General features: G+C 50.1%; 6 protein-coding genes and 1 pseudogene across 10 annotated transcripts; 5 read left to right on the plus strand and 2 right to left on the minus strand.

Annotated features, from left to right (window-relative positions):
* Positions 1 to 16020: 16020 nt before the first annotated feature.
* Positions 16021 to 20420, minus strand: LOC120653609 (serpin-Z2A-like). The gene is made up of 4 exons (XM_039931316.1): positions 20334 to 20420; positions 16964 to 17392; positions 16828 to 16856; positions 16021 to 16699 (listed from the first exon to the last, which is right to left on the minus strand). The coding sequence occupies exons 1-4, from the start codon at positions 20418 to 20420 to the stop codon at positions 16021 to 16023; spliced, it is 1224 nt and encodes a 407-aa protein (XP_039787250.1).
* A 122-nt stretch (positions 20421 to 20542) lies between these two features.
* On the plus strand, positions 20543 to 22413 carry LOC120656334 (pentatricopeptide repeat-containing protein At3g04130, mitochondrial-like). The gene has a single exon (XM_039934393.1). It carries the CDS (start codon positions 20728 to 20730, stop codon positions 22234 to 22236), a length of 1509 nt encoding a protein of 502 aa, XP_039790327.1. The 5' UTR covers positions 20543 to 20727; the 3' UTR covers positions 22237 to 22413.
* A 3560-nt stretch (positions 22414 to 25973) lies between these two features.
* LOC120656336 lies at positions 25974 to 29367 on the plus strand. Of its 3 annotated transcripts, none has more exons than XM_039934397.1 (3): positions 25974 to 26165; positions 26414 to 27238; positions 27764 to 29367. In XM_039934397.1, the coding sequence occupies exons 2-3, from the start codon at positions 26510 to 26512 to the stop codon at positions 29174 to 29176; spliced, it is 2142 nt and encodes a 713-aa protein (XP_039790331.1). In that variant the 5' UTR covers positions 25974 to 26165; positions 26414 to 26509; the 3' UTR covers positions 29177 to 29367. The 3 variants fall into 3 exon arrangements, with proteins under 3 accessions (XP_039790331.1, XP_039790332.1, XP_039790333.1); XM_039934398.1 differs by having other exon boundaries at positions 25978 to 26193; XM_039934399.1 differs by having other exon boundaries at positions 25978 to 26165; positions 26394 to 27238.
* Positions 29368 to 29492: 125 nt separating this feature from the next.
* On the minus strand, positions 29493 to 35013 carry LOC120656335 (transcription factor GTE8-like). 2 transcript variants are annotated; one of them, XM_039934396.1, is made up of 10 exons: positions 34636 to 35013; positions 33065 to 34340; positions 32836 to 32973; positions 32233 to 32300; positions 31338 to 31407; positions 31049 to 31108; positions 30843 to 30955; positions 30706 to 30748; positions 30488 to 30609; positions 29493 to 30413 (listed from the first exon to the last, which is right to left on the minus strand). In XM_039934396.1, the coding sequence occupies exons 2-10, from the start codon at positions 34311 to 34313 to the stop codon at positions 30159 to 30161; spliced, it is 2118 nt and encodes a 705-aa protein (XP_039790330.1). In that variant the 5' UTR covers positions 34314 to 34340; positions 34636 to 35013; the 3' UTR covers positions 29493 to 30158. The 2 variants fall into 2 exon arrangements, with proteins under 2 accessions (XP_039790330.1, XP_039790329.1); XM_039934395.1 differs by lacking the exon at positions 34636 to 35013 and having other exon boundaries at positions 29532 to 30413; positions 33065 to 34361.
* Positions 35014 to 38023: 3010 nt separating this feature from the next.
* Positions 38024 to 39635, plus strand: LOC120654137 (uncharacterized protein At3g61260-like). The gene is made up of 3 exons (XM_039931697.1): positions 38024 to 38893; positions 39179 to 39260; positions 39360 to 39635. The coding sequence occupies exons 1-3, from the start codon at positions 38112 to 38114 to the stop codon at positions 39576 to 39578; spliced, it is 1083 nt and encodes a 360-aa protein (XP_039787631.1). The 5' UTR covers positions 38024 to 38111; the 3' UTR covers positions 39579 to 39635.
* A 369-nt stretch (positions 39636 to 40004) lies between these two features.
* On the plus strand, positions 40005 to 41106 carry LOC120656337. Its single transcript, XM_039934400.1, has 2 exons — positions 40005 to 40515; positions 40609 to 41106. Exons 1-2 carry the CDS (start codon positions 40300 to 40302, stop codon positions 40933 to 40935), a joined length of 543 nt encoding a protein of 180 aa, XP_039790334.1. The 5' UTR covers positions 40005 to 40299; the 3' UTR covers positions 40936 to 41106.
* A 7609-nt stretch (positions 41107 to 48715) lies between these two features.
* Positions 48716 to 55805, plus strand: LOC120656338 (annotated as a pseudogene). The gene is made up of 9 exons (XR_005667874.1): positions 48716 to 50386; positions 50487 to 50615; positions 50719 to 50854; positions 50940 to 51028; positions 51120 to 51231; positions 51313 to 51419; positions 51520 to 51768; positions 51890 to 53335; positions 53421 to 55805. The product of XR_005667874.1 is annotated as a cyclin-dependent kinase G-1-like (transcript).
* The last annotated feature ends 2740 nt before the right edge of the window (positions 55806 to 58545 follow it).

The following is a 58545-nucleotide window of genomic DNA, read 5'->3' on the forward strand; positions in this document are numbered from 1 at the left end:
CCCACATACAGTGGTACACCTAGTCACGCGAGCGACGCTCGGCATTGTTGCGGCCGGGGTAAATGGAATTTTTACCACCAGCGCAGTTCCCGAAAAGCCTGGTCATGCCAGCGCTTTGTGCGCGCACGTCAGCTCAGCTTCCGCCACGCTTCGCGCGCGGGCGACGGTTCAGATCCCGCCTTTTCACACCTTTGTTTGTTACCCGCCCTCCCTGACAGGCAGGCCTGGCCCCCCTTGTCATGGACTGGGCGGCTAACACCAGGCGTGAGTGTCGCTTGGCTTCCAGCGACGGTTCTGGGGCGCGCCGGATGGGTCAGGCTTCATAAAGGGCCGAACCGCATACTGCAGTTACTTTTCCGCATTCGCCTTCTTCTTTCCAAACCTTTGCGCCCCTTTGCCTTCGAGCCTCCTCGCCCCTTGCTCTTCTGCGCAGATTGTTCCTCGCCTCCATAGCAAGATGGCGTCCCTCGTTCGTCCCCGTCGTTTCCAAACCGAGAAGGAACTGAACACGGTGCGCCACCTGCTTAGGTGGAGTCCACAGGAGACTGCCTGGGGGATTCGAGCAGGCTCGGTTCCCCTCGGCAATCTGCGCGTTGGGGAATTTGTGCTGTTTATTTCGCACATTTCCACCGGCTTGGGGCTACCGATCTCTTCGTTCTTCCTGCTGCTGCTGGAGGATTTCGGTCTCCAGCTCCAGCATCTCACACCCCACTCCATCCTCATGACGTCAATCTTTGTCCACCTATGTGAGATGTTCGTGGGGGTGCGGACCTGCGTCATTCTCTTCCGCCACTTCTTCGTCCTGGTGAAGTCCGGGAAGGGCAAGGATGAAGTGGGGGCGTACTACTTCCAAACGAGGAGCGATTTGCGGACGCCCTACATTCCTGGGCTTACTGGCGGGAAGTGGGAGGTTTGGTGCAAGGAGTGGGTGATCGCCACCACCGAAGCCAACGAGCGCCTCGTCAAGCCGACCGGGGGACCCGCCTCCGACCGCCAGTCCTGGAGGGCCAAGCCGTCCCTGCCGTCGGAGTTTGACACCGTGCTGAGCAAGATCAGGGCGCTGGCGGAGAGCGGCCTCACCTCGCTGCACGTGCTCGGGGACTTCTTGAAGCGCCCGATCGCCCCTCTGAAGCAGCGGCCGCGTCCTGCCTGGAGCTTCACCGGACTCCAAGACTGCAGCAGGACCCACCGCGAGGAGGGCAGCGATCTGACCCAGGAAGGCCTGGTGGTCTTGGTGCGGGCGATGAAGGGGGAGATCTTCATCCCGGAGCACCTGATCCTCCCTCAGGGCATCGTTCCCCTCTGCGAGGACTCGAGCCTGAGGGCTGTGGTGCTGGCCACCCTGCCGACCCTCGACGACGGTGGGCTAGCAGCGCGCCAAACTGGGGGCGACCCGGACCGTGGCATCCGGATCCCTGGTGCGTCCGGGGAACAGGCCGTGCCGAGCGCCACGGGGTCTGGCCCTTCTGCCAAGGGCAAGCTGGCCGTGGCTGGTAGCTCCGCTGCGAGCGGTCCCAGCCAGGCCCGGAGCTGCTCCGGCGCATCGCCGGAGGAAGCGAGCCGGCGCAGGTTGCACAGTAGCGACGGGACCCCAGTTATAGAGCCCGCCGCAAAGCATCAGAGGACCGTTGAGGACGCGGGCCAGGGTAGCTCCCGGGCCCCCGGGTCTTGCGGGACCCCTGGAGTAGCCGCGCCGCCACCACCACCGCCGGGAGGTGCCTCCCCCCGGCAGCAGCAGCAGCAGTAGCAGCAGCCACGAGGTGCGCCTCCGCCGCCGCCACGGCAGCCTCCACCACCGCCGGGAGGAGCCTTTCCCCGGCAGCAGCAGCAGCAGACACGAGGTGCGCCTCAGCCGCCGCCTCTGCAGCAGCAGTAGCAGCAGCAGCCTCCACCACCACCGCCACCACCAGGGCGGCAGCAGCAGCCACGAGGTGCGCCTCCGCCGCCGCCTCGGCAGCAGCAGCAGCAGCCGCCTCCACCACCACCACCAGGGCAGCAGCAGCAGCAGAAGCAGTCGCCCAGCCTCCGTGGACGCTAGAGACCCGGCGCTTCGGGGTAAGTGTTTTTCCGTTCACTCCCCTTATTCCCGGTGCTTCGCTTTTTGCTGAAGGGTTTCTTCTTTTTGTTTGCCAGGGCCTCTCGCCCAGGCAGCTCTTCCACCGCCACTGGCTCATCAACGGGGGTCCAGGCGACCGGCGCCTCGGTGGCAACGGCGGAAGCGACGGCGGATGTGGGGAGCTCGGGTGAGGCGACCTCCGCTAACCCGGTGGCGCCCAACGCGGTGGCAGCGGATGCGCCAGTGCCAGGTGCAGCAACGCCCGACGCGGTGGCCCCCGAGGCCCCGGCTACGGCGGCAGTCGCGCCGACACCGGGCTTGGCGACGGTGAGCACAGCGGTAGCGGGCGCGGCAACGGGGAGCACCTCGGTACCTGAGGTCCCGACATCTGTGCCGGATATCCCCTCCCCCAACTCCTGACCTGCAGCAGAGGAAGAGCTGGAGGTGGTCTCTAGTAGGCGGCACTTTCTGGGTCCCCCAGAGGAGGATGCGGTTCACCTCCCCCGGGTGCTGGTCCGGGTCCGGCGGACGATAGAAGAGGCGACCTCTACTGCCGAGGCGGCATTCCGGCAGGAGTGGGCAGCTCTAGAGAGCGAGCGTCAGCGCCTCGGCGACTGGCATATCCGCTTGGAGGAGCGCACGAAGGCCGAAGCCTCCTATGCCGCCGTCGCCCGGTCCGAGCTTGAGGCCGACCTTGAGTCCTACAGGAAAGGGCTCCGGAAGGTGTTCGACCGGGAGCTCGCGGCGTCGGGACGGGAGAAAGCCCTGGCGCTGCGGGAGGAGGCTATTGCCAAGGAGGAGGCCAGCCTCGTGGCCGAGTTCGAGTCTCGCAGCCAGGGACTCGAGGTCCGCAAGCTGGAGCTTGACAAACTCTCCGAGTCCCTGCATCAATGGTGCCAGGAGCTGCAGGAGACTGCCAGCCAATAGGCTGTTGCCGAGATAAAGCTCGAGGGGGAGAGGAAGTCCCTTGCCCGGTGGGAATCCCTCACCACAAGCATGGAGTAGGCCCTTGCGCGCCAGCGCGAGTGTCTTAAGACCCTGAAGGAGTCAGCGGCGCGGAAAGAGGCTTCGCTCCAGGAGAAGGCCCGCCAGCTGGAGGTGGCTCAGGCAGCACTGGATGCCCAGGTGCAGGAGGCGGTCCAGGAGGCAGTCCGAAAGCTGCAGGAGGACCAGCGCATGGGGGCCCAGCGAATCATCGACTAGGCGAGCGAAGCAAGCTCAGCTCTGGTGCCACTTGGAATGAGTCCAATCCAAGTGGCGGAGCCGATAGCTTCAATTGCTGACGCCCTCCCAGTGCTGAACTCTGCTTCAGATAGACTCCGGCGCCTGGAGCCGATCCTTGCTGGCCACCTTGAAGCCGAGGGCCGCGAGCTGTGCCGGATGGTGGCGGAGTACATTTTGACCTGCCTCCGGATCCACGACCCTGCCATCTCGCTAGCCCCCGCCGTCGATGGTCCAGTGGCGGAGACGGAGGCCTCCGCTCGGGAAAGCGTGCGGGATGTCGTCGACTTCATAGCGGCTTATTTCAAGCGGGAGCCTGCAGATTCCTGAGCTGGACCATCACAGCAGGCGAACTTTTGTTTTTTGTGTTATGTAAAAACTTTGTACTTGTGGAAATTTTAATAGAAGAAAATTTCAACTTAGCTATTTGTCATTTGCTCTGGTTTGCGGTATGCAGTACCCCGGTGCCCTGGCCCCCTGGTAGATAGGTTCAGTTGTTAGAACCTATCTGCCATTCAAGCCGAGAAGACGCTCCAGACCCCCGTATGAGGTTGAGCAAGTGTCCTTGGGCATAGGTGTAGCATAGATTGCAAGTCAAACGAGCGACTTATTCCCTGTATAGCAGAAAAAACTGCAGAGAGGAAAATCAAAATCGCTGGGATGGTAGTAATGATACTGCAACTTAGCTGTTTGACGCATGCAGAATCGATCATTGGTGTCTGGCTCAAAGCAAACGCTCCGGGGGCCCTGGGAGACAGGCTTAGTTGTTTTGAGTCTGTCTACCACTGAGACTGGACCTCGATCTGCATGAAGCCTTAAAGCGGATGCCGGGACCCCCTGGTAGGTAGGCTCAATGGTTTGAGGCTAGCTACCACCAGTCAAGGCCTAACCTTCATACCACTCAAAGTCAAAGCTTAGTAGCAGGCCCGCGGGACTTATTCTGGACCGGCCCCCAAGCTAGTACGAGGTCTGGGGCTCCGGATACGCAGGTCCAGGTAGCTCAATGCTTGTTACCGAGTGGTGGAGTGTGTAGGCGTAGGGTACGGAACCAGGCTAAGGCGCTACACAGGGCTCCGGACCACTCCAGGAAACAAACACGACTTTACCGGACCTGGCTCCGACGTTCCGGACCCCTCCCTAGCAGTGGGTGAGGCCATTCTGTCGTAATCGATCCTTTGATATATGGAGCTGGACCTGTCGTGTAGGACTTAGGAAGCCATCCCTTGAGCTAGAACGAGGTCTGGGCCCCTAATTACCCAGCTCTAGGTACTAGAGCTCTCATTACAGGGTGGTGGAGTGTGTAGGCTTTGGGTACGGAACCGGCTAAACGGCTACACAGGACTCCGGACCACCCCAGGAAACAAGCACCCCTTCTCCAGAGCAGGCCCCTAGGGGTCCAGACCCCTCTTCCTGCAGCAAGGGGGTCCGGACCTGGACAGCAGTGCAGCAACTCAATACAGATCTTAGCTGTAGCGACAAGAGTGGAAGTCCACGCGGGGGTTAGAGAGGGAAAAGCTCGAGAATCGAAATGCGAAATAAAATTTTGACACAAAGACAGAACTGGGAGCAAATCTTTCCTTTGCAACTTGATATACATGGCTTGCGCGATGGATGCCAGAGGCCGGGTTTATGAGGGCGGACCTCTACCACTCTGGGCCGCGCGTTAATGATAGCCGATGGTGCGATGGATGCCAGAGACCGGGTTTATGAGGACGGACCCCCACCGCTCTGGACCGCACGCTAATTCTATCTTATTACAAAGGAAAAATTTATTTTTCTGCTCTGTCTAAGTGTAAAACTTACGCAGATGCTCTATGTTCCATGGGTTGGGTAGCAGCACCCCTTCTTATGTGGCAAGGCGAACGCATCCGGGCCGGCATACTTCTGTAACCTTGAAGGAACCCTCCCAGCTAGGGGAGAGTTTATGGAGCCCTGCTCGGTTCAGGATCCGCCTTAGGACGAGGTCCCCAGCCCGGAGCTCCCTACTGTGCACGAACCATTGATGATAGCGCCTGAGCGCCTAGTTGTAGCGTGCATTTCGGATTGCTGCTCGCCACCTTCGTTCATCAACGAAGTCCACATCGTCATGCCGTAGTTGTTCCTGCATGGATTCGTCAAAAGCCTGGACCCGTGGTGAGCCCAGGTGAATTTCCGGGGAAAGGCATACTTCAGCCCCGTAGACCAGAAAGAATGGGGTCTCCCCGGTGGCTCGGCTGGGTGTGGTCCAGTTGCCCCATAGTACGCACGGAAGCTCATCAACCCATTTTGCACCATGCTTCTTCAAGCAGTTATAGGTGCGGGTCTTGAGTCCCCTAAGGACCTCTGCATTCGCTCTCTCGACCTGTCCATTGATGCGGGGATGTGCCACGGACGCAAAGCATAGCTGGATGCCGATGTTCTTGCAGTACTCTTGGAAGAGTCTGCTTTTGAATTGGGTCCCGTTGTCCGCGATGATGCGGCTTGGGACGCCAAATCTGCACACAATGGACTTGAGAAATGCGACTGCTGATTTTTTGGTGATATTCACCACAGGGTTAACCTCCGGCCATTTTGTGAATTTGTCAATGGCGACGTAGAGGAACCGGTACCCGCCGACGGCCCGGGGGAACGGCCCCAGGATATCCACGCCCCATACGGCAAATGGCCATGAGGGCGGAATCATTTGCAGAGCTTGAGCCGGTGTGTGTATTTGCTTTGCATGGAACTGGCATGCTTTGCAGGACCTTACCAGCTCAGCCGCATCCTGGAGTATTGTCGGCCAGTAGAAGCCATGCCAAAAGGCCTTACCAACAAGCGTGCGAGATGAGGAATGACTTCCACACTCGCCTCCATGGATCTCCGCGAGCAACTCGCGGCCCTCTTCCTGGGAAATGCACCGCATGAGGATACCATTGGCGCCACAGTGGTAGAGATCCCCTTCTACCACCGCGTAGCGTTTAGCCAATCGTACTATGCGCTCAGCGGACACATCGTCATCAGGAAGGATATTGTCTTTCAGGTAGTCCCGGATCTCGGAGATCCATACATCGGGACATCCCTGAGTAGGTGGGAGTGGCGCTATGAGGTCTCCAGGGTCCTCAACAGCGCACACAACCCTGGGCGGCCACCACGGATGGAATGCCGCCAGGACTGTAACGTCCCACCTCCCCGAGGCCGGGCCCGCTTACATCTGGCTGCTTTCTAGGACATAGACTGTCTTCACAGGCCAACACCAGTCTTTTCTGCACACTTTGTCCTCACTCGTGCGCACCCGGGAAGAACTTCCTAGTCGGTCACCCATCCCCAAATTTCTCTGGGCCAACCACGCTTAATCTCGGAGTTCTTTGGAGACCGGCTTTCGGAAAAGAAGTTGCAACTTGTTGGTATGAGTATCCTATTAATCCTATTAACCCCTGGGCCGGGGTGTCACATGCTCACCCTCTTAAGAGACCGATGTCCTCGTCGGTCAATCCCAAGCCAGGAACGTCCTCTCTTGGCCACATCCCGTACGTCCAGTGCCAGCAGCCCATGTGCCACGTCCGTGCGTCCAGTGCCAACGGCACATCCCAGATGCCCGCGCACTGACCCGCCACGCGCCCGTGCACATGCCGGTGGCATCTGCGCCCCCACGCGCCCGTGCTCATGCCTCCGCACTTACGCCCATACGTGCCCATGAAACTACGAGAGTCGGCTCTGGTACCATTCTGTAACGTCCGGCCTCCCCGAGGCCGGGCCCGCTTACATCTGGCTTCTTTCTAGGACATAAACTGTCCTCACAGGCCAACACCAGTCTTTTCTGCACACTTTGTCCTCACTCGTGCGCACCCGGGAAGAACTTCCCGGTCGGTCACCCATCCCCAAATTTCTTCGAGCCAAGTACGCTTAACCTCGGAGTTATTTGGAGACTGGCTTCCGGAAAAGAAGTTGCAACTTGTTGGTATGAGTATCCTATTAATCCTATTAAGCCCTGGGCCGGGGTGTCACAGGGACCGCTAGCTTCGAGGTGCTAGCTTGATCCTCTTCACCCAGTTCGGCAGGCTGGGCGGTAGGTCTCAGCAGCCGTCTTTCGAAGACGCCCTCGGGCACGGATGCCCAGGTAGATGCTCTCGCGGAGATATCATCTGCTGCTGAGTTGAATTCACGGGGAACATGTTGCAGTTCCAAGGCATCGATGTCCTTCTCGAGCTTCCTCACGTGAATGAGGTATGCCGCGAGCTGGGGATTGTTGCAGCTACAATCCCCCCGGACCTGCTTAATGATTAGCTGAGAATCTCCCTTCACCAGGAGCTGTCGGACCCCTAGAGACAGGGCTTGTGTCAGGCCAAAGATCAAAGCTTCCTACTTTGCCATGTTGTTGGTGGCCTTGAACTCAAGGTGCACCATGTACTTCAGCTAATCTTCGTTTGGGTCAATGAGGACCACACCAGCTCCAGCCCACTGCTTGCGGACGGACCCGTCGAAGAAGAGTGTCCAGTGGGGCTCGGTGAAGACTGGTGTCCTAACTTCCGGCTCCGGGGGTCTGGCGTTGAGGTCCGGACCCCCTGAATTGATTGGGGAATGAGTCCATTCTGCTATGAAATCAGCCAGGATTTGGCTTTTGACTGCATGGCGGGGCAGGAAGTTCAGCTGAAACTCAGCCAACTCTGCTGCCCACTTGGCAATATTGCCCATGGCATTGGAGTTGTGTAGGATCGCTCTCAACGGATAAGCGGTCACTACGACAACTCTGTGTGCCTGAAAATAGTGGCGCAGTTTCCTGGACGTAATAAGTATGGCATAGATAAGCTTATGCGTCTCAAGATACCTGGCCTTTGTCTCGTGGAGGACTTCGCTGACGTAGTAGACTGGCTTCTAGATGGTCCGGAACCTGGCCACCGGGTCCGGCTCGCCCTTATCCACCACGTCGGGTCCTTGGGCCCCCAGCGGTTCTGGGTTCCCACTGGGTCGAGGCTCCTCCGGACCCCCTTGTTCAGGGTCTGGACCTTCAAACAGAGGAGTGGCTGCCGGACCACCATGTCCGTGGTCCGGCTCACCATCCTTGGCCGGGGAGACCCTGGTGTCCCCCTGGCGAGCTTGCTCCGTCCTCTCGGCGACCAGCACCATGCTGACCGCTTCTGCAGACACAACAAGATATAAAAACAACGTCTCACCTGGCTCTGGAGCCACCAATACTGGCAGTGAGGTGAGGTGCTGCTTCAGCTCCTGGAAGGCTTGTTCAGCTTCTTCAGTCCATGAGAATGGACCGGACTTCCTCAATAGCTTGAAGAAGGGGAGGGTCCTCTCAGCCAGCCTCGAAATGAAGCGGCTAAGAGCGGCCAGAGATCCAGTAAGCTTCTGGACGTCCTTGATGCGGCCAGGAGGCCTCATCGCCTCGATCGCCTTGATCTTGGCTGGGTTTGCCTCGATGCCTCGATGTGAGACCAGGAAACCCAGCAGCTTCCCTGTCGAGACGTCGAAAATGCACTTCTCGGGATTCAGCTTCGTGCGTGTGGCGCGCAGTCGGTCGAAGATGAGGGACAGGTCCTCAACTAGTGTTGACCCTACCTTAGTCTTGACTACAATATCATCGACATACACCTCAACTATATCTCTAATTAGATTACAAAAAGTTTTGTTCATAGCTCGCACAAACGTGGGTAAGGCATTCCGCAGACCATATGGCAAGACAATATAGCAATAAAGTCCAACCACTGTTACAAAAGCAGTATGTTTCCTATCCTCTCTAGACATCTGAATCTGGTGGAAACTAGAGTATGCATCTAGAAAAGACAAAAGGTCACACTCGGAGGTGGAGTCCACAATCTGATCGATATGTGGAAGATGATAGGGGTCTCTAGGACATGCCTTGTTGAGGCTGGTGTAGTCGATGCACATCCGAAGCATCATGTTGGCCTTTGGGACGACGACCGGGTTGGCCAACCACTCGGGGTGGTGGACCTCCTCAATGAAGCCAGCGTGTAGCAGCTTGCGGACTTCTTCACGGATGAAGGTCTGCCGCTCCACGGACTGCTTCCGAGGTTTCTGGCGTACCGGCGTGGCGTCAGGGTAGATCCTCAGATGGTGCTCGATCACTTCCCTGGGGATCCCGGGCATCTGTGACGGTTCCCAGGCGAACACGTCCACATTTGCCCAGAGGAAAGTGATGAGCGCATCTTCCTATTTCTCCTCCAGGTTTTCCGCGATGCGGGTGGTCCTGGAGGAGTCCGCTCCGATCTGCACGGTCTTCACGGGTACATTATCCGGATCAGACGGCTGAACCTTAGGTGCCTTTGCAGGCGTCTTGGCTCGCGAGGTGGATGGGTCCTCCTCAGAACGTGCAGCCTCTGCCGCCAGAGCATGCAGTTTCTCAACTGCAGCGATGGCAGCGGTGCGGTCACCCCGCACGGTGAGGACACCGGTAGGGGAAGGCGTCTTCAGGATCAAATACCCGTAATGGGCAATGGCCATGAAGCGGTAGAGAGCCGGCCTGCCAATGATGGCATTGAACGAGAGGTTCACCTCCGCAACATCGAACTGGACGCTCTCTGTGCGGAAGTTCTCCTCGGTCCCGAACGTAACCGGCAGAGTGATGCTCCCCAGAGGGAACACCGGATGTGGGCCCGCTCAGGAGAATGGGAGAGAGGGAGTCAGCTAGGACTCCGGGATCTGCAGCTGCTTGAACGCTGCATAGCTGGTGACGTTGAGGCCAGCCCCACCGTCAATCAGCACGTGATAGAGCCTGATGTTGGCTATAATAGGGGCGGTGACTAGAGGTAGTACACCAGCCCCGGCCATGTTCTCCGGGCAGTCAGATGGCCCGAAGGAGATGGTGGTGTTCCTCCACCTGTGGTGCGGCGCCGCTTCGGGACCCCCGGCTTCGCCGAAAGGACCTCTCGGTGAAGGGTCTTCACGTCCCACCGGGAGACAAGCTCCCAACTCCCGCCGTACATTACGTACAACTTCTTGCGGCGCTCCTCATTGTCAGAGTCGGAGTTGTCGTGGTTGTAAACACCCTTCAGCTCCCGAGCGGGGGATTGGTACCACAGCTCCTTCTCCCCGGCAGCGGTCTCACTATCGGAGGCTTTCTCCTTGCCAGACCGCTGGCGAGGAGGGGGTGAGCCATCCTTGGAGGCCTGTTCACGCCGCCCACTGACTCGCTTCGCGAGTTTCTGGATCTCGCGGCAGTCAACGGCACTGTGGCGAGCGGTGGGATGATCTGGGCATGAACCTCCGTTACCACCTTGCAGGCGCGGGCGTTTTCTATGCGCATTCTGGCCCCCAGCCGCTGCCGCAGCAGCTGGTGCCGTTGCTGTAGCGACTGGGCCGCCGAGATGTGGCTCCCCGCGACCCCGGTTCTTGTTCTTCTTTTTCTTGCCACCGCCCTGGACGGTAGCTCCGGAACCACCAGCCTTGGCATCTCCGTCTTGGATGGCTGAGTGCCATGCGTAGCCCTCAGCGGCCCTGGCACACTTGTCAGCCAGGGAGAAAAGTGTGGTAACGCTTTTCACCTCGTGCGTCGCCAGTTTCTCGAGCATCTTCTCATCACGTACCCCCTAATGGAAAGCAGTAATGATAGATGCGTCAGAGATACGAGGAATGGTACCCCGTACCTTGGTGAAGCGCGAGATGAATGTCTGGTGGTGTGCAAACGCATAGCCGGGTGGCGTAGTGCACCCGCATAAACTCAAAGAGTGAGTACTCGGGGGTTAGCTAGGATTAGTCCAATCTCGGTGGAAGAACGCGATGAACACAGCAGTTTAGAGTGATTCGGGCCGCCGGAGCATAATACCCTACATCCACTGTGTGTTGTCTTGCTTGTGCTCTCAAGAGGTTGAGAGCAGGGTTGTTCGGCGTGAAACCGAGCTTGTGTTGTGAGAGTCTTGACGTGTCTGGCCTTCCCTTGGCCTTAGCTAAGTCTAGAGTGTGCAGCGAGCGCCTCCCTTTTATATCTCAAGGGAGGTGCGTACATGGCCGTTGAGTCCCCGACAGGTGGGCCCAACGATGTAGTATAAAATAACATACTGTACAGACATCATGGTGTTGCAGGCGACGAAGATCTCATTCTTGGATTTCCTTGCTCTGTCTGTGGGAATCTCCCGTCCGGCATAGTCATGCCCTGTCTTGTCGAAACGGCGCCAGGGTGTAGCTTGCAGCGTTGCCTGCAGCGTAGCTGAACGGGCCGTGTAGCTTGCGGCGTAGGCGGTATGATGAAAAGGTGTTGTGCCGTTGTATCCATTTAATGCGGCAGACGGGCTCTGCGCGGCTGCGGCGCATGCGGCTGCACTGTGTACCTCGGTAATATGCAGACTACAGTGAGGCCTGACAAAGGCTGCCCCGCGTGCCGCGGCGGTAGAGCACGCCTCAACCACCAGCATTGAATGCGGTGGGTGGGCGAGTCTTCCAGTGGAAGACTCGTGCCCGTGCCTGCGCCTGCGCTTGAGGGACACGTGGCGCCCCCGGACCCCCTCCCCCCGGCGGTATGTTGGTTCTATGCACGTGGGAGGTCCGGACGGTCGCGGGGGGGGGTCTGGGGTCCGAGCTCTCGGCTGTTGGTGCGGAGCTTCCCTTCCTTAGGGACACGTGGCGTCACCGGACCCGTCCCAGAGCGGGGAGCGGGTCCGGGGCTGTTGGCCCGGTGAGGTAAGAGCCTGACCCGTGGGGCCCGGCTGCTCCGCCCCTTATGGCGTAATTACGGATGACTACGCGAGTCCTGCCTTGCTGCAGTAGGAGTGGGTATCCCTGCTACAGGGTATCGACAGTGGCCCCCGGGCCCATCTCGGGAGAGGCGACGAATCCGCAGGTGGGGCCACTACTGTGATTTGGCTCTGCATAACTTGAAGCCTCTAGTGTTAGACTATGCACACTACAGGAGTCTTGTCCGGCTTTGACCATCCATCGGGTTTTTCGCTGCCTCGTCACATCGCAGGGGAGGGAGGAGAGAGAGAGAGAGAGCCTGGTGGGGGAGATTAGAAAAGAGAGAAAAAAAGGAATGAAAAAGAAAATTGAGGAAAGAAAAAAAAGAAAATATATGTTGATGAAATGAGATGGTAGTTGGAGTTGGTTGAATAAAATATGTGGTAGTTGGTATAGAGGGAGATATAGAGTATGGATTGGTGCGGAAGAACTGGATATAGAGGAGAAAATCTTGATGATCAGGATATAATATTCCTTTTAGATGATGAATTTAGAGTATAATGAGTGCGGATAGCCTCACCGACCGGTCGCTCCCCACGACGCCTAGTCCCCTGAACCCTAAAACGCTGAACCATACACGCTTAGTTCCTGACCCCGCCCACAACTTGATTTTTCGGCCGGTTGCTCCCAGGCTCGACCAAGACTGCAGTTACACATCTATCTATCTATACTATAAGGATCCAAAATAATTGAATTTCACCTCCACTTCAAATATTCCCCATACCCCTCACAGCTAGGACGGCTTGTTAGGCTGGTGATTTCAAAAGTTTTGAGGCGTTGATGAAAACCACTATTTCTAAAATGGTTCTGCCTATCTATCTCTACTATAAGGATCTAAAATAATTGAATTTCACCTCCACTTAAATATTCCCCCATACCCCTCACAGCCAGGTCGGTTGTCAGGCCGGTGATTGCAAAAGTTTTGAAACGTTGATGAAAACCACCATTTCTAAAATGCTTCTGCCTATTTGGTGCTTCTTTTTTCACCAAGCTTTTTCTTACCCACCCACCTATACACAAAATTGTTTTCTTGTTTAGTTCCAAGCTCATCAGCAAGCGATGCTGATGCTGCTTTCCATATTTGCTTCTTTCCATCCAATCATCCTCATACAAGTTCGGGTGTGTAATTTCCTCTTGTATTTGGAGCTGCTTCAAAGAGGCGCTGGGGTGGGTTAGATTGCCTACTAGTCTGAATGATTTCTTCAGGGGTGGCTTCCCTTAGCCAGGATGTGCTGATTATGACCTGAGGGGTGTTTAGTTGGTGAAAAAGTTTGGATTTGGGTACTATATCACATTTCGTTGTTATTTAATAATTAATGTCCAATTATGAATTAATTAGGCTTAAAAGATTCATCTCGTTCTAATCAGTTAAACTGTGTAATTAGTTATTTTTTCAATTGCATTTAATATTTCATGTATGTGTTCGAAAATTCGATGTGATGGGTACTGCAGAAATTTTTTTGGGAACTAAACACCCCCTGAAGCTGTTTTTGTTTGCTACTGTTGCCTGGATGCTTTGGGTGTGCAGAAATAAAAACTCGGCCCGCGGGGGAATGACCGCCCCCGCGGTATTGTGTGATAGAGAAGACCGTCTCACACTGGCCAAGAAAATCCCCGAACCCCTGCTCCACCCTTACACAGCGGCACCGTAGCCCATGTGAGACAACCACGACCGGGGCCGGCCTTAGACCTGTGCTTTGTCACTAAGGGGCAGACGAGGGGTTTTTTTTTAAAATCAACTTGAAATTCGCTTCTACGGGAAGTCGAACCCAGGACCTAAGGAGTGCCGCTGGGTTCCTCTAACCAACTCAGCTAGAGGCCCTTTGGCGTGTGCAGAAATAAGATTGTGATAGAAAAAAAAAGTTTTCTTCCTATGCAATTGATATCATGTTCAAATCTGATTTTTTTTCGCGAACGTGCCCAAGAGGATAGAAGAAAGTTTTGTACATCAACCGATTACATAAAAGGGAAACGGCCTCCCCTAGTGTTGTAGTGGTCTATTACACTTGAACTATTTCGCGACCTACCGACCTCCCAAAAGCAGCAGCCACCGGAACCAAGTGATGATACCCTGCCTGGCTCCAACAAACAATCTCATCCGAAGTGAGTGCTACCATATCAGTAATAGTATGCACTCTCTGATCAAAAGTTCTTCGAGTACGTTCCTTCCACAAATGCCAACTTGTTAGGATGACCATGGAGTGAAAACATTTCCGTTGAGGCTTAGTCAACCTTTTATGTTCTGCAGACCACCAGTCTACAAAGGGGGTGTTTAGTTGGTGAAAAAGTTTAGGTTTGGCTACTGTAGCACATTTCGTTGTTATTTGACAATTAATGTCCAATCATGAATTAATTAGCATCATTAGATTCATCTCGTAGGAATCAGTTAGACTATATAATTAGTTATTTTTTCAACTGTATTTAATGTTTCATGCATGTGTCCGAAAATTCGATGTGACAGGTACTGTGCAAACTTTTTTCGGAACTAAACGCAGCCAAAAGAAAGCCAGTCGGCAGTAGGAGCCCGGTGCTGCCAACCGAGCTTGAGAAAGATCCTGTACAAAAGTTCCCTTGAAAAAAATGCAGCCGATCAATAGATGATCAATGTGGGGGGGGGGGGGGTCCTGCTGCACGCTGAAGACCATCGGAAACTGGGTGAAACAAGAAATTGCTTGGCGAATTGGACGAGGCGCGCGCCTCGCTCCCAAGATAGTAAGATACGACAGCAGGCCGTTGAAGCCTTTTTCTGAATTCTGTTTAGTCTTGGACTCGTAGCAGTTTCAGTTTTCTGTTGTTCTAGGTGACTCTTTGGTAAGCTGGTATCCCCAGCAAATCTTTGTGCCGAAAATGTTTTATTGGTTTCTATAAAAGCAGGATATGTTCTGGTTTAAAAAAATTCATCCTCATGCAAGCGACGTTTGTACCGAAAATGTTTTATTTGTTTCTATAAAAGCAGGATCTCTTCTGGTTTTTAAAAAAATCATCCTCATACAAGCGACGTTGATGCTACTTTCCATATTTGTTGCTTTCTATCCAATCATCCACGTATTTTTCTCCCGCACCATTGTCCACTGCTGCTGCTACTGATTCGCCGCCGAGTTCGAAAGCATGCTGCGCCCCGGCATCGTCGCTGTGCTCCACTCACGCTGCATCGCCGGCCTCCTTGCCAACGCCTCCCGCACTCCTTCGGCCTCTTGCACGCTAGCTCTGCATCGGCGTGCGCCTCGGCCAGGACCCAGGAGGTGGCCTCGCTGCCCTAGGCCAGGGTCGCCGACGCCATCAACATCGACCTCGCCGGCTCGCCCCCGCACATCCAACACGGCTGATACTGACCGGACCGCTTGCACGCGCTGCGCCCCGGCGGCATCGCCGTGCTCCACGTCGCGCTACACCGCCGCGGGGTTAGGTACTCCGTCATGGATCAATCTGCTCGACGTCCAGGGCCTTGTCAGCCTCTTCGGGGCTGCAATGTCGTCAGGGTCTCCAAGGTCGACGCCTTCGGCCGGCCTCCTTGCCAACGTCTCTCGCACGCTCTGCGCCGGCGCGTGCCTCAGCCAGGAGGTGGCCTCACTACGATCTGTCAGGGTCGCCGATGCCGTCGGCATCGACCTCACCCCGGCGCTAGCTGCCGCTCGTCGTCGGTCAGTATGTTCCTGTTCTTTTGCTTCGAAGTTGTCATTTATCGTTTTTGGTTTTTTTGTGTTGTTGTAGCCTCGTAGGTTCGCCAAGTAGTTCCAGCCTTGTGTTAAGGATATGGATCCGACGTTAATTACTAACCAGACGAAAACACGAAAATATAGCCGATCTAATACTGAACAAATTGGTAATATATGTATATGTGGCTATATGCATGTGATTGGTTTTACTTGTACTTATTTTACTTTCAACACAGGTGAAGAAAATATTGATCCTACTGAACAAGCCCATCAGAAGAGGCGTTAGAAATATGCAAGTTTACTTGAGGAGGAGAAGGAAAGGAGGCGTGCAATGGTGAGAGAGAAATTTAATCGTCGGAAAGGCAAAATACAAAATTTAGACTCTTGATGTTCAGAATTATAAAACGATAGAACTTCCCCAACACATTTACGACTCTAATGTTTTGACGTCGGGTCGAGGACGTGTCCCATGAAGACGACGGTAGCAGATACCTCCTCCACCACAAAGAACGCAAATGGATGGTCCGCGACAAAGTTCACAGGGGTAGTATAACTTAGCAACGTCACCACGCAGGCAGTGGAGGCCGCTGCTTCTGTCCCCTCCTCGTCCACCTCGATGACCGCCTTGTGGAACACATGCTCCAATACCAGAGGCCGGTCATCACCCTCGAGCATGTCTTTCAGGTCCGCCCTGCCTGGGTCAAAGGCAGCTTGCACCCCCATGGCCTCAAGAACGCCATTGATTCGGCTGGAGAAGGAGAGCTTGAACTTGGGCAGCCGCACCTCGCTGGTATCGCAGCGATCCTTCGGCAGGTGGTCCCAGAGGAAGTTGGGGCGGGAGGCAATCTTGTCCATGAGCCCAGGTAGGCCGTCACGGGCGTCGGGGAGGAAGACGCACATCGAAAACCGTGGCCCCTCCTTGCCTTGCTGCTTGCTTCCGCGCCCACCGAGATACCGCTCCTGCCCGTGGGGCAGCCGGTACGGCAGGTACGCTAGCTTGAGCACCTTGAAGCCTCGGTGAGTGGCGACCGCCTGATCCTTCTGGGCGCGCATGAACTGGGCTCGCACTGTGCCGCCGTCGAGGAGGTGGAACTGCCTGGTCTCCGTGCCCTCCCTGTCGAATGGCATGACCACATGCCCTTGAAGTAGATGGCGTTGGCCACCACGAGGCTGGACTCAGACGTCACGGAACCAGGAGGAAGAATCGATGTGATGAGATCCTTGGTGGCTTTAGACACCCACCTGTTGATTCTCTTTCTTGACTTCTCTGGCTGCAATGCAGGCATCGTTTACAGGGTTCAGAATTTCAGATCGATCGATCGATCGGTTAGCGCGGACGCACAGTCTAATTAATTCAGGATGCGTCTTACGATCTCACCTTTTTGAAGAAATCGGCAGAGCGCGTCTCGGCCTTGTAGGATTCCACGGCGGCTGCGAGGTAGCCCGGCTTCAGCGCCACCGTCTTCTCGCGCCAGAGCCCGCACGCGAAGGCGACAAGCGGGCCGCCGTCGCGGGACCCGGATTGTTCCGCGAGGGCGCGCTCCGGCACGTCGCGGGCGAACGCCGCGAGCTCGTCGCGCGACGCCGCGCCGAGCAGGGCGAGGAGCTCGTCCAGGGTGGTGCCGCGCGCCCCGGCCGCCACCAGGGACAGCGCGGTGTAGATGGACACCGGCGAGAAGACGAGGTTCTGGTTCTGGTTGCCACCGTCGTCGGCATCGCCCACGGCGAGGCGCTTCGCCAGGCGGAGCGCGAACGCCGTCAGGCCGGAGCCAGCACCCCTGCGTGCCTTCTTGCTAGGCCTCGCCTCCTCTTACATGGTGTCGTGCGTCCTAGGGTTCTCGGACTTGGATGGAAGCAAGCAAAGGCGGCGCACGGTTGATTTATATAAGTCATGGACTCATTCAATTGGAAATCTAACATAGAGCGTGTTTGGATCCAAGAGTTATAGCTATTTTTAGTTTAAAATAGTCTAAAATAGCTTAAAATCTCCAAACATGAGGGCTAATTCTTGGCTATTTGCAAATAATCTATCTCAAAAAACTATCCCACCTAAAAGGTGATTATTTTGGCTATTTCAGGTGGAGCCCACCATAAATAAGAGAGGTAATAGGGCTCCAATGATTGGGAAAATGTGTTTCAAAAACTAAATAGCTCTTGGATCCAAACATGTCAAAGGCTATTTTATTGGAGGGCTATTTGCTTGAGCTAATTAGCTCTAGCTCAAATAGCTCTAGCCCTTGGATCCAAACACGACCATAGTGACATATATATACTAGATATTCAAACGGAAATATTTTTACTATTGCGTGCAATGCACGGAAAAGATTGCAAAATGCAAAGAAAAGATCGCATACTATCTACACTATAAATCAAGGACACCACTAATTTACAGCCGACGTGCCGTGTGGCTAGCCCGTTGTGCATGCATGTGAGGATAGGGAGAGAGAGAAAAACGCATGCATGCACATAATTTTAAAATAAAAAATATCACAATTTTAAAATTGAGCATCAAAATCAAAATCCGATTACACACAGTTATGTAAGGTTCAAAACAAGATCTCACACCACTATATTTGATGACATAGTTTTTTGAGAGAAAATATGTTTTCATGTATTCTAATTTGCTTATGATGTTTGCAAAATTGCTTATGGGTTTATGGAATTTTGTTTCGTATGCCTGAGTTCAGTTAAGTGGATATTGGTGTTCATGTTGTGCTATTTGGTGTTATTAGTGGACACTGGTAAACAATTTTGTTAGATAGGTGAACGTTGATTGCGTGATCAATAATAGGCAACTTTACTGGATCGTTTAAGCATTTTAACTAATTTATTTTGATATTTTTCTATTGTACATAAAGCAATTTATGTGTTTTGAAAAATATTGTAGAAACGTATTCAACTAGGGTCTTGTTTTGAATGTTTCTTCGAAAGAGATATAATTGTGCAATCGAAATTTAAATTTGATGGATGGTTTAAGAACTACAACTTTTTTAAGTTTGGAATCGTTTCCAAGTGCCATAGGTGAGGAGGGTCAATATAGGCTGTTGTGCAATATCACAAACGTATGGCTGGCCGTATTAAATTCACTACATAAATCTATGCTAGAAAAATAAAAAATAACTCAAAAAAAATTTCTCACTAGAATTGGGTTCGTGTTACCCCTTACGCTGGATTCACCTATCAGAATCGAGGGAGGTTGATAGCGGTTGATCTACAAAAAAACAGATTTTTTTTTATTACTACGTGATCTTCTACGCGCCTGCTGGACCCGTCCGAAATATTGGATCGTGAGAAGCTAAGATCAGCCACCGATAAGACTGGGCAAATTATCCAAAACCCGAAGCCCAAACCCAAGAAACCCGAACCCAAAAAACCCGAACACTATTTCGGGTAGTAAGTCACGGTACCCGAAATCATTATAGATAATTCGGGTTTAGCATCCCAGTACCCGAAATACCCGAAATTACACGAGGCCTACATAATTCTCTAACTTCTTAACAGCCAAACCAGCGCACTACCAGTCTACCACCTTGTCCTCCGCGGCCCACGAAGCCAAGCATTTTGCCTACCGTCAGCCCGTCATCCATTCCCATTCCCTCCGTTCACCACCCATCGAAAGGCAAAAATATCTAGCGTGTGTACTTCTCTTCTCCCTCAATCCGTCTCTATTCTCTCGCCCTCTCGAACTCTCTGTCTCTCTCTCCGGCCTCCGAATCCTTCTCCGGCCCTGTGCTGCCCAACTGCCTCCACGCCGCCACCTCTGAGTGCCTGCTGCCTGCGCCCCCACATGTGCCCTGCCGCATCCTCACGGCCACTGGACCAGGCTGTTCCGCTGTTGTGACGCACGCCGTGCCCCCAAGCTGGAGATCCGGAGCTTGGCAACTCAATGCGGGGCCCAAGTTCGTTGCCTATCCAAGCCATCGCCTCGTCACACACTCGAGCTCACCGTTGTCCGTCAGCAGTAATCGCTCGATCTGAGTTTAGTTTATGCAGATCTGTGTGGTGTTTGTCAGGTATTTCGGGCATATCCGAACCCGAACCCAAAATATCGGGTACCCGAATCGTCGGGTATCATTTTCTTTCAACAAATTTCGGGTTTAAGTTTTGAAAACCCGAATTTTAGGAAACCCGAAAAACCCGCCCCGAAATTTTCGGGTTACTCGAATGCCCACCCATAGCCACCAATACCGGGTTCATAGTCTGCAGCAAATATTGATTGGTTGGCATGCTCCCCCGCTCTCTAGCACCGCACCGCAAGCGCGCTCGCGCCAACCAGGTTCGACGAGAAATCTATGTATATATTTGCTGAAAATTTTCACATGTTTTTCGAAGGTTAAGTTTTCCATTGGGATCCTTGCTTCTTTGAGGGGCTTGGATCATTTGGTACCTGATAATATTTACCACTTCATCTATGGGCTCTTTTGCTTTTCCTGCCCTTGTTTTCTTGATGATAATGAAAGATTTGCATCCGTCAGTTAACGTTCTATTACTTCAAAAAAAAACTTCAAAAACGTTCCATTGCTCGTCGGAACCCAATGCGCACGTGCAACTCAGCCAATGTGCACTGGGCCTGTGAGCAGGAGACCTCGCTCTGTACATGGTCCGGTTTCAAACCGGGCAACCCGTGTAACCAGCCCATATTAAACCGCTCGTGGAGACCATGTACGGGTTGGTTTGAGTCCGGATTGAACCGCGGAACCCGTCCCTTGTCCACGACTTGCATTCGCCCCCATCCACGCATGACGCACCTGCTCAGTGAAGAGCAAGTGGGCGGTAGCGGCCGCGTGGATGTGCTTCTGCTCGGCACGGTTTAAACTGGTAACCGTCCAACCCATGGGTTCCTAAACCGTCAATTGGGCTCCCAAACAATTTGGGTTGGTTTATAACCAAAAACCGGGACCATGTACAGGGCGAGGAGACCATGTGGGCCGGCCTCCTCGATTGGCTTCTATTCTATCCGGCCGGCATCCTCTATGGGCCTTGAACGCGCATGGTCACTGACTTTCACCTCGCTCTTGCTCCCCCTCAGCCGCCGCCGCCGCCGCCGCCGTCACCACCGCCGCAGCCGCCCATCACTGTCGCGGTACCAGATCCTGATGACTCGCTAGAACCAGCCGCCGCCGCGGGCATCGTCGTCTCCCGATGGCTCTGCGCGGTCTCCGGCGCCTGCGCGGGTGGCGCGATGCCGGGAGGACCCTGCCACCGCTCCCCCTCCGCAGATGGTCGTCATCCACACGCCCGAACGAGGATTCCGGTGCCACCGCCCTCACGGCGGAGGAGGAGGCTGCGTTCGAGCGGATCACGAGGTCGCTCTTCAGTGCGCGCAAGGGGAGCGTCGAGGACCTCGTCCGGTTCCTCGGGGCGGAGTGCTCCGGGATCCGGCTCACGAGCGGCGTCGCGGACGGCCTGCTGCGCAGGTTCGGGGACGACTGGAAGTCCGCGCTGGGTTTCTTCCAGTGGGCGCAGTCTCGGGGCGACGGCTACGCGCACACGCCCTACGCCTGCAACCGGATGGTCGACCTGCTCGGGAAGATGAGACAGATCGACCGGATGTGGGATCTGCTGTCTGAATTGCACTGCAGGGGGCTGGTCACGGTGGACACTGTCGCCAAGAGCGTCAGGAGGCTTGCAGCTGCGAGGAGGTGGAAGGATGCCATTGTGCTGTTTGATCAGTTGGAGGACATGGGGCTGGAGAGGAACACGGAAACGATGAACGTCCTGCTTGATGCGCTCTGCAAGGAGAGGAAAGTCGAATTGGCGCGCGAGGTGTTTGTCGTGCTCAGCCCGCATATCGCACCAGATGCATACACTTTCAACATCTTTGTCCATGGGTGGTGCAGCGTGCGCAGGATCGATGAGGCTATGTGGACGATCGAGGAGATGAAAAATAAGGGGTTCCCACCTATGGTCATCACATACACTGCTGTTCTTGAGGCTTACTGTAAGCAGCGCAAGTTCAGAAGGGTCTATGAACTCCTTGATTCGATGGGTTCGGAGGGCTGCCGTCCCAATGTGATCACTTACACTATGATCATGACCTCATTGGCGAAATGTGAAAGGTTTGAAGAAGCTTTGAGTGTTTCCGATAGAATGAGATCATCTGGATGTGAGCCTGATACTCTGTTCTACAACTCCCTCATCAACCTTCTCGGTAAAGCGGGCCATTTGTTCGAAGCTACTCAAGTGTTTCGTGTGGAGATGCCGAGGAATGGTGTGCCACGTAACCTGGCCACATATAACATCATGGTATCAATTCTCTGCCAGTATGGGCGAGATGATGATGCTATTGATGTGTTGAAAGAAATGGAGGCACAATCTTGTAAGCCTGATCTTCAGACATACCAGCCGCTTCTTAGGCTATTTTTAAGTAGAAGAGGGCGAGGAGATGCTGTTGACCACCTGTTGAGTGAGCTTGTGAAAAAGAGTGGTCTAGGTTTAGATCTTGATACATACACCCTTCTGATCCATGGTCTTTGTAGGGTCGGTGAAACTGACTGGGCTTATCGACTGTATGATGAGATGGTAAGTAGTGAAATAGTACCTAGGCGTAAAACGTGTGAGTTACTTTTGAGTGAAACACACAGACAAAACATGGAGGCGTATGTGGAAAGAATCCGGAATGATATAATTTCCTTTGGCCTTTGTCCATAAATTTGATGGCGCTTCCATCTTTCATGTCATTGATTTGTTAATTGCTAACAACCAGTTGATACTATGGCACAATCTGTAACTTAGCATAGACTAGAAGTCAGCGAGCGTCTTCAGACAACATAACATTGGGCATCATCTACTGTTTTACTGCAAGAACAAGTGCAAAATTATCTTTCACTTTTATCATGGTTTAAATTTTATCAGCTGATCAGCATACTACAGTAAGATTGGAATCCTTATTTGGTTACAGATGATAATCCTTGTACATAAACATGCAGCACATGTTATGCAAACATTTGGTGTTGGCTATTTTATGGATAGTAGTGAGGTTGGGATTCTGTGGCACCTAGTTGTATTGTCATATTATGCACGAAATGTTGTACATGCCTGTATATTATCTCAAATTGTGCAGGAGCAAAAACATTTCCTGCATTGTACATGTTGATTCACTTCATGTTCTGTTGTGTTCGAGAATAAGCTCTGAGTCAAATAGAAGCTCACTGAACCCAGTAGTTTTTACAGTTAAAAACGTACTGGCGTACTGCAGTTTATTCATATACTGCTATGAAAATTATAAGTGACATCAATATCCATGTCTGCTGCATATACCATTCTTTCTGTGGAAAGTGTTAAGCGACATTTGAGTACAATTTATCTTTCATTTAATATTGTTTACCACATTTGTGCAGTATTTTTCACCTGTACTTCTCTCCTCAGGCCAATGAAGGCTCCATGGTATAAACTTTCGCCAGAGCACTTATGTTGTGTGTAAATTTGCATGTAGATAAACAATCATGTTACAGAGTTGGAGTAGGTCAGATGCCTGCTTTTGATTAACAATCAGTGTAGTGTGGGTAGACCTTCAGCATGCACCATGTAATTCTCTTGTGATCTACGAAGAGTGAGATTTCTCACTGTGTAAAAACTACTCTCTGTGATGGCAAACATGGCGATGTTGCACTCCTGTCACCTGCCAGATAGGTGATCTGTTTGTTTTCTGTTGCATTGTGTGTGTGCCGGTGGCAGTAACCATGTAATAGTGGAGTCTAGTATTCCAGGAGAAGCTCCTCCTCTTTGGTCCCTCACTGTCCTATGTTCTGTTTGGTAAACGGGGCTTCAAAGCTTGCAAAGCTTGCAATGCAATGGCCACTGCTTTTAATCAGAAGTGGAATGCCAGCGGACATGAGCTCGCAAAGCTGCCTGGACTCCACGGAAGGGCAGTTCAGGCAATCTGACGGCCATCTGCCGGCTTCTTTGCAACGGAAGCGGTGAATCTGACCGTATGAACTTGATCCCGGCGGCCAGTGATTCCTCTGCCGCGAACGAAATGGTGCGAGAGTTCCGGTCACAGGGCCTCTCGCCAGTCCCTAGCAGTGTCGAGGTTGCAGTTGCAGTTGCAGTCGACGCACACATTGGGAGGGGCTGTCGCTATCGCTAGCTGCTGCGATGAGGCTGTCTCCGTCCCGGGTTTATCCAATCCACGGTGCCCCTTCCCTCTCAATAACGCGACGTGGGGGCCGGCCTACGCCCACGGCGACGCCGACGCGATCCCAGCGGGGGCGGCGCGGGGGCCTGGCCCTCACGTGGTGGCGGGCTGGCGGAGACAGCGACCGCGGGGGCCCGGCCGGCCGGGCCGGACCGGTTGGTGAGAGCGAGCGATGGCGTGAGATCGTCGGGCACCTTTTGGAAAAGCAACGTGCCGAGGGGGGGGGGGAGCTGGGGGCACGAGGGCACCCGCCGCCGCCGAGCGCGCGAGACCTGCGCGCACGGAGACGGAGGCCGTCCGCGATCGGGAGCGAAGGGCACGCGCTGCCTGCCTGTCTGCCGCCCGTCGTCGTGGCCACCCGATCGATCCCGATCCGTATCGATCCGTCCATTAAGCGCGGGAGATCAACGGGGAGCGGGTGCCTTCCGGGCGGTTCGCGGCAGGAACACGTGGTCGTGGCCCGCGCCGATCGGCATCGGCCAGCCAGGGCCAGGAGAAAGCTGCTGAGAGCCCTGAGAGGGAGCCACACAGCTCTCTGACACCGTGATGCTTCTTGAGCTCCTCCGTGCAATTATCCAGACAGAGCAAAGGCGCCCCCTGTCCGCTTCGCAGCTTCTTCCCATGCTAATCCAAACAACCACCGGAATTCGCACCGCTTCAAATTACAAAGGCCACGTGAGAGTACTGGAGATCATTTGCAGATCGTACCTCCTCGCCGTGAAAACCATCCGTAGATGGCAGTATGATGTACGTACACCTTGTCTCGCTGGCCTAGCCTGTACGTACGTGCCAGGAGATCCAGTACGTCACCTTCGCATCAAATTCACCATTTTTTTCTTTTTTTAAAAAAAAAAGAGTTGCAGAATACTACATGGGCCAGATGAATGGACGGTGCGGAGGCCAATTGGGTAGCAGGCAGATGCGTGCGTGTGGAGACGGATCATGGATCCATGGATGGGGGAAGGAGAGCAAATAGAGAGTCTGGTTCGCGAGAGCACATGACACGCTTTTACTCGCTCTCGCTCGGACATCAACGTCGTAGCTCGCGCTGTTCACGAATGAATGGCCATGGACTCGATCAATCAATCACGAATCATCATTCATTCATCCAAGCAGCTTCAAGAGGGTTTGCTTCGGATTCAAGCGCTTGCGCCGACAAGATATTATAAATATATAAATACTTATAAGTTGGTTGTTATCCATTGTAAAAATATCTCTTATGTAAATAGATTCTATTACTGTGCATCGTCAGTGAATTCGCGTGTCCCGCACGGGGAGAAGATGAGGAAAATGAACCCCTAGATTCACATCCTAGAATCTTTCGGGAAAAAAGATTCGCATCCTAGATCCGTCACTGGTTGTATCGGTTGCAAAAACATGTTTTCGATTTCGATGGGCTAAATAGCCATCAAGTTTTCTGAAAGTTAATGGCCGTCAAGTGCAAAATGGCATTTGAGTGACGCCAACACCCCAGAATTCGGAGTTACAGACACACATTAGAATTCAGAGAACACCTTTCAGGGTTCAGACCATCTGCAGCCAGCCATCCATGGAAGCACAGCAAGAGGCATCCTCGTGCACGCGGGGACGAGCATGCCCACCCAGCACAGCAGCACAGGACATCATTGCCGACTCCAAAGTCCAAACCTTAGTATTAAATAAAGTTAGTTTGCAAAACTAACTCCACAACTCATGCGCTACTTTACGAGACGAATCTAATGAGATATTTGACCGCACGATTAGAGAATAGTTACTGTAGTACTACTGTATCTAATCATCAATTAATTACCGTTATTAGATTCGTCGCGAAAAGTTACACTCATTCCTAAAAAAATTTTGCAAATAAATTTTGTTTAGTACTTCGTGCATTAAAATTCTCTCGTTGCGCTACTTGTGCTACTTGCAACTAAACAGGGCCCTTCCTGTGCTTCTTCCTTTACCAGCCCTGCCCCTGCGCCCTTTCTCTCTCCTCTCCCTCGCTCCTATCCTACTGGGCCAGATGATTCTGTTGCAAAGGCTGCACTGCCTAACCGCCATCAATGGCCGTGTTTCTCACCTTTCCTTCCCCGTGCCGTGCCATCAGAAAAAGATTCCCCGGCGTCTCTCCTCTGATACAGAAACCTCCAGCTCAATTATTATCTGTCTCGCTTTCTTTTCCAAAGAGGACCCACTGGAGTCTGAAAGAGTCTGGCCGGCTGTATCACTGACTTTCACTGTACTGTGTATGGACCCTCCCTCAGTCCCTCAGCCTCCCTCTCTATCATCCATAACGACATGGCACCTTTGCACCACGCTGCCTACTAGTACCTCTTGATCCACTTTGGTGGTGGCCTAATCCAGTGGCCTGAGCTTCGCATTTGCAGTTGCAGGCACTGGTGCCCTGCGTCGTCTAGTTCTTGTTCCTCGGCAGTTGAGCTGCACACGCCAACTTCTTGTGCACAAGGATATGCCTTGTCTTCAGCTTTCTCTGAGTGCGCCTGTTTTCTAATCTTTTAATCTCCATTTGCCTGAGTTCAATCCTACTGCTTACAAATGCTTGCATCTCACTATTTTAATCCAGCAGAAGAGCAATAAACAAGTCAGTCTTTTTGTCGTTTGATTTAGTCTCCTCACATGGTTTTCCTTGCTGGTGCACACATTCTCTTCTCCTCCTCCGTCCACCTTACTGCAGTTCTTGGCATTGCATTGCAGCTCATGCCATGTGAGTAGCTGACCAGAGCTCACTCAGTCACTCGAAGCTGCACGCCGGCAGCGGCAAACCAACGCTAGATCTCTCGAGATTCGGCGATGGAGCAGTCCTCCTGCTACTTCCCTCTGCGGTGGGAGAGCACCGGCGACCAGTGGTGGTACGCGTCGCCGATCGACTGGGCGGCGGCCGACGGCCACTACGACATCGTGCGCCAGCTGCTGCACCTCGACCCCAACCTGCTCATCAAGCTCACCTCCCTCCGCCGGATCCGCCGCCTCGAGGCTCTGTGGGACGACGACGCCCGCTTCGCCGACGCGGCCAGGCACCGCGCGTCCATCGCGCGGAGCCTGCTGCTGGAGTGCGAGTGCAGGAACCACCGCCCCGCCGGCGGCGGCGAGAACACGCTGCTCCGGGCCGGGTACGGCGGGTGGGTATTGTACACGGCGGCGTCGGCCGGGGACGTGGCGTTCGTGCAGGAGCTGCTGAACAGGGACCCGCTGCTCGTCTTCGGCGAGGGCGAGTACGGCGTCACGGACATGTTCTACGCGGCGGCGAGGGGAGGGAGCGCCGACGTGTTCAGGCTGCTGCTCGACCACGCCATGTCGCCGAGGTGCTCGACGAATTGCCGGGACGGCGAAAGCAGCGCAGGGCGCGGCTCCGTGTTCCGGCTGGAGATGATGAGCCGGGCCGTCCATGCCGCGGCGAGAGGCGGGAGCGTGGAGATGCTGAGGGAGCTGCTCGAGGAGGGGCGCTCGGGCGTGACCGTGTACCTCGACGTCCGTGGATCCACCGTGCTGCATGCCGCTGCTGGGAGAGGTCAGCTGCAGGTGAGTCATCTGCTTCGTTGCCATTGCTTGCAGACATCTTCTCCAGATGCTTTAGTTCTTGCTTCGAACATGGAATCTTGTGTGGATCAGTTGTCAGTTTGTGCAATGCAATATTCCATGGAAGCAAGTTCTAGGGTGTTTTACATGCTTAGGATTTTGATACGCTTGTGGTTCTTCCTCTTGAATGCTCGGTTGAATGTGGATTTAGTGAAGATGAATTTCATTGAAAATATAGTTTGAGTTACTTCATAACGGACTTTGCTGCGCCTAATATGTTTCTAAGATAATCAAAAGGATACTTTTCACACGGGAACGCTGAGTCATCTAAGGTCAATGTGTTACTTCAGTAACCCTTCAACAAGCTTTGTAGTTTAATGTGACAGTGATATCACATCCAGATGGCAAATGTTCCTTGTGTGATTTTAGCCAGTGGTTAACTATTAAGCTAGGGAGTCGCTATATACTTGATGGCAAAGTACAAGTTTTCTCTTTCTGCACCTCATCTTGTAAACATACCTTATGCAGGTTGTCAAGTACCTTCTGGCCTCTTTCAACATAATCAATTCAACTGATAATCACGGGAACACAGCATTACATGTAGCAGCCTATCGAGGGCACCAACCTGTTGTTGAAGCATTGGTTGCTGCATCTCCATCAACCTTGTCAGCTGTCAACCATGCTGGTGATACGTTTCTCCATTCAGCAGTTGCGGGATTCAGGACCCCAGGATTCAGACGGCTTGACCACCAAATGGAGCTGATGAGATACCTCATAAGCGATAGAACCACAGATATCCAGAAGATCATCAACTTGAAAAACGACGCGGGCCTTACCGCCCTACACATGGCTGTGGTTGGCTGCGCACACCCAGACCTCGTCGAGCTCTTGATGACCGCCCCATCGATTGACCTCAACGCCGAAGATGCTAATGGCATGACTGCACTGGCACTGCTGAAGCAGCAGCTGCGTTCAGCGACATCCGACCGCCTCATCAAGCAGATAGTCTCTGCCGGAGGAGTCTTAAATTCCAGCATTCTGAGAACCCGGTCTGCCATTGCATCCCAGATTAAGATGCAAGGGGGGATTGCAAGCAGTCCCGGTACCACCTTCAAGGTATCAGATGTAGAGATCTTCTTGTTCTCGGGCATCGGGGCTGCAGAGTCTCAAAGGCCAAGCTCGTGCTCCAGCACCGGCAAGGATGACCCTGCGCACGCAGATGCAAATGGCGCCGAAAACCATGGATCTTCGGAGAAGAGGCTGAGCTCCGCGAGTCGTGCCAAGGACCGTCTCAAGATGATGCTGAGATGGCCTCGGCACAAGGAGAAGATGTCCAAGGCGCTTAAGAAATCAGAGGACAGCAGCCCGCTGGAGTCCATCAAGAAGCTGGGCGAGCACGGCGTCGAGACCCCCGCTCCCCTGAGGCAGAAGTTCACCAAGACAACGGCGCTCAACGGCAAGCGGACTCTGGCGGTGAAGAGCTCCACCCCAGGCTCTTCGGCCACCAAGAAGAAGCTCAACACGAAGCTGATCCACGGCATCATGGAGGCGATGCCGCAGCTAGCGCCGCCGCCCGCGCAGTCCCGGTCCCCGAGCGACACCCTCCCGAGGTCCTCCATGTCGTCCACCCCGATGCCGCTGGCAAAGCTGAAGGACATCTGCCTGGACGACGAGGAGATTGCCATGGTGACGCCGCCCATCGGCAGGCTGAGGGACATCGTCCTGGACAGCGACGACACTACGGATGACCCGTCGTGCTCCAACTCCTCCATGGACGACGGCTGTGGCGGCACTGCGGAAAGCACGGCCCGGAAGCACGGGTGCGGCAACGGGAGGCTGATCAACATCTGCTTCGGCGCGCAGGGCCTCACTGTGGAGGACACGGTGAGCGGGCAGCCCACGAGCAAGATGTTCAAGCAGCAATGCCTCAGGGTGTCATGAATGGTTGGTTCTTCCTTGAGCTCCATGGTTGACTGATGCGTGTACCATAGCGTGCGTGTGAATCGTGTAATCGGATTGACATCTCTACAGTGTAAGGCGTGTTTGATTCTGTTTGTGCTGCCTTACATTACTACTGGTGGTGTAAAGTTGTGACGAAGTAATGCATTCATAACTGGTTTCTAGTTCAGAGACGTCCTTGATCAAAATTTGTCTAGTTTTGCAAAGCTGTGAAGAACTCCAGGACGTAAAATATCAAACAGGGATGCGATTCCCACGACGAACAGATCTCACTGACCACGATGAATTGCGAAAAATGTAGTTATAGAATTATAGAAAATATAAAAAGAGCTGGACGTGCATCTGCAAAAACAACTTTTTCCTGTAAATGCTAAGCAAAGAGCAGTTCCTTTCGCCCATGCCCAAACAAACTAGGGCTTCCTTCACTACATCAAAATTCAGATTTACAGCAGGAAGCAACTACAAAATCTAAAACAAGAAAAATAAGGGGGGGAAACAGAAGATGAGAACTGCTATAAGCCGCAGAGTAAACCCGCTTGAAATAGAGGAGTTGCTTGAAATAGAGGAGTTGCGGCAAACAATGAGCCAGCTCGGCATCATTCATTCATTTGAGTATCATGTCGCCATCTTTCTTGGTGGCATAAAAAAAATACCAGTGTCTGCACATAAATATGTTCATTTGGAGCTGTCCGCAGTGATCTCAACCTCCAGTAAGCCTTCCTGAAGCACATGATCTCTCATTTTTACAATTGTTCAAGGTGATTTCTTCCAGGTCGGCATCAGCAGCAACAAAATTGATGGCTTTCCCTGCACCAGTTTGGAAGCAATTGAGCATCCACCACGTGCAGCTGTCCAGCCATCACCAGGCAAACATTGGCTGCGAGAGGCGATTGCTTTGTTGAATCAATAGGTTGGCACCAGCCTCTAGCCCATGTGACAGGGCATGGCAGCCAAGACAGAACCATCAATTGATCTCTCCTTCCTCTGCTTCTTTAACGCCGGGAACACTGCTCGGCTCTTCATCATCTTCCTCATCATCTACTTTCATGAAAAGTCCAAGTTGTTCTAACAACGGATTGACAGATCCTGGTTGATAACCCTGGGAGCGCTCTGGACTAGTCTCATCAACAGAGCTCACAATATGTTCTGCTGTGGATGCTCCGAGCATTTCCAAATCCTTGAGATGGAGGCTATCGTTGATCTCTACAGTTCTCTCCATCTGCATGTAGGATTTACTTACCAACAGAACAGAATGAGAAATCACTATTGCTTGGAGATGAGGTTTACACTTACCTCCTGTAGGGCCTGACGAGCCTTCTCCCTCTCAAAATCACGTTTACGCTTAGCTTCAGCTTCAGCTTCAGCTCTTTGAGCCTCCATAGCTGCATTGCCTTCAGCCAATAGCCGTGCTTTCTCTGCATCCACAAATAAAAAGAGGACATATTTTTTAGAGAACGAGAAACTAGATAGTGAGCAGCAGCAGCAGAAAGTCAGGTTGGTATGCTTTTTACCTTCCTTCTGGAGCTTTTCCAGTTCCTCCTGCTTATCTCCACCCTGAGCTCAACATATCAATACAGGTCAGGAATGAGTCATACTATGACATCATAGAATCAGTGAAGGAAGATGCTTAATGAGCACGGTCCTATACCTGGCTCAGAATGCCACGAGCTTTGACAATCACATCAGCGTAACGGCTCCTCAAAAGGGCAGCTCGCAAAAGCCTGTCCGGTGAGACTTGTGTATTGGGTTTTGAGTTTTCCCCTAAACGTTTCATTGGGAAAGGATCAGATGATCCGATCATCTTAGTGCACGGAGACAGCTGGTCTCATGTACCAGCCTACAATTCATGCTTACCCTCTGGTGCAGGCTTTGATTCACTATCATCTTCACGAAGTCCCACATTATCCGCAGGACCTGTGGTTTAAGGATGTCCAGTTAGCCCACAAATTGAAACAATTGTAACATACTCCCTCCATCCCAAATTATTAGTCGTTTTGGCTTTTCTAGATACATCAATTTTGCTATGCATCTAGACATGATATATATCTAGATGCATAGCAAAAACTATGCTTCTAGAAAAGCCGACTGATAATTTGGGATGGAGGAAGTAGTTTGCAACAGGCTCAGGGGAAGGAAGCCATACAGTTGGCATCAGCTGGACTAATAACATCACTCTTTTCTTGCTCCACCAGCTGGTCAGCTTTCTTAGTACCCTAAAATTAAGGGGGGTGGTAATTTTAGTACATATAAGTCAATTAAAATGGATGGAAATCCACATCTTGCACAAGAAAACCACATCATCAGAATATATCAAAGGTAACCAGAATGCCAAAGAACCCAAACATCAACAGATTGCCAATACAATTTTGCAGAATAGGCCATTATCTGGCAAGGTGTTAATGCATAAGTTCAGCTATACATCATAAGAACAAAGGTATTTGTTTGACACACAGATATTGCTGTCAGCAAATGGAGCAGCAAGAAACAGGAGACTGTCAATCAAAAGCGCTGGTGATCATGGAGGGACGGAGTCAACATCAGATAGGAAGCGCTGGTAATGAATGACATGCTTTTAGGATGGAAGCTATAGGATGGAAGACTTGTTTGCACACTAGTCGATACTCCCTTCAGTCACAAATAAGTGATGTCTTGGACATTGATATGATCTCCAAAACAAGGTCCTTTTAACACTTTGTTACAAACTACTTATAGACATTGCAAAAAATACACTTAAATGAAACCACATTTCCAGACGTTTGTTTTCTAATATAAATGTTTGGATAAGCTAGATTGTTAAAAAAATAATTAAATAGCTTCTCCAAACTCAACACATAACCATTTTCAAATATACAAACTCAACAAACAAAATGTAACCAAAATTTAAATTGTTTACTTAAGACAACCCCAAAACATCACTCATTTATGAATGCATGGAGTAATATTTTAGACTATACAAAGCACTCAATCAAGCCATTCACTAGTAAGATTTAAATGTCCAAATCTTTTGTCAAGCACCCAATAGTAAATCACCCAAGTACCTTCGCAATCTTTGCTGGGCTGCCCACTTTTTCTGATTCACTTTCAGAATCACTGCCTGAGTCTGAATCTGCATTACCAACACTATTGTAAATATCTCTACTTTTTGTTATATCAAAACAGGAAAATTTCAGACAGATTATATGTTGATGATTGTTCTGGATAATGCACAAACAATTAAGTTTGCAGGAGCTTACTACTCACTAAGAGTTTAGTCAGCTAAAAATTACTGGGATAAGGGAAATGCAGCATGGCATCATGCACCAATTCATTCAAATGAAAGCAGACAAATTCAAAATTCTTCAAATCCTGGTAAACAATTACCAAAAGGGCAATCATGATATCCACGACATTTATCAAGTGACATTTTCACCCTCTACTTTTAGTTACTTGCCAAATTTGCAACTTGCTGCCAAGAGTTTAACTAACATGGAAATATGATGTCGACACAATATTCATTTCGAAAACAGAAGTATGTGGAGAGATAATAACAATGTTTTCAAAGAATTTACAACATAGAGTTGGGAACAAAAGCAGCATTTTCTTTACACAGAAATGTCTATAATAATAAAAACAAATGCAAATAAACACCGTGAGACACAGACCGCTAGAAGATGATCCAGAGTCGCTGCTGGAACTACTTGGACTACCGCACTTGCTACTCCTGATTTGTGCATGTTTGTCTAACATGATAGGGGAGGCATTGCCACAAATATCCACATCCTCCTCGATAGGCTCACTACCTGCATGCGAACCAAAAAACAAAATTTGACTACAGCACAAAAGGCATATAATCTAAATCCACAGGGAAATTCAGGCTTGAAGGAAATAAACCTTTGCAAGGATTTGTAGATGAGTGGCTAAGGCCAGACACATTCACAGTTTCATTCTCGGAAGGCTCAGATTTCGCCACCTGCTGACTCTGCTCTCGCTCCTGCAAATACTTGTCAACTTGTTTCTTAAGCTTGAATAGCAGGTCATCACTGACTGCTTGAATATCAATCTCTATCTCTCCATCACCAGCCATATCGGCATTACTGTCTATGCACTGTTGCAGCAGTTCAAGGATGTGAGAAGGTAAGTCATCAGCTATAGAAGCCAAGCAGTTCCCAAAGGCTTCTTTCTCAGCAGCTGTCATCTTAGGTTTTACGGGCTCTGTTTGACGTACACCCTCCACTGACACATCACTGCGGTCCACAGGAGGGGTCTTCCTCCTCTTCGAGTCAGCCCTGTCAACCTCAACATGTTTCTCAGCGGACATAGAAGCCAACTTCTTCTCAATTGGCCTCCACCTATTCTCAAACATCTTGTTCAGCTGGATGGCCATGTCATGTACAGCATGGCCACGAGGATTGTAAGTCATCGCATTGTTAAAAGTCAGCCTAACATCAGCAGCAAAATCTGATGGACTTGTGTATGAGCCAGATTCAAGCTTCTTCTGGACAGTACCAAGATCCATTGGGGTCTTGATGATGTCAAAATAATCAGGAATTTGCAGCTTCACAACATCAACTGGAACATTGAATATATGACTATATTTCTGAGTCATGAGCTTCTTCAAAATAGCTTCACACTGCTTAAACACTGCAGCTTCAGATAACTCTGCAGAAGGTTCAGGCCGGGGTTTAGTAGGCAAGAACCGTCCCTTTGCGCCGCGGGCAACATTGCTCCCACGGTGCACCTTCTTGGTTCGAGGGGCTGCTGAGGATGACAACGCAGGTGCCCGACTCACAGGAACAGGGGCTGCAAACTCTGGCTTCTTGAGGAGATCTCGCACAGAATCAAGCTCCGCCCGGAATCTCTTCCGAAGATACCGCCGCTCAGATGATGACATCTTGGACGGCACAAAGATCTCCCGCTTCACGTCAAAGCCATCGCTGTTCAGGCTGATGCACTTGCGCTTCGGCGCTGAAGAGTCCTCGGAATCAACACGAACAGGGCTGCCAGCTACACATTCCGACTCCGCAACTGTCTCTGCATACCCCCGAGGCGCAGCTGGCGCCCCGCCCCGGAAGGTCATTTCCTCGTAGGCCCGTTTTATGGGCCTCTGCTGCCCAAACTCCATTAGGACCGTCGGTGTCATGTGCCCAGGCGCCAGCGGGACACAGATCTGTTCACCATTTACAACCATCTTCAGTGACACCAGACACCAAATTCAAATTCAAACTTCAAAAGCAACAATACAAAGCGTGCACAAACCAAAATTAACAATATCCTCTCCAAAACCCTAATCTCGTACCTAATCCCAGCCCGAACCCACCCACCGCACACGAATCCAACACCACAACCTTCAAATCCTCAAATTCGCGCCCGAATCAGACACCTCCCCGCACCAATCGAAGAGAACCCCAAAAAGAAATCCAAAGCTACCGCGAATTCGGAACGAGCAGGATGCAAGCCCTGACCTGGTAACGCTGGATCTGAAGAAGCAGGAACCCCGATGCCGGGATCCGGCGCGAGGGTACGACGTCCGCTCGAGGGCGCGCCGGCGAGCTGGATCTGCGCGGGAGAAGGACGGATCTGGGAGCGCGCGGTGGCCGCCCGGCCGCGCCTCGCCTTATCCTCTTTTTTATTTCCGCCTCCTCGCCGCTCGAGTCGAGTCGTCTCCGTGCTGCTTGCTTATCCTTTTTTTCTTTTTTTTTTCTTTTTCCTTTTCCTTCTCGAAGCGACCGGGCCGAGCGAGCGAACCCGAAGTGGAGAGACCCGCTACTATGCTCCGCGCACGCGAGGCGAAGAGACCCGAACTCGAAGCGAAGCGATGCGGTGCGAGCAATGCGACTGTGACGGGCGGGTGGCGAGCGCGCTCGGGGTGCGTATTTATAGGCCGGGGCGGGGCGCTGAGGCGGTGCGAGTCGGATCCGGGCCGTCGGCTCGCGGGGATCGGACGGACCAGGCGCCAGATCGGGGGGTGGGCCCGCGGGGAACGGGTGGGGCACGACGTGACGTGGAGGCCGGGGGCGCTTTGACTTTCTTCGAGATGGTTTCCCGGCGGACGCGGGGTTGTTGCCTGATAGTCCAATGACCGGTGGGGCTGGGAGGTCGTCGGGGGCCGCGTGACATTGAGGGTGGGTGTGAGGAGAGGAGTAGGCGTTGGGGATCGGCCGTCTTTTGTCGAGCACGCGGGATCTGGGTACGGTTTGGGCGCGGGGTGACTTGGTGGAGAAGGATACGTTACACGTGGAAGCAGCTGCGTGGCTGGGTCCTCTGATGAGGTGTCGGGTGAGAGAGAGCACGTAACGCCGTAACGGGTTGGGTTTCGGATCCGGGTAAGGTACAAATCTCATTTTTTGGAGGGAGGGCCGAGTACACATCTGGAAGCACATAGACGCACCGGTTGGGTGGGCTGGGCCTCACGGCTTTAGGTCCACATTTGTTATTAGGCTTTAGGTTCCGAATTGTGCTTTATTGGGCCGTATTTGTGCAGATGGGCTGCACGTCGCCTACTCAAACTTTCAAAGTTTGTGGGCTTAATCTGGTTGCTTCGAGGACTGTTTTTTTTTAATGGAAAGTGACTTCCAATTTCGATTCAACGCCTATTGGTCCAAGGCTTGGGCCTGACTTTTGTATGGTTACTTGACAACTGTCAACTGACATTAGATTTTTCTCTTAGATACTGCCCCTCCGTTCTAAATTGCAAATCATTCAACTTACTTTAAGAGTTAAAATATTTCAAGTTTGACCAAATTTATACATTAAATTTCTAATATTTATAATACTAAATAAGTATCATTAGATTTTTCATTAAATATACTTTCATAATTCTATTTGGTGCTATAAATATTTGTAATTTTTTATATAATTTTGGTTAAATATAAAAATAGTTTGACTCACCAAGAAAATTATTTTTGTAATACTCTCCAATAAAATTGGAATAACTTACAATTTGAAACGGTGAAAGTATAATGAAATCTTTCATATCCTCATGAACTGGAATTGATGGAACAAAAAATTTGGCACCATCTCAATTGTAAGGGCGTGTTTGGTTCTAAAACACAACCAGACACGCCATATGTGGCGGACCTTTTGGGCGCCGCAAGTCTGTGGCGAGATTCTTTCCTCTGCCACACTCATTTCATTGTAGCGCGCCAGAGCTTATTAATCAACCAAGCATGCCTCAGACCTCGGTGGCAGCCACAGTTGTGGCGTGGCGAGTGATGGCTTCGAACCAAACACGCCTTAAGTTTTTTCGGAACAACTCAGGTTTCCATCTGGCATTAACCGGATTGATCTACTCATTAACTCTTGCGCAACAGCGTAGGTATATGACATACCTTCAATTCCTTGCGCATCAACGGAACACTTCTGTTTAAGAAATATTTGACTATCACATTCGTGCACGTAGACAAGGGCGAAGCCAGCAACGCTTTAAAAACAGTAATGAACACAACTTTGTTTAGGTTCATCAAAATTTCATTGAGTCAATTGACCTTTATGGCAAGGCTCAGGGTGTGTTTAGTTGGGCTTCAGGGGCTGTGGATTCCAGCCACAGTCAAAACCAACCAAACAAGGTGTTGTAGCTCTAGTGCTTTCAAGAAAAGCGGCTTCCGCCCGGTTCATTTTTCACAGCAACCAAGAAGGTGCTTTCACTGGCTGTGAGATCGCCAACTTCATAAAATTTACCCTCCTGCCATCGATTATGGAGCTTACCGCTCCGTTCTTCCTTTCCCCCCTTCTCCATCGCGAGTCCCTCCTCTGTGTTCACCGTGAGGTCCTCCTCCGCCTGCACCGTAGAGCTTCTCCTCTGTCGTCAGCTTCTCGATCCGCCGCGACGAGATCCTCCACCTCGAGATTCGCCGCCACGGCCCCGCCGGCACGAGCTTGGATTAACACAAATGAATAGTCTTTGACAAGTCAGGCATGCGTAAGGACATGTGAAAACTCCCTTTTTCTGCTCTTCAAAGTTGTTTTTTTATCATGCGAGAAATTGACCTTGTATGGCCAATGGTCAGTGGATCAGCTCTAGCGAATTTCAGAAAGCACATCTGGTTCTCATTTGCACCCCCCACCACTGTCTAAGAATAGAATATCAAGAGTGAGTGTGAGAATTGCGACACATGCCGCAACACGGCAGCCCATCTTCTCTATCTACTAAAATGAAAAAGGCAAGCTGACGGACCGTCGAGCAAGTAAGCAACCGAACAAATCCAGCCGGCCGGCCGGGGCCCGGCGGATCCGCCGCGACCTACCACTCCCCGCGCACCCGGCACATGGACATCGCCTTGGATCCTAGCACGCCGGGGGGAACAAAACCACGTGCTCGCTCCATACGCGCACGCGGTGCCATCTCGAGAGCCACATTGAGCGATCGAGCGGCCGGGAGTCCATTCGGCTGCGAACAACAAAAACGCCGCCCCGGATCTCGAAGCGGCTCGTGCGCGCCACCGAGCGGCGCGCAGCGAAACAGGGGTCCCCGATCCGGCGGTGGCATGTTTTCCGAGACGCCAACTTTTTCCGTGCCCGCGTGGTAGCTGAGCCGATGGCGATGGCGACGGCGTGCGTGCGTGCGTGGTCGTCCGGGTTTGGGGGCGGGGCCGCTTTGACCCTCGAGGCGCCGCCATGTGCTGTGCTGGACTGCTGGGGTGGGGTGACGCCGTGACGGCCGTGCCGTGCCGGGGGCAGTCGGAGCACGCACGGTGTGCCGTTGCGCGCCGCGCGTTGCACTTGCACAGATCCACAGCACAGCGCCAGGCCAATCATGAGCCCGCCGAGCTCTGGTCCGGGCCTTTTCTGGTGGTGGTGGATCAGGATGGCTCCCCTTCGGCCCTTCCCGCCGCAGCTGCAGAGCAGACGCGCGGTCACTGCGCCCGTCGCCATCGCTCCATTCAGTGCCCTCTCGGGTCATCCAGCTATCCCGTGTCGTACGTGTTGGCGGCCTCTTCTTATGTCCCCGCCCGGTCACCGCGTCTCCGAGCGGATCTCAGCTTGCTGCCATCTCTTGCTGTCCCGTCCAGTTCAGGCTTCAGGCCGCTTCCTGCGTCTGTTCTCGGAGATGAGGAGATCGTCTCCGGGGATGATGAGCCTGAGCTACGACGCGGGCGGCGGGAGGGGGCTGCTGGCCTGCTACGTCAGGGCGAAGCCGAGGCCGTCCAAGTGGGACGACGCGCAGCGGTGGCTCTCCTCCTCCCGGGCGCCCGACGACGACCGGCGCCGGAGCTCCTGCGCGGACGACCGGCTGCTGCTGCCGTCGGCGTCGCAGAAGGGGAGACACTCGTGGAGCGCCGCGGACGCCGCCGTGCCCGCCGCGGCGGCGCCCGGCGGCGCGCGGGAAGACGGGGAAGCGGGTGCGGAGGCGGAGGCTGAGACGCAGACGAAGAGGGTGGACTCCGTGCTGGCGTACGGGCAGCAGCCGCCGAGGTGCCTCTCGCTGCGGGACATCGGCACGGAGATGACGCCGGCCGGGAGCAAGGAGCCGTCCAGGGCCAACACGCCCCGCGCCACCCTGGCGGCCGAGCCGGCGCCGACCTCCACGGCGGGGCGCGCGAGCGGAACCCACGCGTCGCGGCGCCGGCCGGCCGGCGGATCGCCACCGGGCCACGCCTGCAAGGGCGGCGCCGGCTCCGAGGGGCGCGGGGAAGCCGCGGCGGCGGCCGGCGCGTGGCCGGCGGCGGCGGTGTCGCCCGCCACGGCGTGGGACGCAGCCGAGCGCGCCAAGCACATGGCCAGGTGAGCGCCCATGTCACCTTGTCCTGTCCGCTACCACCAATGCGGTGCTCGGCTTTTTTCTCTTTCTCGTCCGCACGCTGCCGAGCCATGTGAAGCAGCAAACAAAGCGCCACTGCCACAGCAACAGTCGCTGAGCAGTGCCGTGCCGGTGCGTGCCCCGGCCGGGGCGGCGTCGCCCTGTGCCCCTGACACGCCAGCGAGTCACCACGCCGACACGCCAGGAAGACCTTTCCGCAGCTTGCCCTGCACTGCGCGTGCTGACGAGGCCGCTCTTTTTTTCCGCAGGTACCGGCGCGAGGAGATGAAGATACAGGCCTGGGAGAACCGGCGGAGGCAGAAGGCCGAGCTGGAGATGAAGATGACCGAGGTATGATCGTGTTCCAATCTCAAGATCCCTGGACGTTGTCATCTTCGGACCGGACAAGGAGAAATTGAGAAATGAGAATGGCTTGGTTTTGCTGGGCAGGCCAAGGCGGAGAGGATGAAGCTGCGGGCGCGGGAGAAGACGGCGACCAAGCTGGCCTCGGCGCAGGCGGCGGCGAGGGAGAAGCGCGCGGCGGCGGAGGCCAACCTGAGCCGCCGCGCGGCGCGGGTCGGGGACAAGGCCGACGTGCTGCGGCGGACCGGGCACCTGCCGTCCTCCTCCTCCGGGTTCTCGCTCAAGCTGCCGCTGATGTGCAGCTGAACGCCGCGAGCCCGTGCTCGTGCACGTGCCGAGCGCGCCGGGGGGGGGGGGGGGGGGGGGGGGGGCGGGCGGGAGTTGGGAGGTCTCGCTCGTGCGTGTTCCCGGGCGTTGCGGTGATACTTCATACGTGGGCGAGCGCTGGTGCGCGCACGTTTTTGGCCCTGTGTTCTTTTACATTTACATGTAAACGCAAAATTTTTTTGCGTGGGAATCTTGTCAATTTGAAGTACTAAATGAAGTTTATTTACAAAACTTTTTGCACAAATAGATTGTAAATCGCGAGACGAATCTAATGATGCTAATTAATCCATGATTAATCAATAATTAGCGGATGATTACTGTAACATCACTGTTGAAAATCATGGATTAAGTAGGCTCATTAGATTCGTCTCGCGATTTACAGCCCATTCATGTAAAAAGTTTTGTAAAGGGTAAAGTCCATTATTCAACCCTATATTTGTCATGGTTGTCTAATTCACAACCTAATACTACAATACCAGACAACCGACATCTCTCAACTGTGAAAACCGTCTAAAAAACAACCCCGCACCCACCTGACCCCGGTTTCTGACCACGTGGCGGCTGTTTTTCGACACGTCAGCGCTCCAGCGTGGCGCATCTTGCCTCGTCAGCAACCAGCCATTACGAATAGAGAGAGGTTGCCGGGCCCAAATATTCCCCTTTCTTTCCCCTAACCCTAACATTCAAATCGGCTCCATCGATGGCGGCTTCAAGCTCGTCGGCCTCCAGCAAATCAAGGGGCGGCTCGTGGTCTGGCATCGGAGGGGAGGACTTTTCTTCCCCAATCCGCTACCGCGAGCGCCCTCTTGACTACGAACCTCCGATGTGGTGCAAGTGCGGGAGGAAGGCGGCAAGATGGATTTCGTGGAGTGATGATAATCCAGGAAGAAGGTACTTCAAGTGCTTCTCTGCACGGGTGAGCTAACAGTTTCTATTTTGTGGATTTGGCTTCAATTGCTTCTTTAAATTGGATTTGGCTTGATGGTGCTTCTATCTTTTCTGTGTTCAGTTTGGCGGATGTGATTTCTATGCTTGGCATGACCAAGCCAGCTATGCGTCTGCATTTATCAAGCAATTGATTGTAGATTTGCGTGATGGAGTAAGGGATTTGAAGAAGGAGAATAGGGAGTTGACAGCAATGGTTGGGGATGGCGCCGCCCGACTGGATGAGCACAGAGCAGAGGCAATGCGGCTGAAGAACCTCCTTGCAGAGAAGGATGCAGCCAATGATGAAATGAAGACAAGGGTGACCGAATTAGTTCATGAGCGATTTGTTCTGCGCCTTGTAATCCTAGGATGTGTCATGGCTTTGCTTGTTCTTCTGTTTAGTAAGTGAATCCGTTATGTGTGTAATGGTTAGGCAATATGTAGTAGTTAGTTAAGTGATGCATGTTCAGCTGATGACATTGAGCTGTTGTTGTTGTTGATCTGACCTTGAAGTTGTGTCCGGTTTAAATATGGAGGGTACATCCTGATGTTCTGATTATGGCCAATCTAGACTGATCAATTTGAGCATGGCAGTGACTGAGAAAGATGAACACACAAACATAACTTACGGCCAACATAGGTTCAGAATACAGACATAACATTACAACCAGGAATTGTTCGACACACAACTAACCCGGCCAACTTAAGTTCATCATACAGACATACTATTACGGCCATGAATTGTTCGACACACAAACATAACTTACGACCAAACATAAGTTCCACAGACAGACTTAACTTAGCCCACCATAAGTTCAACACATGACAAACAATCCAGACATACATGCCATAGAGACTCAGTTCAACACATTTATTACTGCTTTTTTGATGTAGAAGCCCCTCCCGGAGGCAGCATCAAGTACTGCTGGAACCTTGCTGGTGTTGCTGTCTTCCTCTTTGGCGGTTCTTGGGCAGTTACCTTGGCAGATGCTGAACCTGAAGTGATATGGACAGTTACACTTGAGCTAGCCTGTGACATTGGCACCATTGCTTTCATGTCTATAGTAGCAGAACCTCCCCTTGAAGTTGACACTTTAGCCTTTGCAGATGACTTGATTAATTTTGCCTTCTTATTTGGGTGGCCTGCCAAATGAAATGTGAAATGTTTAGTGCTTGTTACAAATATATGTAAATATAAAATTGGGTAAAATGACACAGGATACAACCAATTACCTGGCTGCTCGATGTGCTAATACTCATATCTGAACTTCTCTTCCTACTGCTTGCCACCACATGTGCACTAGTTGAACTCTGTTGTGTACTAGATATGACAACCATGGCATTTGGAGGGGCTGCAGCTGTAGAACTAGATGGAGGCTCAGCAGATGCAGGAGGGGCACTGTTAGTGGAACCTTTCTTTTTTTTGCATGATGTCCTGTTATGGCCAATACCTTTACAAATCCTGCATCTGATAATGGTTCCTACTCTTGATAGCTTGGTATGTTTGGGTTTTTCAGTTGGTTCTCTTTTCCTTTCTTTTTTTGGTCTACCTGGCATCCTAACATACTCAGGTGCTAATGGTTTGGGTCTATCTGACACAGGCCAGTTATGCATGCCCTCAACTGGCTGAAGAAAGTTGCTATATGTTTTTTTCACTTCATCCACTGTGTAGCAATTTGCTATGTATTCATCAAGTGAGTTGGTCTTGAAGAAAATACAACTAATTGCATGAGGACATGGCAGACCTGATAGTTGCCAATATCTACACGAGCATGTCTTGTCCATTAGGTTGACAGTCCACCTGTGGTCAAAATGTGTAACCTCAAACTTGTCATCCCCATTTGCAATTGCATGGCAGAATCCAGATTGAGTTATGTAGGTGTTTAGCTTCTTCAAAATGTTAGGACATACTTTAGTGTTCCACCTGTCAACCTTGGAGCTCATCTCTTGGATTCTAACCATGACCTTTCTTCTGATCATCTCTAGCATGGTTATTATAGGGTAGAATCTTGCCTCAACTATCCATTTGTTAAATGACTCACATAGGTTATTGTCGACAGAGTCACAATCTGAACCAATTTTGAACCATGCCCTACTCCAATGCTCAGGATTGCTGTTAAGGACTGCTTGCGCACCCTCCCTAGTAAACTGGGCAAGTCTTGCCCTTGCCAAATTAAACAGCATGTTGCATGGTGCTTTAGCACACCTCCACCATCTCTTCTGCCACTCTTTCTTCTTGTACTTCTTTCTCCAATTGGCATAAACATGCCTAGCACAGTTTCTATGCTCAGCATCTGGAGCCCAGTTGTGGACAGCATTGAGTATCCCCTTTTGTTGATCAGATATGAAGACCCATCCTTCTCCACCATGAACATCAAGATCTCTAAATAAAACATCACAGAACCAATCCCATGAATCATTGTTCTCTTTCTCCACTACTGCCCATGCAATTGGGTACATCTGATTGTTCCCATCTCTCCCTACTGCACATAGCAGCTCACCATTTGTTGCACCTTTAAAGAAGCAACCATCAAGGCCTACAACCTTCCTACAGCCTGCTTTGAAACCTTTCTTGCATGCATCTAAGCATATGTACATTCTTTGGAAAATTGGCTTCTCTTCTTCTGTGTCAAGCTTCACAATGACAGTACTACCTGGGTTACTCCTCAACAGCTCAAGCTCATAATCAAATAACCTTTGATACTGACCCTTTGTGGCATCAAACATCTTCTGCATCACAATTGATTTTGCCCTCTTTAGCTTTGAAAGGCTCACATCAGCAAACATTTCCTCCTGAACAGTGTCCTTCATACTTTCAAGCTTCCAAGTAGGGTTTGCTCTAATCATCTTTTCATATTTCTCAGCAATTCTTCTTGATGTAACTAAAGAGTTGTCCCTTCTAGGTGGACAAGTGTGAGAATTATTTAGTGTTGTTATCTGCCAGCTTGAAGTATTGGATTTTCTTGAAAGCAGGCATACCCAACCACATGTTGGCCATTGGCATTTTGCCCTTACCCTGTCCCCCTCATCTTTGATAAACTTGATCACCTTCTTTTCAGCAAGGCCATACTTGATTATTGCCTTTTTAAATTGTGCTTTCCCTGTGAACTTCATTCCCAAACTGAACTTGGGTATTGCATCCTTCTTGTTAAATCTAGGAAACTTGTTCTCCCTCCTTTGCAGGTCATCTCCATTTTTTATGTCATCAAAAGAGTCAACTTCATCATCACTAGAATTGGAATATGGGGTCAAACTGCCTTCATCATATGTAACTTGCAGGTCACCGGTCTGTGTCTTATGCCCCTCTACAAATACATCATCCAACTGTGCAGATTGACCAGACTTCAACTTTTTCTTGAACTGCTTGAACCTCTTCAAAATCTCCTTGGCTTCATCATCATCTTCTGATGTGCTGCTGTCCCCAGGTACATACTCACTGTCAGAGGATGTATCTTCATCTTTCTTTTTTGTCCCTTCTTCCACAGCTGCTTTCCCCTTTCTAGGGCTATAAAACTCTTTAACCAACTGAATCTCTTTCAGTACTTTCTCCTTAGGTTGAATGATTCTGACCATTTTTGCTCCTGATCCAAGATCTAGGTCCTCTTCATCTAGTTCTTCATCATCCTCAGTCTCTGCTTCTAACCCATCAAATTCCATCTCATGTTCATAGTCACTTTCCTCACCAGTAGATATATCTTGTGTGCTTGGATGCTCTACATACACATCTGCTACACAACCATCATCTGTGGTATTGCTCATGTCCATGCAAGCCTTATCATCAACCAGTGCTCTAAGTCCATTATTAAGTTCCTTCCCTGGATAAAGCCAGTGCAGCAAGCTTCCAACTTCTACATCACTACAATGGTCCTTTAAGTGACCAACCACCTCTGGTAATGACACTTTGTCACGGTTAATGTGTGATATTGCCTCTCTTCCACCACAGAAATTAAGCCTCTTTCCATCGTGAACAAACTCGCCACCGAAATGAAACCTAACGACCAAATATCCCAACAAATCCATGTTCTGATCCCTAAACAAAAGAGAATTTGCTATAAACAATTAACTCACAGCAATCCATCCAACTAAAAAACTGAAAAATCGTACTTAGTGCACAATAAACAATGACTGTAGCCTTAGATTGAAGGGTTAAGCACAAAAGACCAGTGGATCTGACAAACCCTCTAAACTATTACATCACACATAAACAACTATTTCAAGCTCCAGAAACAATGAACTCACCTTTCCTCGGCACGGTCACAGATTGGTTCTTTCTTGCTTCGTAGAGGAAGCACTGCATCCACCCAGAGCGGATCAACGATAGAGGACTTTCACCCCTCCATACCCCTCTCCCCTGCACGAGCACCAATGGAGCCGCCGGATTTGTAGTCGCCGCCGCCGCCGCCTCGTTGGACCTATGGTTTCGCCGGCTACGATTCGTAATGGGGAAAGAAAGGGGAATATTCGGGCCTGGCGACCTCTCTGTATTTGTAATGGCTGGTTGCTGACGAGGCAAGATGTCCCACGCTGGAGCGCTGACGTGTCGAAAAACAGCCGCCACGTGGTCAGAAACCGGGGTCTGGTGGGTGCGGGGTTGTTTTTTAGACGGTTTTCACAGTTGAGAGACGTTGGTTGTCTGGTATTGTAGTATGAGGTTGTGAATTAGACAACCAAGACAAATATAGGGTTGAATAATGGACTTTACCCTTTTGTAAAAAGACTTCATTTAGTACTTCAAATTAGTAAGATTCCTTTACAAAATTTTGTGTTTACGATTTTTTTGTGTTTACGGGTGGGAACTAAAGATAGCCTTTGTCTTCTGTTCTGATGGAGACCGCACGTGCGGCGTGGCAGTCAAAGGGCGTGGTGTTCAGTTCCCAGAGTCTCGGTCCCTCGTCCTTGTCGAGTGGATTCTGTGGTGGCGACTTGCGACGTACTCGTGTCGTGTCGTGTTCTCGACCGTGCCGTTTTGTGAGGCAGCGCTCATGAGTCATGCACAGCACAGAAAGCTCTGGACGGCTTATTTTTGTATCTGCAAAGTCAATAAAGAAAAATACAGTTTCAATCTTCGACCGTGGGGTTTTGCTTGCCCCAAATTCACATGAGGAAAAATAGAAGATGATTCCATTCCGTACCTCCACCTTCGACCCCCTCCTTTCCTCCGCCTCCGTCGCCTCACCCCCACTCCCCACCGGTGCGCCGCCGCCGCCTACACGCTCTCTCCGACCTCCTACGCCTAAAATGGAGAGCTCCAAACAAATTCTAATGGAAATAAATCATAGTGTACTAGGAGCCACACAACACAATTGTTTTGCACCTCTACCTCTTTTTCAAAACCAAATAAACTGAATCAGCGAAACTATTTATTTTTTCATGAAGCCCCCCGACATCATCTACGATATGCAAGAATTAGCATTCGTATGTTTGTTCTGTAGACTTAAGTAAGCCACCCATTATGCTATGCCTTGCCATAGTTCCCATCCCAACGTTACATTCGTGTGACTCGTGAGACCATCTCATGCATTTGACGAGGAACATATGTACAGATTTCTCCAATAGGGATTTTTTTTTGACATGGTTCTCTGATAGGATTTTTTTGGACACTTGAGATAGGGGGGGGGGGGGGGGTTGGGAAGACTGAAACATGAAAACCGACATACACCCTGTTTGTTTGACTGCTCCGGCCGGACCAGCGCTACAGTACCGCCATTGCTACAGTACCGCCGCATATGGCCAGATTCTCAGTACTTGGGACTCTACAGTAACCTTTTGCTATAGTACTCCCTCACATAAATCAGCCCCAGCCAGCCGCTCCAGCCGAGCACAGCGCCGCCGAACAGGGTGATAGAGTACTTGTCAAAAACAGTAGCCACTGACACCGTGCCCCCACCCTCAAGTCGGTAACGAAGTTTCTGACCAAGTGCTTCCCCTCGACCTCGAGGCGTTCGACCTACCGTTCACTGCTCACTGCTCAAAGCCCACTGACACATTGGACCCATCAAGGTGCGTGAGAAAATGACCCCACACGCCAAGGTCCTCGCCGAGCCACGTCGCGCCCCTCCCGAGTATAGATGGCCATTCGGGCGGCCCGGCCCGGCCCTGGCCCGGGCCCGCCCTAGCCCGTTCTTTAACGGGCCGTGCCTAGCCCGGCCAAATTGCTCTGCGGGCCGTGCCGTGCCTGCCCACGGTCTCCCCTGGCGGCCCAGGCACGAGCCCACGGGCCACTTTCGTGCCAGGCCAGCCCGAAACAGCCCGGCCCAACAACACAGATCAGGCGGCCCGCGGCCCAACAACACAGATCGCGTCGACGACTCCGTGGCGGCCGGCGTCGCGGCCGCCGCGGAGATGAGGAGGCGGCAGACGGCAGGGGGTGACGAGGAGGTGGCGGCCGGCGCCTCGGAGCCGAGGATGCGGTGGTCGGCGAGGCGGAGATGAGGAGGCGCCGAGGTGCCGATCGGCGGGGCGGAGAACCGGAGACGAGGAGGCTGCGACCGGCGGGGCAGAGAGCCGGACGGAGACGAGGAGGCGGCGTCCGGCGGGGCGGAGGCGCGGAGCCGAGGAGGCCGCGGGCGGCGGGGCGGAGACGAGGAGCGGCGGGCCGGGGAGGCAGCAGCAGAGGATAAGGAGCAGCCGGCGGCGCCCGTCGCCGGATTTCCACCGCGAGCAGCGGGGGAGGGCGAGGAGGCCATGGCCCACAAGCGGCGGGGCGGAGCCGCGGCGACGAGGAGCGGGGGGCGCTGCGCTTGCGGGGGGAGGGGGGCGGGGCCACGGGGGAGCGCCACTCGGGGCGGCCGGGCGGGTCTGGTAGACTTAGGTCTAGGGTTTGGAGTGGGTGTGTGTGTGGGCTGGGCTGTGGCCTGTGAAAGTTAGCGGGCCGCCTACGGCCTGGCCTGCAACTTCCGTGCCGGGCCGTGCCGGCCCACGGGCGGGGGGTGAGGGCCGGGCTGGCCCGGGCACGATTTTGACCGGGCCGGGCCGTGCTTGGGCCGGGCCAAATTTGCCGTGCTCGGGCCGGGCCTTTGGGCCGCGGGCCGCATGGCCATCTATACTCCCGAGTCCAACGCGGTGCCGCCACGAGACCACGCACGAAGCCGCACGATAAGAACAAGTCGACAAGTCATGCTTGCCTTTCCCTAGTTCCTTCGTTTATTCGCTCCTTCGCGTGAGTGCGTCCCCCAAGCCCAACCAAAGATTACATTACCAGCGATACATCATTTATCAGTGAGCTGCGGTAACAATAATCGGTTGAAAATCGGTGAGAAATCGCCAAAAACGATCGGTAAGGGACCCAAATTCAAAAAAACGAAAATCGACAATTTATCGTCGATAATCGATGCAAACCGAACGATTTATCGCTTCGCCTACTGAAAATATGTTTTGGCAGTGGAAAAAAATATAAAGGTTTGATAGCATTTAAATTTTTAGGTTATGTATTGTATTATATTAGATAAATTACACATATATGCACAATTTTGCACTTGAAGCCGATGCCAATCTTCTCTCCATGTTCCCAAACTAAGTCCTGATTATCAGACATTCACATGCAAGAGGGAAATCGAACCATGTCTGTGTCAAAATTATGCTACGAATAAATGATACTCACTCTTAGTTTGTACCATTTAGGCATACAATATAAAGTAAAGGCATGCACCTTGTTTTCCTATTTAACATAGTATATTGTACAACAATAAACTTTTCTCCGGAACTAATATCTAAAACTGTAGCCTAGATTTTAGATCTGTGATACAACCAACCATCCAAGGAATATTATATACCAATGTAGTATATTTGGCCAAATCGGTGCGTAGAAATATAAAAGAAGCTGACTTGAACTGAAAATCATCCGATACAAATCGATAATCAACGATTTACCTCGATTATCGACGCCACGATCACAGCTCCCTCGCTTCCAGGTGCAGCATCATCGATAATCGCCGCATATATCGATTATCGACCTTAATCGCACGAAAAATATTTTTCCCTAAGCAAACAATTGTTGCTTTCAATATGTGACAATACTCTGGAATCAAGAGAAGGTCTAGTTTTTTTATAAAAATAAGTTCTCTACATTTTATGATTTTTTTTAAATTTTTGAATTTTTCATTGAAATCCACCAAAATTATAGTCGGTTTACGTTTTCAGCTAACAATAAATTTCACCGATATCGAGCGGTTTTGTATTCCATGAGCTCAACCCAGGCCTTCATTCCACCGCGGCACCGCCTCATCCCGATAAGCTTTCGCGCGGCGCGAACCAAATCGCTCAAATCAGAGTACCAGTTCTCCCAATTGTCGAATCCTAGCGTCCGTGAGGTTTGACTCTATCCCCAATTCGACCCTAGACCGCGCGATTTTGTTCTAGGTCTGGTGTCTTGGTCAGGGGATCTAGGGTTTAGCTGCGAATTTCGCCGTGAATTTTTGGGATCCGGTTGATTTGCCCGTTCCTGAGTGATCCCTGCTTGTTTCCCATGGCTGCGGCGCGGCACGCGAGCTACAGGAACCATGACGTGGCGAGGGGGCGGGAGCTCGACCTGGAGCGCTCCAGGCGGAGCAAGGAGTATCGCCATCGCCACCCGAGCCGCGACCGCGACTCGGGCCGCCTCCGCGACGGCGGCCACAGCGGGGGCCGCGACAGCGGGCACCGTCGCCACCGCTCGCCGTATCCGCCACCGAGAAGCCAGCCTTCAAGAAGGGGGAATGATCGGGAACCTGGCGAGGTCTCAAGCGGCAGCTGCTTAGAGGAGTCTGGTGGGCGCCCATTGAAGGCTGGGGTACCGATTGAGGATGTTTTTCTGGGAGTTTGCAAGGACGGTAGTGTGTTACCACCAAGTAAGAAGAGGAAGCACTCACCTGTATTCCTGGATACCCATGTCTCAAAGTTGCAGGCGATAGATGATGTGAGGAGCAGGGGAGTGGTAGACACCGCAGCAGCGGAGTTCCCTTTGCCTTCACCACCTCCTTTATCAGATGATAGTCCTATGGCCACGGTTGGTGGGTGCTCAAGCCCAACAAAGCATTTGGATATTTCGGTGGTTCTGCATGTGGCTGAATGTTGTCATGAACATGAGAATAATGGGGTTATGCTGGGGGAAGAGGAGTGCCCAACAACGAGAAACATCTTTACTTCAAGATGGGCAGAAGCTGATGATGAGGTAGAAGTGATTGTGCCCCAAAAGAAGAAAAGTGTCTCTCCTGCTAGCTTGTCTGAACAGGGATCTATAGAGGAAGTTACAATCCCAGAGCTTGGAGAAGTGCTGCGGGTTCAAACATCAAGAGGAAGCTCCTCAAGTTCGTCTAACTCCATGGGTAGTGAAAACTGGAATATCCAGGTAGACAGGGGTGACTGCATGGATGTTGAGAAGGTGGATGCCATTGATTCTTCTGTTGGTTATACTGATTTTGGGAGTGATGCACGCAGGTCTAGAACACCTGAGGCTGTACGTCCACCACGGAGGTGCTTTAACATGCTTCAGGACTGTAGGAGTATTGATGAGTTCGAGAGGCTCAACACAATCAATGAGGGTACGTATGGAGTTGTTTTTAGGGTGAGGGACAAGAAAACTGGTGAGATTGTTGCATTGAAGAAGGTCAAGATGGATAAGGAACGTGAAGGTTTTCCATTGACCTCTCTTAGGGAAATAAATATCCTCTTATCCTTTGACCACCCTTCAATTGTGGATGTCAAGGAAATAGTTGTTGGTGGACATGATGATGATATTTTCATGGTGATGAGTACATGGAGCATGACCTGAAGGGTGTCATGGAGACGATTAAGCAACCATATACCCAAAGTGAGGTCAAATGTTTGATGCTTCAGCTGCTAGAAGGCGTGAAGTATCTTCATGACAATTGGGTACTGCACAGGTAATGACAAACTACTGAATTTTTTTTCTTCCCAATCTTGTATAATTCTGAATGGTTCTTTGTGTTCTGTACGATATAATAATGTTGTGTTGCTTTGTAGGGATCTCAAGACATCAAATCTCCTCCTGAATAACCGTGGTGAGTTGAAAATATGTGATTTTGGACTCTCTCGTCAATATGGCAGCCCGCTAAAACCTTACACTCAACCAGTTGTGACTTTGTGGTATAGGTAAGTTATGGGCCAGCATAAGATTTTTTTTATATGTTGTTTTTATATCATGATTTCACTATGTTTCGATTGATGGCTCATTGTTTGCTCCTTGTGATTGCAGGGCTCTGGAACTACCTTTAGGAGCAAAGGAGTATTCTACTGCTATTGATATGTGGTCATTGGGTTGCATAATGGCAGAACTCTTATCAAAAGAGCCACTCTTCACTGGGAAAAATGAGATAGGTCAACTTGATAAGGTACATGGTGCGTGGTTTACTCTATTTTGTTTCCTATCACTACATCAGTCAGTGAAATCTAATAGCACAGTAACTTCTATTGCAGATATTTAGAATACTTGGCACACCCAATGAGGAACGGTGGCATGGTTATTCAAAATTGCCCGGTGCCAAATGCAAATTTATAAAGCAACGGTAAGTGGCTACCCTTTTCTACTGCTGCTGTTTGTGTTTTGAACTTGCAGGTTCACATTATGGAAGTCTTACCTTTGATTTCCCACCTCAGGTACAATAGGTTAAGGGATAAGTTTCCAGCTGTATCCTTCACGGGAGGGTTGACCTTGTCAGAAGCTGGATTTGACCTGCTAAATAGGCTGTTGACATATGACCCTGAGAAGGTAATATATGTTCTCTATTGCATTACCTGACATTTCTATAGTCATTATGCATGCCCCTTAATATACTTGTTTCTCATGCAGCGCATATCTGCGGATGATGTCTTGAATCATGAGTGGTTCCGCGAGGTTCCTCTGCCCAAAACAAAGGATTTCATGCCAACGTTTCCTGCTCTGAATGAACAAGACAGGTACTGGTCACTACTCACTAGCTCATTTGGTTTCAAATACTAACATGCATAGACTGAAATTTTGATTAATGTGGCTATATATTGCATTCTTGGCATGCAGGAGGATCAAGAAATACATGAAGAGCCCTGATCCACTGGTGGAGCAACAGATGAAAGAACAAGGGAGCTCAGGAGATCGTGGTCTTTTTGGCTGATCTGAAACCAGATCTGGGCTTGCTGCAGTAATCCAGTTTCCAGTGTGAATAATTGTGAGTACACGTGGTCCACGTGCCAAGGTGAGGTGTCCCGGCGGACATGAAAGTACCTGTCCACTTAGTGTGCGGTGACAGCTGATTCTGTTTTATAGCAGGCACGGGATCAAAAGGCGTACCCAGTGCCGTAGGCTTCCCGCACTGTGCGGGGTCTGGGGAAGGGTTGTTTTTAAGCCCCAAGCCTTACCCACACAAATGTGCAGAGGCTGGGGCTCGAAGGCACGGGATCAAAAGGGAATAAAAAATTTCATTATGGTTCATTCAGCTACTATTCAAATGTCAGGCTTAAGTCTATCAGAACTCAGGTCACATTCTAATCCACCATCATTATAAGGCGTAGATCCAGTTCACTTTCAATTTCATCTGAAGGTTGGGCTGATTGGGTACACAATTTCACCTCTGAAACTTCTCTGTGTAAAATATCATATATCGTTGCCTTGTAATCAGTAGTCAATGAGATATTATAGTGACATCCTATTTTATTTTACTCTGTTCAAGTAGTTCATCTTTCTTTTGGTCTTTCCATTTTGTTTGCAAGAGTTGTACAAAGCGAAGGGGAGGGTGTGTTTGCTTTTCGCAAGGAAATTGATGCCCACTTATCATAAATTGTAAGGTAAAATACTGAGGAGCCTATTCCCTCTGCTGATGTGCTATTGTAAAAAATGTGATTAATCTGTCCCTTTCATTTCTTATTTTAATTTTGTGAAAGACTGGGTTGTACTGAATAGAGTTATGATCTACTATGACACCCTCCGGTGGTGCTTTTAAATTGTTATCTTGATCCTTGGTGCACCTGGTCTAATAAATATATAGCTTCCTCATTTGCAAAGGTGCAAATGTTTATCTGACACGGGAATTTCCTATTTCCAAGAATTAATTACGGCATTAGACAGTTTTGGATCACTGCAATTTCTATGCATCTTACAAACTATTCAGTCTGGGTATGGCAGCTAAGAGATTTAGGTTTCCTTCAGCCTTTTGCAGTAGCCTAAATGGCTTCAGAATGTGGAAATAGAGATCTATATCTTTTGTTGGTTGCTTTCCTGAACACAGTGATATAACTATGATGGTTGGAGCTTGGCTACAGTTTACTGTCATCTTCCCAAAATGTTGACAGTTCTTTTGTTTGATCTTCTTGGGCGTTCTTTTAAACATGCCATAATTTTCTAATGTTCTGTTTCTAAAATGTACCTACACTGCTAAATTAAAAATTTGCAGATGGCTTAATAATCCTTGCACCTGTGCTGAGATCTTCATTTCTGCGAGCTTATCTGTTGCAACTTCATTGCTTCAGCTTAAGCCACTTCTTCTCAGACACTAAGCCATTTCTTGTGAGACACTACTGCATTTGTGGAATTGTGGTTAGCATCCTTGCTGGAACTTGTCAAACTAGATCTAACAGCTGTTGTTTGGGAATGGTATATATTTCGTTAGACCTGGTCCTGATGATTTTTGTTGCACAATTAATGTTCAAGCAATGATTAATTCTTGATGAACTTGTTAGAAAGTTTACTTAACTCACTGTGAACGTTATGCGACACGTCTGCAGCTTAAAGCTGTGGCTGTATCAAGACAAGAAGCTTTCTTGGATGTCAGATTATTATACTTGAACTGAATTTGTCGCTGGGAATTCAAAGGTCTCACCTATTACTCTGAATCCAAGGGGTCAGTCTACTATCTTATCTTCTGTTCATTACTGCTTTATGCTAAATTATTTGTTAATCTTCTGGTGTTTGTCTTCACTTGGCAGAGTTCAGTCAGCTCCTTTGACTATTTTGGTAACTCATGACCTCTTCCTCATTGCACTCCAGTTTTGTTTCATGTGCTCATCATCACCATCTTTTTATCATTCCTGCGTCCTGGATCCAATGGCAGTTCATGTGGAAAAAAGTATTTAAATAAAAATGCAGTATATTTAATTTTCCAAGGGTCCAATTCCCAAAATAAACCCCCCCCAAAAGCTAGCATACTTTGCTTTTGTCAAGGCTACATTAGCTCTCCTATCAGAATCGAGAAATCCTACATTCCCACAATGATTGCATCTAACTGTTCGAAATATTATAGTCCTTTTCACCACCTTGAAGTGACTAAACAGTGTACTTTATCAGAAAGAAACTCATGGTTCTGAAAATTTCCAATTCTTTCTCGCAAAGCTGTTACTTGAGCTTGATTCGAGTTAAGATTTCCGTCTTCTGGTCCGAGCATGCTGTATTAATTTTAAACCAAAAATACACAAAGTAGTTTTAAGGAAACCCTGAAAACTTACATGCTATTTGAAACCTGAAAGGTTAGGTATACTCCAAACAAGTCTGCAAACAGTATAGGTCAGTAACAGTGTAACAGAACCCTCAACCATATATTTTTTGAACTCTCAACTCTGGCCAGCGTGCTCTTCCATACCATCTTCAGCATAAATGAGTGGATAAGTAAATAGATAATACTAGGGCGATGAATGTCTATGGATCTTGGCATTTAGACCTTCTATAATTTCCATCATAGAAGTTTTTATCTGGAAACTGGACTATGGATGTACAAAAATAATTACCGGTAACAAACATAAGGAATAATATTAGGGAACATGATATTCAAATGATCTTATATGGACGCCACACTGGGCTCTTCACCATGATTGTAGTTGCTTGTCATCCCCAATGAGCATAACATGTTTTATCCCTCTAATTGCAAGAGGGATCATTGATTCACATTTTTGTAGGTTTGCCTCAGGTTACTAGCCTATCGTTTTAGCCTTTAGGGCTAGTGACTAAAAGTAAGGCCTGGCATGCTAAGGAAATTGATGTTCCAAGCATAAACTATCTAGGACCAAAAGGTTAGGATCAAAAGGTTCACTTCCCATTTGCATGGAGATGGTAACCTACTTTTAAGTAATTCTTCTGTTGTATGGACAAAAATTTAAAAACACAGCTTATTATTCTCAAGAAAGTTGGAGTAATCTAGATAAGATCCAACAGAAGCCACTAACAAAGAGGATACTTCTATATAATTGTGGTAATGAATATAGTTTAGTTATCAGTGTCTTTTATATTGGCTGAATTGTGATGTTTTGTGAGATCATGTTTGCCTGAAACCTAACTGCTTTCAGTTGCCTGAAAACTTAGGACTCTATAGTTGGTATTACTGTTCAGTGCATTGCAGGTAGTACTATTGTTCAGGGCATTGTAGTTGCTGGGAATTATGATGTAATGTAGCAAGATCTAATGTCTGAACCACAGGATGTCTATGAAGCTTGATTTGTGGCATCTCATTTTGTTCAGTGAGTTTGTTTTTTTTTTTAAAAATAATATACATCTCCAAATATCCACTGCGGCTAAATGCCATCTCCATTTCATGGCTACCTAGGGCATGACCGGTAGCAGGCATGGCAGCCTGTTAGGACACCCATGGAGATGGCACATTCAGGTCAGATCAACTTAAATTCCAGAATGGTGGAGGGCTATGGATAGGTTAACTACGTGATTACTAATCACTATTTCAAAATAGAATCTTATATTCACTTAATTGAAAAGATTCTTATCTGTACATTCAGTTAGATGCTATTCCTATATCATATTCATGGTGGCATATTGTCATCACGCATCCTCCAATATCCTTCTAACTGTACTCTGATTCATGCTGAGTTCTATAGAAGTTCATGGCTAAAAATGATTTCTAATTCATTAAATTCTCTAGGTGCACCTTTGGGAGCTATTATTTCTGTCTTCAACGAGTTATTCTAGTTTCATTATGACTTTATGGCTCGTTTAACTTGTTTTAACCTTTATTTTGCTCATTGTTTTGTGAGTGCAAACAATGCTGTAAGGCACGATTTTCAGGGTCCGGAGGTGCAAGGCTTATATTGAATCTGACGAGTCGAGCCTGGTTTTCAAGATGCTGCAGTTTGTTAGGCTCGTTTGAATTTATTTTAAGAAACAAACCATGACGGAAAGAGCTCTCTAGATTTCTGGTTGGGTTAATTTTTGGCTTGATGATTAATGGTGTGTACAGCCTTGAGATCCTGTTTCTCTTCTATGCAAGGTGACTTACAATTTTGCTTGAAGAACCTCCTGTACTTGACAACTTGGCACTAAATCGTCGAGTTCCAAAGTTTCAGTAAACAGTCTCAAAAGTTCTTTGAATATAGACGTGCTGTGCCATCACATCTACATGTACATGTATGCTCAGTACAAGTCCCCTTAGCTACGCAAGGGGTGCAGAGAAGACATGAAAGAAAGATAAGTCACACCTCTGCGACTGCGATGGAAACCAGACACCAAACGAGCAAACAGTGAGTGGAAACACGTTTATCGTGGGATGCTCTGACATATGAGTACAGTCGTACTGATGTTTCAACTATTGCCAATAGGGTATGAAATAGGGTGTTAATATTGCGGAGGGAATATTTCATTCTTGAACCAGATGTTAGAATTATTTGTATATATATTATTTTGATTTTGATGTTGCAAATGTTAATTTCTGATATCAACTATTTTTTATGAAATAGGAGGGGTAGCCCTCTACTGGTTATATATTAAAAAAAAAGAAAAAAAAGGTTCAGTACAAATAAATCAAGAGACAAAGAAGGAAACAAAGAAAAATAAAAAGATTACACAAGAGATTCTAGCCTTAAAGACATATGATCTTTATATCTAACTTTATATCAACTGTTATTTATCAATGTTGTGATGGACCATCCGATGAAAGAAATTTGATCGGATGTTCGGATGCCAGGATAGTTGAACTGTAATTTCAATTTATCTGCATCTGGTTGTATAATGTCGGTGTGTAGTCTTATTGTACTAGGTTCGTTTAGCATAGTTTTAGCTTCTTCTGAAACGGCTGGCGAAGAAGCTTCGCTAGTGAAGCAGAAGGAGTTTTGAAAAACATTTGATAAAACAGCTCATTCGTGTTATTTATGAGTGGATAGCAGAGGTGAAGCAAGTGAAGTTAGTATTTTTGGCTTCTTCTACATAGTGTGAGCCCTTTCCATATTGAAGAGGTGCTTCAAGCATGAAGCTGTTTGGCAAATACCTATTCAGTACAGTTTCATAAAGCTCTTCGTAAAGAAATTCAACATACTGTGCCAAAGGTGATTAAAAACGGATTCAGATTCAGTGACTTGCTGGAGACAAGTCACCAAGTATTGTAGCATGACTTGCCACCCTCAGAAGCCGTCCATCACAAGATCAACGGTTAGATCTAGATGAATAGTACATATGGTATAGTGTCAAACAGTAACCCATGCAACCAATATTTTTCTTACATTAGTATCGCTACAATATTTATTTGTATCTTATTTATTTTTATCTTTTAACACAAGTTACATTTCCAGCTCCACTAAAAACGCCCAGTTCATGACCTCCATCCGGGATTGAGATCCTCTGCAGTCGACTGCAGTGACCGACGCGTGGGCCTGACGAGCGGCTGGGCCCAAGTGCAGTGATGATGTCACTCTGCAGTCGACTGCAGAGGAGTTGATTCCTCCATCCGAGGCCTGCGACGAGCAGGCCGTTGTGCACCTTGCTACCCTGGTCCCAGCATCCGAGCATGGATTTATCGGGCCCACTATCCAGCGTAACATCAGTAGTATTTTCCAGAAACAACCGGGCGGCCACCATCGTCGACACCAGCATCTCCCCTGCGACTGCACCAGGCCAGGGTCGCGCGCTTCGGCTAGGTCCTCATCTCCTTCGCCCATTCCTCCTTCCCCGCCGAGGGCTACCCTTCCGCCTACTTCTGTCCAATAAGGGCTGGTCTGAGGGGCCGTTTAGTTCCCTGGGTGAAAATTTTTGGATGTCAAATCGATTGTTTGACTAGATGTCGGGAGAGTTTTTCGGACACTAATTAAAAAATTAATTTCAAAACTCACTTGGAAACCGCGAGACGAATCTTTTGAGGCCTTTGACCGCATCATTAGAACATGCGGGTTACTGTAGCATTTATGGCTAATAATGCAATAATTAGGCTTAAAAGATTCGTCTCGTCGTGTACATCCAAACTGTGTAATTAGTTTTGTTATTTAATTATATTTAGTGCTTCATACATGTGTTTAAATGGGAGGTGAAAATTTTTGGGAACTAAACGGCCCCTGATTGGGGTAGCCATTTCTGCAAAGAGGGCAGATGGGCCGCGATTATTGTCGGACGTTCTTTGTCTGTGGGGTATACTGAAAGATTTGAAAGATTATGGAAGATTATGAGACATTTTTTTATCATTTCTCTTGCGTTAGTTCGGCCATAAAATGTGCATAATTGACACTTAATTGTTAATTTCATGTTTGATTAATAGTATCACTATGGAAAATAGATGCGCACTAGACGATACTGTCTCATATGGTTTGGTTCCAATTTAATAGTTATATATAATGTTCTAGTCTATTTTTCTATTTTTATGATTATCTTTTAGTCTGACTTGATCCAGTGATGGACCTAGAATTTAAAAATTAGGTGTACAAAACCTATAATTTTTTTTACGCTTAACCATATTCATTATGAATAGTTTGATACATATACTATTTTCTAAGCTAAAAGTTATTACTTAAACCTACATTATATCTCTCTTTAGACAAAAGCTTTTTAAAATTAGATAATAAAGATTTCATATGTCTTGTGTATGGACATCTACTACTTTATTCATAGCTTATGTTAGTTGTTATATAACTAGCACATAAAATATCTATCAGTGTGATATTTTGCTCCACTATAAGATTTGAAGTGTTGCAAGATATGTTTTCTAACACTAAGGTAGAGTAAGATTTTTTTTTACTATAACAACTTGTTATGTTACTGGCAAATACACTTGTGTGTTGCTTCGGGTGATATCGTGAAGCATTTATTAACCTTATCGATTTTCATCATGATATAATTAAATTTCACATGACA

This window comes from Panicum virgatum, chromosome 1N, assembly GCF_016808335.1.
Source record: "Panicum virgatum strain AP13 chromosome 1N, P.virgatum_v5, whole genome shotgun sequence".
In the NCBI taxonomy this organism is placed as follows: domain Eukaryota; kingdom Viridiplantae; phylum Streptophyta; class Magnoliopsida; order Poales; family Poaceae; genus Panicum; species Panicum virgatum.

Excerpts from the sequence above, each read along its gene's own strand:
- LOC120653609 (XM_039931316.1), bottom strand. The coding sequence starts at position 20,420 with ATGGGTTGGACGGTTACCAGTTTAAACCGTGCCGAGCAGAAGCACATC. Across the intron at positions 16,857-16,963 it reads CTGCCGATTTCTTCAAAAAG|CCAGAGAAGTCAAGAAAGAG; the intron begins GTGAGATCGTAA and ends CCTGCATTGCAG. Across the intron at positions 16,700-16,827 it reads TCAAGAAAGAGAATCAACAG|GGAGGGCACGGAGACCAGGC; the intron begins GTGGGTGTCTAA and ends GCCATTCGACAG.
- LOC120656336 (XM_039934397.1), top strand. The coding sequence starts at position 26,510 with ATGGAGCAGTCCTCCTGCTACTTCCCTCTGCGGTGGGAGAGCACCGGC. Across the intron at positions 27,239-27,763 it reads CTGGGAGAGGTCAGCTGCAG|GTTGTCAAGTACCTTCTGGC; the intron begins GTGAGTCATCTG and ends TACCTTATGCAG.
- LOC120656334 (XM_039934393.1), top strand. The coding sequence starts at position 20,728 with ATGGCTCTGCGCGGTCTCCGGCGCCTGCGCGGGTGGCGCGATGCCGGG.
- LOC120656335 (XM_039934395.1), bottom strand. The coding sequence starts at position 34,361 with ATGGTTGTAAATGGTGAACAGATCTGTGTCCCGCTGGCGCCTGGGCAC. Across the intron at positions 30,956-31,048 it reads ATCAAAGCCTGCACCAGAGG|GGGAAAACTCAAAACCCAAT; the intron begins GTAAGCATGAAT and ends TGAAACGTTTAG. Across the intron at positions 30,610-30,705 it reads GGAAAAGCTCCAGAAGGAAG|AGAAAGCACGGCTATTGGCT; the intron begins GTAAAAAGCATA and ends TTGTGGATGCAG.
- LOC120654137 (XM_039931697.1), top strand. The coding sequence starts at position 38,112 with ATGTCCCCGCCCGGTCACCGCGTCTCCGAGCGGATCTCAGCTTGCTGC. Across the intron at positions 38,894-39,178 it reads CGCGCCAAGCACATGGCCAG|GTACCGGCGCGAGGAGATGA; the intron begins GTGAGCGCCCAT and ends TTTTTTCCGCAG. Across the intron at positions 39,261-39,359 it reads TGGAGATGAAGATGACCGAG|GCCAAGGCGGAGAGGATGAA; the intron begins GTATGATCGTGT and ends TTTGCTGGGCAG.
- LOC120656337 (XM_039934400.1), top strand. The coding sequence starts at position 40,300 with ATGGCGGCTTCAAGCTCGTCGGCCTCCAGCAAATCAAGGGGCGGCTCG. Across the intron at positions 40,516-40,608 it reads TCAAGTGCTTCTCTGCACGG|TTTGGCGGATGTGATTTCTA; the intron begins GTGAGCTAACAG and ends TTCTGTGTTCAG.